We start from the raw sequence: 72,089 nt of genomic DNA on the forward strand, positions 1-72,089 counted from the left end.
TTCACATCGATGATGTAGGATATACCAGTATCTCTGATCCCAGATTCTTGAGGTACTTGGGGTCCTTGTTAGAAATGTTTTCCGCCATCTCCACAGGGCGTGTGGCTTAAAAGGTTTGGGAATGACTGGTTTATTTAATTTCTGTGTTTTTGGTTTTGCACAGTGCGATGGCAGCCATGCATGGGAACGGCTACCTGCACTATTTTTTTCCTCTGCAAATATCCATCCATTTTCTGGCAAAATATCCCCCATATGACCGAATGTTCTGTTTGATCATTTAATTTCTATTACACATTATGATCCATGCGGTAGATATATAGTATTAAGTGTCTCCAGACTTCATATTCATAATCTCTTTCATGATTCAGGCATTTGCTGCGAGTCAGCCCTAGCAACACTCTTGTTTAGAAGCAGTGTTGACGCCTGATTTCCGTGTGTGTGCATGTGCGTGTGTGTGTATACGAGAGAGGATGTCAGGGATTCCAGGCAATAATGAGGAGTCACCAGTCTTCCCTGAGGAATTTACAAGTGAAAAACAGGAAGTTCTGACCCGGTGAGGTGCAATGACAAAAGACATGACCTCACCAACTTTGAGCACCTTAAATACAAATGGGGTTCTTTCTCCAAAATAATAGAAGCCTTTTGACTTTAAAAAGGTTCTCTCTGCCAGTCTTGTAATGCGCAATATGTTTCATACTTTACAGGAGCAACAATGTTTGTCTTTGGTCTCCCTATTGCAGTGATTCCCAACCAGTGTGCCGGGGCACATTAGTCTGCCATGCGCGGTCTTCAGGTGTGCTGTGGGAAATTATAAAATTTTACGTAATTGCTCCAAGAAATATTTACAAGAAATAATGTATCTTTGTTCATCTATTTACAGTGGGTACAGGAAGTTTTCAGACCCCCTTAAATTTTTTACTCTTTGTTATATTGCAGCCATTTGTTAAAATCATTTCAGTTCATTTTTTTCCTCATTAATGTACACACAGAACCCCATATTGACAGAAAAAAAACAATTGTTGAAATCTTTGCTGATTTATTAAAAAAGAAAAATTAAATATCACACAGCCATAAGTATTCAGACACTTTGCTGTGACACTCAAATATTTAACTCAGGTGCCGTCCATTTCTTCTGATCATCCTTGAGATGGTTCTACACCTTCATTGGAGTCCAGCTGTGTTTGATGATACTGATTGGACTTGATTAGGAAAGACACACACCTGTCTATATAAGACCTTTAAGCTCACAGTGCATGTCAGAGCAAATGAGAATCATGAGGTCAAAGGAACTGCCTGAAGAGCTCATAGACAGAATTGTGGCAAGGCACAGATCTGGCCAAGGTTAACAAAAAAAATAAAACATTCTGCTGCACTTAAGGTTCCTAATACCACAGTGGCCTCCATAATCCTGAAATGAAGCCGTTTGGGACGACCAGAACCCTTACTAGAGTTGGTCGTCCGGCCAAACTGAGCAATCGGGGGAGAAGAGACTTGGTGAGAGAGGTAAAGAAGAACGCAAAAAGGTTGTGACTGAGCTCCAGAGATGCAGTCGGGAGATGGAAGAAAGTTCTAGAAAGTCAACCTTCACTGCAGCCCTCCACCAGTTGGAGCTTTATGGCAGAGTGGCCCGACTGAAGCCTCTCCTCAGTGCAAGACACATGAAAGCCTAGATGGAGTTTGCTACAAAACACCTGAAGGACTCCAAGATGGTGAGAAATAAGATTCTCTGGTCTGATGAAACCAAGATCGAAATTGTTGGCTTTAATTCTAAGTTAATTCTATTAACAAAACATTATATCTATTCTTATTACAAAATGAAATAAATTCCATATTATGACAGTGTCATTGTACAGTTTTAACTAAGGTATGCTAATACAAATAATTTTCTGAACAATTTTAATCAATTTTAATAATTTTCTCTCCCATTTATGGAATGTCCCTGAACGCACCTCACTTGTGTAAACATGAATAGTGTGTTACTACTACTACTACACTACTGTACATCGTGTATTCAGCTGGGGATTTGACCTGTCCCCAACAAAACCTGGCACTCTCAAATGAAAATGAATGGTTAAAAAAAAAAAAAAATTAACAAAATCTAAACAATACACCTCAGTAACAAACAAGAAGTTTGTGATTTGGCGCAAATGTTCCCAAAGAATTAAAAGGAAAACCTGCCAAGTTGAAACCATTTTTATTTGCTGTTATGGTGGCGAGCAGACACAAACGCAAGGCTGGACAGAAAACTCCAGTTTACAGACACTCTCAATGGTATTGGTGGAGAAATATCACGCCACATTCCATCTCATTACAGGTGAGACACTGAGGCGTTGTTGACACCGGTGAAACGAAGTTGATGAGTGTGTCATTCCTACATCGTTATGAGATACTGGGCAGCAGGACCAAAAAAAACTAAGAAAAAATGTACTTTCCTTCCCATGTGATCAAGACTACAAAAACTGTTTCAATTCTTGAGAGAACACAAGAGTTATGATACAGATACACAATAGTTTGCCACCCCCCAAAAGGAAAAAGTGTCTCCAACCCAAAAGAAAAATAAGTCTCTGGGAGTCACCACACAATCTGCACCTTTGAGATAAAAATTGAAACTAACCAGCAAATAGAAGCTATGGGGGTGGCATGGGGATGACATTCAGTCTTGAATATTTAGATCACAAATAAACTGCAATAAACAAGAAATGCATGGTTGAAGATGCCCAAAATGTAAGCCACTGGACATCCTCCAATTGTTAATGATATTTTATACGCAGCATAAAAGTTCCAATAATAAAGACATCTCCAATGAGAAAGCCAGCACATCATTTGATTTGAAGAAACGTTTGGCCGATATTGGCATCTGGAGTATTGTTAAAGACACATCGAATCTGATCTGTGATCCAACTAAAATTGTAACCCGTGTTCTTCCACAAAGTCTCATTGTAGGCGCTGGCAAATTAATCCAATGTATCCCCCCGACGATCCAACAGCTTGGGTCCTTCGCAGAGAAATGTGTACATTCTTGGGTTCGATTCCAAAGCACAGCAGCAGACTTTCCGACGTATTCACAGACCGTCCAGGTACCCAATGTAGAGTCACGTTTGAGATGGTTCTTTCCTGTATTCAGGCAACATTCCAACAGTGAGTTTGTAACACACCGGGGAAGCCAATTGTGTCCTTGTGCTGTTGACGTCCTTCATCAGGAGGTTGGATTTGGTTGTCAGGAATGTTTGTTTCAAACACAAATTGTCTTTTTATTTTTCTCTCTTTTTGGGTTGTTTTATATGAAAAAGTAGAAAAAAAGGGACCTTGGAAATTCTCTTCCCCCTTGAAAACATCTTGACGGGTAGGGGACCGCGAACCATTTTGTGCTGTTGAACGTGTTTGCACAGGCTCGAGCGTCACTGGTCTTCAGAACAATTTGGCGACAGCGTCAGGGGAACAACTGAGGTGAAAATGTGAAACGGCAAAAATCAACAGAATGCTCGTGCTAACTTAAAAAAAAAAAAAAAAAAAAAAAAACATAACCGGTAGTTGGCAAAAGTCAGTTATTAAGGAGTTTTTTTGAAGGGTTCCAAAAAACAAGCTTTGCAGTACTGTGTATCAATACCTGCCGTTTATTTTTTCCACTTGATCAGACTTGCTAAACTACGCAAACAGATTGTAGACAGATTTTGAAGGTCACCAATGGAAACTGCATGTTGTCCTTCATAACCCGATGTTTTTAGCTGCCAACACAGTACACTTTATAACATAATAAACATCAACATAATTCAACTGCGATGCTTCCAAATATAATTGTCTTTATGAACGTACAAACACTTCATCACTTGACACAGTAACACCACAACGTGTTAATTTAACGCGCAACTGTTCTTGTTCATCAAGATGCAACTGGGAAGAATCATGTTTCCAGCAGAAAATAAGAGTGAAAAACTATTGTTTCTACAAACATATTGAGAAGCGGGAGCAAAAATGGTGTCTTGGTGCTCCATCGAATAAAGATTATTAAGTTTTATCACAAAAATTGTTTAGTTGTAACTTCAAGGCAATTGGTTTGTTGGGGTTTAGAATTTGAATGCTTATTGTTGAGGCCTTTTGACGGGTTGACATGCTACATAAGGTCGCCAGACTCCCTGGTAAAATCTGAGCCTTGCATCACATTTTCATCTCTGCGTTCACCCTTGGAGTTTCTGACTGAGAATGTGTTGGAGAGGACCAATGTTGATGTCTTCTCATGCGACATCCTTCAGGTGGTCTGCGGGACACAACGCAGGACAAGCAAAAATTAGAAGACTAAAACAGGCATGCATTGTGCTCTTGCCATGAAAACACTTGAATTTACGCTTCAATCCTGTGAATGCAACAAGCAAAAACAAGTGGGTGAGTGCAATCAAATGCTATAGCGTTGAACTAAAACAGCAAAAAGAAAATGGTGGCTGCAAACCAGCAACCAGCAGCAGGGCTGCACGATATACATATATAAAAAAAAAATTCCAACCTGCTATATGTAATGTGATGAGAAATAAAACAGGATCAGTGTTGGTAATGTTAAATTTCTATGCCACCCCCCCCCCCCCCATTTATGTTATTATTATACCTCACTGCACATTTACATTTTTTTTATTGCATCGATGTGTATACTTTGGGTATTTTATTATTGTTTTCATATCCTGCACATTTTATATGGAGGAGCTTGTGGATCATTGTGGTTAGCACATTTTCCCAACAATTAAAGGTTCTGGGTTTTAATCTCAGTTCGGGCCTTTCTGTGCGGAGTTTGCTTGTTCTCCCCCATGCTTGTGTGGGTTTTCTTCCAGGTACTTTGGGTTTTCTTCCACATTAAAAACACATGGATATTAGGTTCCTTTATGGCTCAAAATTACAGTGGGAACGGAAAGTATTCAGGCCCCCTTAAGTTTTTCACTTTTGTTTTGCAGCCATTTGCTAAAATTATTTAAGTTAATTTTTTTCACATTAATGTACACACAGCACCCCATGTTGACAGAAACAAAAATGGAATTGTTGAAATTTTTGCAGATTTATTAAAAAAAGAAAAACTGAAATATCACACAGCCGTATGTATTCAGACCCTTTGCTCAGTATATAGTAGAAGCACCATTTTGAGCTAATACAGCCATGAGTCTTTTGGGGAATGATGCAACTAATTTTTCACACCTGGATTTGGGGATCATCTGCCATTCCTTCTGCCATTCCTCCTTGCAGATCCTCTCCAGTTCTGTCAGGTTGGATGGTGAATGTTGGTGGACAAATATGTTTTGCTTAGCTATTTCTCTGTTTGTACTAGTTTGCTACTGTGCAAATGTTAGCTTAGTAACACTGATGTAAACAACCGATCTGGCCTATTTCTTGTTGATTTCCATCCATTCATTGTCTGTAGCGCTTCTCCTCACTAGGGTCGCGGGCGTACTGGAGCCTATCCAGCCATCTTCGGGCGAGAGGCAGGGTACACCCTGAACTGGTCGCCAGCCATTTGCAGGGCACATAGAAACAAACAACCATACGCACTCACATTCACACCTATGGGCAATTTAGAGTCTTTAGTTAACCTACCATGCATGTTTTTGGGATGTGGGATGAAACCGGAGTACCCGAAGAAAACCCACGCAGGCACCGGGAGAACATGCAAACTCCACACAGGCGGAGCCGGGATTTCAACCCCGGTCCTCAGAACTGTGAAACAGATGTGCTAAACAGTCATCCACCGTGCTGCCTTGTTTATTTCCAATTTTACAAAATCTAAAAGGAGTGCAAATGTATTCTGAAGACAAATACAGTGCAGGTCCAATTTTACTCCTGCATCCGATTCATTTCAGCATTAATGGTAGCAATCTGTTTAAAATGCACTCTGCTATGTGTGATGGAAAGAGAATGTATTCATTTTAGACTAATATTTAACAAAATGTATAGTTCATCTATGAAGACTGAACAAAAATGTGTTCCTGTACTTCTCTGTAAAAATGACTTAAGAGTAACATTTTATTCTTTCAAAGATTGCCACTTCTGGCATATAAACATGAGATACAAACTGGGAATTTTAAATACATTATTGCACCACAGTGAGGCGAAAAAAAACATTCTTGCAATGTTAACAAAAAATGAAAAACTTTTTCTTTTCTTCCTTGTACTGTGCGCTACCCTTCTATAAGTTTTAGCGATGAGAATTACCTCGTGATAATGTGTTCACGAACAACATGTACATACATATAGCATCTTAAGTGAAATTATTATTACAATTATTTTGAAACTGAAAATGTGTAACTCCTCTTTCCTTTCATCGTGCTTTCCATCAAATAACACCACCACCGTTTTGCATAGTTAGTGTTTTGGATCTTTCATTGTGAGCACAGCAACAGCATATTTGCATAGAAGTCTTGCCGAGCACGGCGGCCAGTCATAAACATGTGTTGGCACAGCAACAACCCTACCCCTACAAATACTATGATAGAGACAACGACCATGGAGGGCTGCACGATATACATATATAAAAAAAATAAAATCCAACCTGCGTAATGTGATGAGAAATAAAACAGGATCAGTGTTGTTAATGTTAAATTTCTATGCCCCCCCCCACCATTTATGTTATTATTATACCTCACTGCACATCTAAAAAATTTTATTGCATCGATGTGTATACTATTGTTTTCATATCCTGCACATTTTATGTGGAGGAGCTAGTGGGTCATTGTGGTTAGCACATCTTCCCAACAATTAAAGGTTCTGGGTTTTAATCTCAGTTTGGGCCTCACTGTGTGGAGTTTGCTTGTTCTCCCCCATGCTTGTGCGGGTTTTCATGGATATTAGGTTCCTTTATGGCTCAAAATTACAGTGGGTACGGAAAGTATTCAGACCCCCTTAAATTTGTCACTTTTTGTATTGCAGCCATTTGCTAAAATCATTTAAGTTAATTTTTTTCACATTAATGTACGCACAGCACCCCATATTGACAGAAACAAAAATGGAATTGTTGAAATTTTTGCAGATTTATTTAAAAAGAAAAACTGAAATATCACACAGCCATAAGTATTCAGACCCTTCTCTCAGTATTTAGTAGAAGCACCATTTTGAGCTAATACAGCCATGAGGTTTATATATATATATATATATATATATACATACATACATACGCTGTACGTTATGTACAATTTATTAATTTTTTTAACTCTTGCGTGAAATTCTGAGTGTCTTTGCATTGTCTAAAATTCATCAGTAGTCTGTTGCTTTTTTCCTTTCGTAAACGTTGGAGTAAACTGCAGTATGCTTAAGCTGGCTTAAAGGTCGCATCGAGGCACCTTCAAGAACTATTGTTCGGAACATTCCACAGGGGAACGGGTTAATAAAACAGGTGAGTGTCATGACTTGGTATAAAAGGAGCATCCCCAAATGGCTGTTGTTCACGAGCAAGGATGGGTCGAGGAATAGGTGCGTGAAGAAATAGTTCCTTTTCTTAATGTACAATTTCAAGGAATTTAGGGATTTAATCATCTACAATCTATAATATCAAAAGATTCTGAGAATTTGGAGAAATCTCGTGCTCGTCATTTAAAGACAGTTCGTCGCAGCATCTACAAATGCTAAGTTAAAACTCTACCATGCAAAGCGAAAGCCATATATTAACAACGCCCAGAAACGCTACCGGCTTCTCTGGGCCCGAGTTCATCTGAGATCGACTGACGCAGGGTGGAAAAGTGTGCTGTGGTCTAACGAGTTCACATTTCAAATTGTTTTGGGAAAACCTGGACGTCATGTCCTCCGGGCCAAAGGGGAAAAGGACCATCTGGATTGTTATCAGTGCAAAGTTCAAAAGTCAGCATCTGTGATGGTATGAGTAAGTTGGCAAGACTGGACTGTTATTGTTTTGTTTATGCAATGTCAGTTGAGTTGACACACAAAAGCATGTGTTACATTGATTGCAATAAATGGTCTTAATTTTGGAGCCAAGACTTGAAATAAATATCTGTTTTTGTTTTTCAGGAATAAAAGAAAATTGCTAGGATTATTTAGCATGCCTGTCATTTCCATTGTGCAATTTGATTGGACAACATGAGTGATGGCAAGAAAACATCACTCCCATTGGTGTGTTATTGCTGAAGTGTTATTTGGCATTAAACAATATAAAATAAACAATAATTGGTTAATAAACAGTTATCAGATAAAAAAAATAAAATTTGACAATACATTTGAATGCAAAAATATAATTTCATCAGGTTATTCAATGAAATAATCGATTCAGAAAATATTCAATAGTGACAGCCCTGCAATCAGTGTTCACTCACTGACACCACATGAGACAAATGTTTTAAAAGCTACTCGGTCTGTGTTCTCCCAACTAACCTCTGCACTCTGCCTCTGCATCTTGTAGCCTGAGCAGGACGACAAATCTTCCACCCCCGAACCCTCCCGTTCCGACTCCCGTTCGCGTTTCCCTGTGATGCCGCCTCTGATGTGTGCAATTCCTGAAGATACAAATTGGGGAGGGAAAAAAAAAGGTTATCGAAGATGGAAAGGAAAAAATGTGATCTTGAGTTCTTATAGCCAGTGCTGTACCTAATCGAGTTCAATGAACAAAAGTTCATGAACTCCTTCATATTTTGGGCAAATGTGAACTTAACTTTTTCATTTATGCCTGATGAATGTTGTTGAGACGGTGCTTATTCTCGCGTATGAACACTTTTTGAACGACAGTTAATATTTGCTCAAGAGTGCCAGGTTTGGTTAGGGACTTTCAGAAGAAAACCAGGCTGAACACACTATATAAGAGTCAGGCTGGGCGATTACTCGAAATTGAATCGTGATTTCGATTTTGGTTTTTCATGACAACAAAACGTTTTTATAATCGAAGAAAAACGATTAGTGAACTTCGGCGCGGGTTGTGTATGCAAGTTTCTGCATTGTGAAAGCACCCTGAAGGCACCTTATGTGGCTTGCAGCAACCATGTGATGTTATTCTGCCACCCTTAGCATGCTTTAAGCTATTTAATGGCACACCAGTTGGTGTTTACTGTAAATCTAAACAACAATAAGAATTACACACATTGTAAATTTAAATACAAGACATTTTGTTTTGAATAGATCGCCGGCAATGCTAACAAACAATGGAAAACCCTATTGATGAGCGAGCTAAAATTAGCATTAGGTCACAGGAGGGATTTACCTTAAAGTAACGAATATTCACACACAAACTCCGTAGTAACACAAATACAGGTAATATATGACTGACTGTATAAAAAGAAAATATTTTTCCCTCTGGACTCACAACACAGAAACACACAGCAAAACACAGACTCATTCACCCTCTTCAAATACAAACTCAAGACACACCTATTCCGGACTGCCTATTCGCTTTAACATTTCCCATCCCATTTGCCAATTTTATTGATTTTTTATTGTATTGTTTTATTTATTTTAACTACAAGTATGTTTGTACAGTGACTTTGAGTGGGTTGTAAGGTGCCTTAAAATAAAATGAAATATGATGATTTTACTTTTTAAAACCTATGAATCGTGTTTATTAATCGTGATTTCAATATCAATCAAAATAATTGCGATTATTTTTGTTTTCATAACTGCCCAGCCCTGTAAGAGTTTATACAGGTATGTCAGGGGATAAACGCCATTATTTTCCAACCAATGCGGCCGCCATTTGTGTTTACATTATTCGGTGGTCACCTTGTGGCTGGATGAGTGCGTGAGTGCATTGTGGGACACGTTGGTTCTTTTGTAATATATAATTGTGACAATGGAGTACTAGGATGATTATTATTTGTAACAGAATGCTTTACTTTAAACTCTATATGAAGGCACATGGCTTACTGTCCACACTGTCATAATGTGGAATTGATTTTGTTTTGTCATATAAGAATAGATCAAATAAAAAATTGTGTTAATATAGTCAGCCAGAGCTGCGAGGAATGCAAAGTGATCAATGTCGGACACTGAATGAGACCTTCACCTTCGTTCCTGTCATACAGTGTTGCCCGTTTGTGTTTGCAGAGTCAGGACTACAATCCTGTTTTTGTATTAACTCCTCATTTAAAAAACAAACATTCAAGCAACAAGTTCATCCTCATTTTTTTCACTAGTGTGGAAAGAAAGGGTGGCAACAGCGGGGAAACGCCAATAATTTGAGGGTGATAGCAACATCCTGAAAAAAAGAACTATGATAGAGTTCATTTTTGAAACTGTGAACTTACAACCCCAATTCCAATGACGTTGGGATGTTGTGTTAAACATAAATAAAAACAGAATACAATGATTTGCAAATCATGTTCAACCTATATTTAATTCAATACACAACAAAGACAATATATTTAATGTTAAAACTGTTTGAACAGCCGCCTGTTTGGAACGTCCCACAGGCGATCAGGCTAATTGGGAACAGGTGGGTGCCATTATTGGGTATAAAAGGAGCTTCCCTGAATTGCTCAGTCATTCACAAGCAAAGATGGGGCGAGGTTCACCTCTTTGTGAACAAGTATATGAGACAATAGTCAAACAGTTTAAGGACAATGTTCCTCAACGTACAATTGCAAGGAATTTAGGGATTTCATCATCTACGGTCCATAATATCATCAAAAGTTTCAGGGAATCTGGAGAAATCACTGCATGTAAGCGGCAAAACCAAAAACCAACATTGAATGCCCGTGACCTTCGATCACTCAGGCGGCACTGCATCAAAAACCGACATCAATGTGTGAAGGATATCACCACATGGGGTCAGGAACAATTCAAAAAACCTATGTCAGTAAATACAGTTCGGTGCTACATCTGTAAGTGCAACTTCAAACTCTACTATGCAAAGCAAAAGCCATTTATCAACAACACCCAGAAACGCCGCAGTCTTCTCTGGGCCCGAGCTCATCTAAGATGGACACTGTTACGAGCTGAGAGGAACACAAGCAACCTATAATATATATATCAATGATTATGATTTCCTTCAACATATAAAAAATGAAATATACACAACTACACGCTCAATACAACAATGGTTGTGAACATTTATATTTGTGGTGTTAAATCTGTCCAATAAAGTTAGTGCTTTATTGCTCCTGCAAAAAAAGGACAGCTGACAGCCATGGATAGCGAAATATGGACAATTTCACAAATGTATTGCGGCGCACACATCTCATTGAAAATATCAGTCAGTCATTCACAAGTGGTCATAAATTCACACAAACACACTCCAAATTCTTGTCAAAAGAGTAGAAACTGTTACATTACAAAGGGAAGTGGGGTACTTCATTGACTTATTCAAAATAATTTCAGTGTACTTCCTTCAGCATGTGCCATCCTACCTGGGTGTTGAGGCACAGCAAACTCGTGGTACAGTCGGCTGCTGGTGACCATTGTGTTGTTTTCTGGCACTGTATGGTAACCTGCAAGACAATGTCAAAGGTTACAGATCCTACTTGTACTTCTAAACGCAGTCTTGTGGAAGAAATGTCTCTCTCTCCCCATGTTCCATATTTTACTTGGCAATAAGCAGGATCTTGTTGAGTCGACCATGTGGTTGTATTTAGAAACAAAATTTACCCACCTTTAATGACAAATAGGGAGAGTTGATAAAAGCTGCATCATTGATGCATCTCAATGATCTAATTTTGAAACGTTGTGGCAAAACAACTGTGTAAAGTGTAATCTAGAGAATAATACATCAGTGTGGTAAAACATTTCCATTAAAATCTTAGATGCTGCAATGAAAACTAGATTCAACACAAGACAAAGCATACCAGGCAAGCTGTGTGCCCCCCAAAAGTAATAAATAAGTGATCAGGAATTCGTTTACTGTTGACCGAGAAAATGTAATCAAATGCCCATCCTTAATAAGGACACTGCTTCTATTAGAGTGAAGACTACTATTTGATGTGAAATGATAACCTCAATCAAATCAATCTATTCTATTCAATTGAATAATTGAAACAGATTTCCCATCTACCTATAGTATATTAAATAGCAGCCCTTTGTGGAATAATAAAGCATAGCATATCAGTCAAGTAATCTTTCCAGTCATCTATGTATGTGCGCAGTATATGCAGTACATATCGTAGCCAGTATAAACCTGTATACAGATTTACGCTATTGAGCAATCACAGTTAAGCTTTTGTTGTCTTAACTACCGTAATTTCTCGTGAATAATACGCATTTTTTTACCCCAAAAATTGTCAAAAGTAAATAGTGCGCATTATACATGGGTATAGGAGAAAATGAAAAAGACTTTATAAATGCATGCCACCATCTCGAGGTGATGAAATGCTGTACACTTTCATTCCAATATGCCACCGCCACCTAGAGGTTATGAAAAAGGTGTAGACTATACTTTCATTCCAATATGACAGGGGTACATATGACTGCATATATGTACAACTGTGCTCATAAGTATACACACCCAGACAGAATTTGTAAAATATTGTTGTTGTTTTTTTAAAATACGACTGATGACTGAACAACAACCATAATTTCTTTCTTTATGGTTATGTTTTGTTTAATGATAATGCTTTTCTGAAATGCTTGACAGTTTAATTTGAAAACCATTAAAATAAAATGTGTTTCGCCTGGTCCTTCATGTTTTCTTAAAAGAATTGTACACATCTTACAAATTCTGCCTGGGAAATCAAACATATGAGCACAACTGAGTGTTTTCTCATTTACTAAATAAAAGTACGGCTGTGAATTTGAAAGTAAGAGCAAGTAAATAAAAAGAAAGTATTATGTGTTCAAATAAAGTGCTTAACTTCAGAATAATTCCTTGAAAAAAACTAAAATACAGATAATTCTTCATGTTTTGATCATATGGGTAGAAGCAGGGCAAGGGTGTCAAACTCATTTTTGTCGCGGGCCACATTGTAGTTACGGTTTCCCTCAGTGGGCCGTTATGACTGTGAAACCATAAAAATCTTTAATCACCTCATCATTTTTATTTTATTTTATTTTTTTGGTCCTGTAACAGCCTAACAGCCGAATCACCTCATCATATTATTACACCCGAAATTTATAAACTAGTTTTGGAATCAGAAATCAAGGGTAATGGGTTTTTTAACTATTGTTCATATTTGGTAACACAAAAATGCTTGCAATATCTCAACGTTATTTACGAAATATGACAATTTGAATTGTTGGTACAGATTTGAACAAGAATCATGGAAGTTGACACACATGATTTGCCTTCGTGGGCCACATAAAATCATGTGGCGGGCCGGATCTGGCCCCCGGGCCTTGAGTTTGACACCTGTGCTCTAGGGTGTGCCACATTAATACATACATATAATCACTAAAGAACAAGCAAACCTTAGTAAAAATAATACTGATCACAATTGATAAGAAAATAAATTAGGATGGGATTGCCACTAACATTTATTGCCTATAAATAATTTAATGGATATGAGCTCACGGGTGTGCATTATACATAGGAATAAGAGTCAAATTTGGGGGTGCACATTATACTTGAGAGTGGATTATACATGTGAATTTACGGTACTTGACTGTATCAGTGTGAAAATGCCTTCAACCACGTCTGACCACAGAGCTGGAGGAGCTGCCAGCCGTATGTTCGGCAATCGGGGGAATGCTAGGTGCTAAGCTAACTTGCTACGCAACAGCTACAAGCTGCGACTGGCGAGCTAGCGCGGCGAACCAGTGTCCTTAAATGGTGGAGAACCGTTCCTCTAAATCCCTAATCCCTGCCTCCATGGTGGCGAATAAGATAAAGACTTCTGACAAGAACCCGGTGGACGACTGGTTTGAGCGTCTGTCTCACAGTCTGCCCCGCCTGTGTGGAGTTTGCATGTTCTCCCTGTGGCTGCGTGGGTTTTCTTCGGGCAATCCGGTTTCCTCCCACAACCCAAAAACATGCATGGTAGGTTATTTGATAACTCTAAATTGCCCGTATTTGTGAACGTGAGTGCGAATGGTTGTTAGTTTGTATGTGCCCTGCGATTGGCTGGCAACCAGTAAAGGCTGTACCCCGCCTCCTGCCCGATGATAGCTGGGATAGGCTCCAGCACTCCCACCACCCTAGTGAGGAGAAGCGGCTCAGAAAATGGATGGATGGATATTGCAGCCATTTGATAAAATCATTAAAGTTATTTTTTTCCCGCATTAATGTACACACACCACCTCATCTTGACAGAAAAAAAAACTGAATTGTTAAAATGTTTGCAGATTTATTAAAAAAGAAAAACTGAAATATCACACAGCCATAAGTATTCATACCCTTTGCTGTGACACTCATATTTAACTCAGGTGCTGATCTTCATTGAGATGGTTCTACACCTTTATTGGAGTCCAGCTGTGTATGATTATACTGATTGGACTTGATTACGAAAGCCACACACCTGTCTATATAAGACCTTAAAGCTCACAGTGCATTTCAGAGCAAATGAGAATCATGAGGTCAAAGGAACAGCCTGAAGAGCTCAGAGACAGAATTGTGGTAAGGCACAGATCTGGCCAAGGTTAAAAAAAAATTCTGCTGGATTTAAGGTTCCTAAAATCACAGTGGCTTCCTTAATCCTTAAATGGAAGACATTTGGGACGAGCAGAACCCTTCCTAGAGCTGGCCGTCCGGCCAAACTGAGCAATCGGGGGAGAAGAGCCTTGGTGAGAGAGGTAAAGAAGAAGCCAAAGATCACTGTGGCTGAGCTCCAGAGATGCAGTCGGGAGATGGTAGAAAGTTCTAGAAAGTCAACCATCACTGCAGCCCTCAAGCAGTCTGTGCTTTATGGCAGAGTGGCCCGACGGAAGCCTCTCCTCAGTGCAAGACACATGTAAGCCTGCATGGAGTTTGCTAAAAAAAAACACCTGAAGGACTCCAAGATGGTGAGAAATAAGATTCTCTGGTCTGAGGAGACCAAGATAGAACTTTTTGGCCTTAATTCTAAGCGGTATGTAAGGAGAAAACCAGGCACTGCTCATCACCTGTCCAATACAGTCCCAACAGTCAAGCATGGTGGTGGCAGCATCATGCTGTGGGGTGTTTTTTCAGCTGCAGGGACAGAACGACTGGTTGCAATCGAAGGAAAGATGAATGCGGCCAAGTACAGGGCTATCCTGGATGAAAACCTTCTCCAGAGTGCTCAGAACATCAGACTGGGGCGAAGGTTCACCTTCCAATAAGACAATGACTCTAAGCACACAGCTAAAATAAAGAAGGAGTGGCTTCAGAACAACTCCGTGACTTTTCTTGAATGGCCCAGCCAGAGAACCGGACTTAAACCCAATTGAGCATCTCTGGAGAAACCTGAAAATGGCTGTCCACCAACGTTCACCAGCCAACCTGACAGAATTTGAGAGGATCTGCAAGGAGGAATGGCAGATGAGCCCCAAATGCAGGTGTGAAAAACTTGTTGCATCATTCCCAAAAAGACTCATAGCTGTATTAGCGCAAAAGGGTGCTTCTACTAAATACTGAGCAAAGGGTCTGAATACTTATGGCTGTATGATATTTCATTTTTTTCTTTTTTAATAAATCTGCAAAAATTTCAAGAATTCTGTTTTATTTCTGTCAATATGGGATGATGTGTGTACATTGAGGAAAACAAATAAACTTAAATGATTTTAGCAAATGGCTGCAATATAAAAAAAGAGTGAAAATTTGAAGGGGGTCTGAATACCTTCTGTAATCACTGTAAACTCTAGGCTGTATCGCAATGGTTTTACATGAAGGTACAATGTAGGGATTTATGATCGTGAACTTTTCATCCATCATTAATAAACCAGAAACCCGGTGTGTCATGTGAGTTGCTGCCCCAACTGTTCCTCGCTGTCAAAGTTGAGAAGAATGATCCCGTTGCTGTTGCCCGTTCCAGAGCTGCCAGACACGTCAGGCAATGGAACGCCAGCGCAGAGGAAGATGAAAGCAGGTGGGCGTACAAGACGCGGTGTGACAACAGCATCCAAGCACTTACTATGGGGGGCGTTGTTGTTGCTGGTCCCCGGCTGTTGTTCTCCAGGTGAATAGGCCATCATTCCTCCATTTCCGTTGCCGTTGTTGGACGGAACAGACGCCAGCAGGCCTGAAAGATGCACACACATATTTGGATCTAACCTATCACTGATTACTGTCATCCTGAGCCTAAAATATGGACTGATATGATATTAGACATATTGTGATAGTGTTTTTTTATTTGGAGGAGGCTGGTTTAAAATAGTGAGCTGACCTCTGTATTGACTAAATGTTTAGACCTTTTCACCGTGACATGACACATACTTCCAGGTGGCAATGGACAAAGTGTTCTCCAATAGTACCACTAATAAACAAACCTTTACATATAATTTGACCAAGGCAGAGCGACTGAGAAAATATCGTAAATGGCACGTATGATGATTTGAGCCTTCTCTACAGCCGTAGTTGGAATGTGCGAAGTGTCAGTTAAGACGACGATGTTATCCCAGGTAAATTGCTTTGTAGCAAGACAGAACGACCGCCGTAATTTATATTCCAACAGGTAAATTGATTAAAAAATAGTTGGTGGAAATTTAGACATCATTAACATGATCATTGAAGAAGTGGCTGATTAACTGACTTCTGATTAACTGACTTCTGTTGCTCAAATTAACTGTACAGATGTGCTATTTGATGATGAAATGGGTGGCGTGCTGATGAACTGACTTTAGCTTGCAGTTTATCCGTTATGTTTTGCAAAATTAATCAAACACAATTTGACCTACAATTTTATACATACCTGTAAGAAAATGCCTGTCAAAAACCTGATGATGGGGATTTGCTTCCCGGTCTATCAGGTTAGAAATGGCTATCCAAGTAGGCGGTTTTGCGATCTTCTCTTCTCTTTCTCTTTTCTCTTTTCTATTTATGACATCCACTGGATTTAGCCCCCTCATACACAGGTTCCACTGGATTAATTAACATTTTGAGAAGAAAAAAAAATCCTTTATGGGTCTAACTTGCGGCGCAACCACAAACAAGTTTTTGTCATAATTTTCAGTTCAGATTAATGGTACTCACTCACTTTCTGCCACCTAGAAGTAGCCTGGTGTCTATTGTTTATAATTATTAGAAAAAGGTCTATTTGGGAAAATTTTACTTTCGTGCTCATTCATAAAGATCGAACATTTTCTTGACTTCACAGTTAATTAATGAGTATTGTTAATTTAAAAAAATTCAATCTCGAGAAAATGTGTGGCTTTTTTTAGTATGGCCAAAAATATTGCTCTCTTGTGTTCTCATTCCAGATGTTTCTTTTGATTGTAAATTTGCAAGATTATGTAAAAAGTATAGTACTGAGTCCACGTCTTAGCGATATTCAAAATCATGAAAGTTGTTCCTTTGTAATAAAGGTATTATTATTAATTATCATAAATCATATTTTGTATCCTCACCCAGTCCTCTGTATCGGCTAAGCTGCTGGTAGATCTGCTTCATCCTCTCAATGTTGAGTCGGCTCGCCTCAGCATGGTGCACCGTAGGTTTTGGGTAGTGGATGCCAATGATGCACTTGGCGGCCGCTTGGACAGACTCTGGCGCGTTCCATGGGTCGTAGATGAACTTAGCAGGAAAAGCTCGCAGGACAGGTACGTAACGTCTGCAAGCATAGGGAGACGGATACGCCAACATGATGTGGATGCTCACACATCAAGCGATTGAGCACCATACATCTACCAGTGCACGCCAATGGAAAAACAGCGACACAGTATTGCTGTATGTTTTGAGGCTCCACATAAAATACATTATACTATAATTGTTTTATTGAACCACAAAAACATGCCCCATTTCTTGATTGTCAAGGAAGAAGTGGATTCCCACATAGAGAGGAAAGAAAAAGGCAACAGAGGCAAGATTCAGGATATTTTCAGAGGCTATTGGCAATTATCCATGGCCCTACCCACTAACTGCACCCATGCTTTTCGGCAACAGAGACATACAGTGCTGTGAAAAAGTATTGGCCCCCTTCTCAAATTCTTATACTTTTGCATAGTTTCCCCACTTTAAATGTAAATGTCAAATATAAGCCACGTGCAGTTAAAAAGCAGTTTTTAAATGCCGATTTCATTTATTGAGGGAAAAAAACCTCTTCAAAGTTACCTGGCTCTGTGTGAAAAAGCAATGGCCTCCTAAACCTAATAACTGGTTGGGCCATCTTCAGCAGCAGCAACTGAATTCAAGCATTTTTTTAAACTGGCAATGAGTCTTTCACAGCTGTGTGGGGATATTTTGGCCCAATTGTCCTTGCAGAATTGTTTAAATTCAACAAAAATGGAAGGTTTTCGAGCATGAACGGCCTTTTTAAGGTCATGCCACTACATTTCAATTGGATTCAAGTCTGGACTTTGACTAGGCCACTCCAAAACCTTCATTTTCTCTTCAAAATAAAAGCTTAATATATTACTAAATTGGACATCAATGCCATTTTAAGCTTTTATTTTCAAGTTGGCCACGTAGCACGGTACTAGCCCTTAATGAAGCCTCAACCATACGTTCACCCACTGGTGGCTAGCTGACTGACTAGGTTGCGGGGACTGCTGCAAATGAAGCCGACGATCAGGCTAATCGACATGCTAATAAGATTAGCGCCGATGTTACGGTAAATTAAATTATAATAACCCTTCAAACAACACACATTGAGTAGCCCAGTGCGCTAAACTATTTCTTTTATTTATTATTATTTTAATGATTTTACCTTACAGCGAACAAAACCCCCACATATTACCATCTCTGCGCAATTAGAATGTTACATAAACAGTCAGAAATATGTTATTATGTAAATGAGGTTACACTGAGGTTGGACTTCTGAAAAGTAATTTCTTGTGGTGAATGAATAATTAATAATTAATTAATAATTAAATTAATAATAAAATGTATAATTTATGAGTTTCACTTTTGGAGTCACAATGCTGAAATATGATGAATTCTCCTATAGTGGTCTACATCCCCAATTCCCCCCAATGAAGCTGGGACGTTGTGTTAAACATAAATAAAAACAGAATACATCCATCCATCCTCAACACCGCTTATCCTGTTCAGGGCCACGGGGCGCCGGAGCCTATCCCAGCTGACTTCGGGCGAAAGGCGGACTACACCCCGAACAGGTCGCCAGTCAGTCACAGGGTACATATAGACACAGACAACCATTCGCACTCAAATTCACTGAGTGGGAACTGAACCCACGCTGCCCACACCAAAGTCAGGCGAGTGTACCACTACACCATCAGTGACAAAACAGAATACAATGATTTGCAAATCATGTTCAACCTACATTTAATGGAATACACTACAAAGACAATATATTTAATGTTAAAACTGATAAACTTTATTGTTTTTAGCAAATGATCTTTAACTTAGAATTTTATGGCTGAAACACGTTCCAAAAAAGCTGGGACAGGTGGCAAAAAAGACTGAGAAAGTTGAGGAATGCTCATCAAATACCTGTTTGGAACATCCCACAGGCTAATTGGGACCAGGTGGGTGCCATGATTGGGTATAAAAGGAGCTTCCCTGAATTGCTCAGTCATTCACAACCAAAGATGGGGTGAGGTTCACCTCTTTGTGAACAAGTGCGTGAGAAAATAGTCAAACACTTTAAGGACAATGTTCCTCAATGTATAATTGCAAGGAGGATTTAGGGATTTCATCATCTACGGTCCATAATATCATATACGGTCCATAATATCATCAAAAGGTTCAGAGAATCTGGAGAAATCGCTGCATGTAAGCGGCAAGGCCTAAAACCAACATTGAATGCCCATGACCTTCGATCCATCAGGCGCCACTGCATAAAAAAATGACATCAATGTGTAAAGGATATAACCACATGGGCTCAGGAACACTTCAGATAACCAATGTCAGTCAATACAGTTCGGCGCTACATCCGTAAGTGCAACTTGAAACTCTACTATGCAAAGCAAAAGCCATTTATTAACAACACCCAGAAACACCGCCGGTTTCTCTGGGCCCGAGCTCATCTAAGATGGACTGAACCAAAGTGGAAAAGTGTTCTGTGGTCCGACGAGTCCACATTTCAAATTGTTTTTGGAAATTGTGGACGTCGTGTCCTCCGGGCCAAAGAGTAAAAGAACCATCCGGACTGTTATGGACGCAAAGTTCAAAAGCCAGCATCTGTGATGGTATGGGGCTGTGTTAGTGCCAATGGCATGGGTAACTTACACACCTGTGAAGACACCATTAATGCTGAAAGGTACATACAGGTTTTGGAGAAACATATGCTGCCATCCAAGCAACGTCTTTTTCATGGACGCCCCTGCTTATTTCAGCAAGACAATGCCAAACCACATTCTGCACGTATTACAACAGCGTGGCATCGTAGTGAAAGAGCGTGGATACTAGACTGGCTGCCTGCAGTTCAGACATGTCTCCCACTGAAAATATGTGGCGCATTATGAAGCGTAAAAATATGACAACGGAGACCCCAGACTGTTGAACAGCTGAAGCTGTACATCAAGCAAGAATGGGAAAGAATTCCACCTACAAAGCTTCAACAATTAGTGTCCTCAGTTCCCAAACGTTTATTGAATGTTGTTAAAAGAAAAGGTGATGTAACACAGTAGTAAACATGACCCTGTGCCAGCTGTCCCAGCGTGTTGCAGCCATAAAATTCTAAGTTAATGATTATTTGCTAAAAACAATAAAGTTTATCAGTTTGAACACTAAATATCTTGTCTTTGTTGTGTATTCAATTAAATATAGGTTGAACATTATTTGCAAATCATTGTATTAAGTTTTTATTTATGTTTAACAAAACATCCCAACTTCATTGGAATTGGGGTTGTTAAGATGCACCTGTTGAACATGCAGCCAGGAAAGTGCTGACAAAGAACCTCTGTGAATATGGCATCCTAAATCACTCAACCAACAAAAAAAAAACCACACACACACATGAAGCCGTGTAATAACCTAATTAAATTTGGAATTTAAATTTTATTCTCACACTCCCACTAATAACAACGGCCTGTGCCAGGAAAGGTACCCACCTGATGAAGTCCCCGTTGGGGTCGGTGCGTCGGCCAAAGCCTACAGGGCAGTAGCAGTGGAAAAACTGCTGGAAAAATGAACTGCAAGACAGCCACATCCAACTTCCCGCATTCACACTCCAGTCGGCGTCGAGAAGTAGCTCCTCGAAGACCTGCAGCACCAGAAAATAAAGTAGGCAGGTTTGACTGAACTGCGTATGATACTGACAAGTTAGCTGGACACATCTGAAAATAAAGAATAGCTTTTTCTGACTGCAAATGAAAAAAAGCTCTACTCACTTAATTCACTTTACTCTGTGATGGATCTATATACAATATGCTACTGACATACGGTACTTACATGAAATGTAATTACTAGGGGTGGGGGATATGTGCAAATAAAAATATTGATATATTTTTTAATTTTACAATAACGATAATTTGACGATATCCTATAAAAAACGGTGTAAATCTCTTCTTACTTCCCAAGACATTTGTTGATAGACACAGCGTTTCAGAACAACATTTCTTGTATATTTTTTAAAGTGCTTCATACATCTCCGACAAAGCATTGCATAAGAATACGTACTACTAGAATAGCTTAATAAAGTTTTAAAACCTTTCAACGTGACTAGATGTTATGAAAATTGAAAGGGAAAAAAGATCAAGCTTTACACTCACAGGCACACGCACACACCTAATTTTGAAACTATGATACGTGACGTCATGACCGCAGAATTTAAAATTTTTTATTTTAAATTTCCGGTGATAAGTTCAGCAGCTGACATTGGTAATACAGTGCAGGGTTCAAAAAAGGAAAGCGGTGGGTGATTGGACAGTGAAATACAGTGGGTATGGAAAGTATTCAGACCCCCTTAAAATGTTCACTGTTATATTGCAGCCATTTGCTAAAATCCATCCATCCATCCATCCATTTTCTGAGCCGCTTCTCCTCACTCACTCCTCGCGAGGGCGTGCTGGACTATCCCAGCTATCATCGGACAGGAGGCGGGGTACACCCTGAACTGGTTGCCAGCCAATCGCAGGGCACATACAAACAAACAACCATTCACACTCACATTCACACCTACAGGCAATTTAGAGTATTCAATTAACCTACCATGCATGTTTTTGGGATGTGGGAGGAAACCAGAGTGCCCGGAGAAAACCCACGCAAGCACGGGGAGAACATGAAAACTCCACACAGGCGGGGTCGGGGATTGAACCCCGGACCTCAGAACTGTGAGGCAGACGCAGTCATCAACCATGCCGCTTGTTGCAAATCATATGAGCAATTTAAAATGTTTCACCAAAAATTATTTGAACAGTATTATGAATCAGTGCGCGTGCACCATTCAGTAATGCATCCTTTGTAAATGTATACATAACAATTTAAGTTGTGGCAGTGCATGGAAAAAACAAAACAAAACAAAAAACTTTCCAAAAATCCAACCTCTTTTGAAGAGTTTTTGACTGAAATTTTGTAATATGCAATGTCTTAAAACATTTCTACAGGAGGTATTTATTTTCACAGTATGAACATGGCACACCATTTTATATTAGCTTGGCATTGTTTGGTCCTCACAAGTGCATCAATGTGTTGTCAGTGCACCCTCCACTGGACAAAATTAGCAAGTAATTAAAAAAAAAAAATAGCAGCGAACGCGTTCTCCATCCCCACGGGCCAGATTGGACCCCCTGATGGGCCGGTTGTGGCCCGCGGGGTGTAAGTTTGACACTTCTGGAGTAGCCTGTGTCATTTTCCTGTTGGCCAACAACAAACTGCAGTATAGGCTACATGTGCTCCACTGAAGTCCATTGTTTCAATTTACCCACTTGTTAAGCTGATAAACTCCTGAAAATGTTACTCGACCCACTAGTTTGAAAAAGAGTTTATTTTGCTTCCCACTGAGTCACGTGACTGAATCATGTCCATTGATTTAGCGAATGAGGACTTTATGCACTTCCTCCTTTCTCTCTTCCTCCTATGCCATCCATGCACCCGTTTGGTTGTTTTCTTTTAACGACAGTATGATTACTCGATGTAAAATTGCACAGCATTAAAGTAACGTTCACAATTATATCGAAGGTGATGTATATCGCCCACGCCTAGTAATTACTCATAATGGAGCACACTTTGTTGTCTTCCAGTTAACGCAGGGTTTTCTATGGTTGCCCATTTAGGCAGTAATCTGGTTGGGCCTAAATTAACTGCATCTTCTGATTATGCTTTTTTTCATATTTACAGTGGAACCTCGCTATAACGGACTGATAGGGGTGGGGTGTTGTCCATTACAGCTGATTGTTACATTGATGCACTTTTTTTCTGTGGCCATATGCACCCATATTACTGGATAACATAAAATGTTTTATACTTTTTTCGTGGCCTAAAACGCCCAGTACAGTACAAGGTTATTGTAAATAAATATAGAAAAGCTTGAAAAGAGTTTTAGAGTTTTAAAGTTTATCCAAACTTACCACATAGATGTACTTATGTACACATTGCTAATGTACCTTTCTCGTTCCGAATCTGTTGCCATTGTTTTGGTCTATGGCAACAGATTTGGAACGAGGAAGTACACTAATTCCTCGCAGCTCATGAAAGCGACGGCTTGACAAAAAATATTTATTATACCAAAGGTAACATGTTCCTGACCCCAGAGACTTGTGTGCCCTATTCCTCTTTGAGCCATGTGCGCTCTCTCTGTGCAGAGCACTATGCTCGATATGCTACTTTAATAGAACTCCTGCCATCATAGCTGCCAAGTCAGTGGATGGCCTGGAAATGTTCCCGCATTCAACATGGTCGGGAAAGGGAAAGAAGACATATCTGTTAATTGGATCTAGTCATATTGTATATCTGTGACCCGGAAACGCGTGTCTCTGAGTCTCTGCCTAAATTGCACCACAGCGCCAGTAAACAACAGCGGCCAGTTCTGGAACTAATTGGTCAATGGCAGTTTAAGTGACAAATGGAAACTATTTTTGGACACATTGTTCGATATCTGTTACATTGGGGCACTTTTATCGAGGTTCCACTGTATGTTTTTTTTAGAAATCGCTATCGCCTTTTAAGGAGCCTACAGATCAAATTGTTAATATTAGTAGCTAACATTCAATTGTAGCTAACCTTCATCCCTTCCTCCCAGCTGATCCAAAGGTCGCCTCTGGTGAGGAAGCATGCCACAGCATGGCGAGCCAGGTGATGGATCCAGCCCTCCTGTCTCAGCTGAGTCATGATGGCGTCTATCCAAGGGAAGCCTGTCTTGGCCTCGGCCCACTTGGCGAGCGCCTCAGGGTTTTTGTCCCATGGGATACGGACACAGATGGGATTCCCCTCCATCTTGTCGAAGCGCGGGTTGTTGGTGGCTGCGGTGTAGAAGAACTCCCGCCATAGTAACTGTCCGTAAAGCGATAGAGGAGGAGAACTGTTCTTTTTCACCTGAGACCAAAACAATGAAAGTAGAACTTAAGTAAAACATTTGTAGAATAGACAAATGACAAAATAAAGAAATCACCCCCAACTCAAAAGGTCACAAACTGTCAAGACAGGGCACCCTAAATTGCTCCCAGTGGGCCTGGCAGTAACTTGGATGACAGCAGCCACCTATTAGAGTATGAATGTGTGCGTAAATGGATGAATGTTAGCCTCTATGAAGTGCTTTGGGCACAATGATCGTGAAGATAAGTGCACTCCAACATTTTGAAACCTTTGTTAAAACTACACTGTCACCATTATAAAACCTTTAACTGTATACTGAATGTCAACACAACATTCCTAACAGTCATCCAAGTGTCAAAAAAAATTCACCACTGCTAATTTTAAAATGAAACAACAATAAAGCTTCCCATGGGCTCACCACCTGTGGGAGGGTCCATAGAGGTCGGGTGCAGTGTGAGCTGGGCGGTGGCCGATCCCCGGCTACAGAAGCTAGCTCTAGGGACGTGGAATGTCACCTCTCTGGCAGGGAAGGAGCCCCAGCTGGTGTGTGAGGTCGATAAATTCCGCCTAGATATAGTCGGACTCGCCTCCACACACAGCTTGGGCTCTGGTACCAGTCCTCTCGAGAGGGGTTGGACTCTCTTCCATTCTGGAGTTGCCCAAGGTGAGAGGCGCCGAGCAGGCGCCTGTACGTTGGGGTTCACCCCGGTGGGCGAGAGGGTAGCCTCCCTGCGCCTTATGGTGGGGGGGATGGGTCCTGACTGTTATTTGTGCCCATGCACCAAACATCAGTTCAGGGTACCCACACTTTTTGGAGGGGGTGCTGGAGAGCGCTCCCGCTGGGGACTACATCGTTCTGCTGGGGGACTTCAATGCTCACGTGGGCAATGACAGTGAGACCTGGAAGGGCGTGATTGGGAGGAACGGCCCCCCCGATCAGAACCCGAGTGGTGTTCTGTTATTGGACTTCTGTGTTCACCACGGATTGTCCATAACAAACACCATGTTCAAGCATAAGGATGTCCACAAGTGCACTTGGCACCAGGACACCTTTGGTGCCGTTCGATGATCAACTTTGTGGTAGTGCCTTCGGACTTGCGGCCGCATGTCTTGGACACTTGGGTGAAGAGAGGGGCAGAGCTGTCAACCGATCACCACCTGGTGGTGTGTTGGCTCCGATGGTGGGGGAAGATGCCGGTCCGACGCGGCAGGCCCAAACCTATTGTGAGGGTCTGCTGGGAACGTCTGGCAGAATCCCCTGTCAGAAGGAGTTTCAACTCCCACCTCCGGCAGAACTTCACCCATGTCCTGGGGGAGGCGAGGGACATTGAGTCCGAGTGGACCATGCTCCGCGCCTCTATTGCCGAGGCGGCCGACCGGAGCTGTGGCCGTAAGGTAGTCGGTGCCTGTCGTGGCGGCAATACCCGAACTTGTTGCTGGACACCAGCGGTGAGGGACGCCGTCAAGCTGAAGAAGGAGTCCAATCAGGCCTTTCGGCCTGTGGGACTCCTGAGGCAGCTGATGGGTACCGGCTGGCCAAGCGGAAAGCAGCTTTGGTGGTCGCTGAGGCAAAAACGTGTGTGTTGTATATTTGTGATAATATGAGGCAATTATACATTTAAAGCATGGTGTCAAACTCAAGGCCCGGGGGCCAGATCCGGCCCGCCACATGATTTTATGTGGCCTGCGAAGGCAAATCAACTTTGCCACGATTCTTGTACCAAGATTTCAAATTGTCATATTTCGTAAATACCATTGAGATATTGCAAGCATTTTTGTGTAACCAAATATGAACAACAGTTGAAAAACCGATTACCCTTGGTTTCTGATTCCAAAACAAGTTTATAAATTTCAGGTATAATAATATGATGAGGTGATTTGGCTGTTCGGCTGTTACAGCCGAACAGGACAAAAAAAAAAAATTTAAATTAAATGATGAGGTTCTTTTTTATGGTTCCACAGTCATAACAGACCTCTGAGGGAAACCGTAACTACAATGTGGCCCGCAACAAAAATGAGTTTGACACCCCTGATTTAAAGTACATGGTTTCACAGCTATAACGGCAGGAAGCCATTACTACAATGTGGCACGTGCCAAAAATGAGTTTGACACCATAGCATTTTTGTTGTGCTATAGAAAACCAATCCTGATTTCTGTGACAATTTCCCACCTTGTGGTACAGGTCGGTGAGCTTGAAGTAGAAAAGACGGCAGGAGAGGCAGCCGAAGCGCAGGTACGGGCTGAGGCCTGTAGGGCTGGCCAGCAGCGAGTTGGCATTCATCCTCGGACGCTCAAAGTTTGCCACCCATGCCTGGAAGGTGCACAAGGAGACCAGGGGAAGGGAGGTGCAGAGCATCCCACAGCGACCAACTGTAAGGCTATGTCCACAAGTGCACGGGTATTTTTAAAAAAACAATTTCCTAATCAGGGTTTTGAAATAAATTCTCCACATCAAGACGCAAGAGCATATTAAAGCAACAGGTGGCGATAGAACAGAATAGTGCAAGGCCATTTTAGTCAAGCCTGAATAAAATTATTTAAGGTCAAGGTGCATTAACAACAATGTAAATTTCTTAAATGTTATTCAGTTGAATTAGCTAAAATGTGAGTTAACATATTTAAAAAAAGTACACGTAAGAAACCTTGCGGACACCACAGAACACGTACAAAGAACAAAATAAAAAAATAAATAATAATAAAAAAGCAACCTTGCTAGAGTTTTCCAAAAAGTTATTTTTTAGATCCTTAAAATTTGGTTATGGACAAACATGCACTGAAAATGTTTTATCCTAAAACAAATTCTTTATTAATTTTAAAAATACCCGTGTTTGTGGACATGGCCTTACGCGGCATTCCAGAAAAAGGGTATTACCAAATTTAGGACCTCTGGTTTGAGGAAGTACAATGGAACACCGGGACAAAATGACATTTACTTATTTCACAGCGGTGCAGCAATCTTACTTCACTTAACAATGGTGTAAGAATATAAAACCTTACTGTCCAAACAAAAAAACTCATATCTCCATTCATTTTTCATTTTTACTTTTTGATGGTTTTAGCAGGTCAAAATGTATGTAAAGTGTCAGCACATTGTTATCTGTTTAACCTTGCTATTGTTACAAGCAGAGAGAAACATCCATTCATTTTCCACACCACTTATCCTCACTAGGGTCACGGGGGAAAACCTGGAACTGGTCACCAGCCACGAACAACAATGCATGTACCCGGAGAAAACCCACACAGGCACAGAAAGAACATGCAAACTCCACACAGGTAAGAACAGATTTGAACACAGGTCCTCAGAACTGTGAGGCAGGTGTGCTCAGTAGTCGTCCACCGTGTTGCCCGCAGAGAGAAACAAATAACTCAAAAATATGCATTCATCACAGGAAGCTAGTATTATATTTACACATACTGTGTACAGGTGGTATGAAAAATAATAAAATACGGAAATGTGACATACACAGTCATCACTGGACATTGATTGCGTACCAAATCTACTGTATCTGTAATTATTGGTTATAATAGATTGTGCCTTTTAAGACCATCTATTCTTCATTCAAATTTCTGTGTGAATATTTTTATATAAGAAATCTGATTTGCAGTTGTCAGCCAAGTTTTTGTTGACATCTGCCTTGAGCACATCAAGGTCAGACCTGAGAAGCTCCAAATAGGACACGTCGCACTTCCCAGTTTTCTGGAATGCAGTGTTAAAGTCTTCATGGATATTTGGGGAAGTCTGTCTCATCACAAGGCCGACTGCGTGGGTTTTCTCAGGGCACTCCGGTTTCCTCCCACATCCCAAAAACATGCAGGGTAGGTTAATTGAAGACTAAATTGCCCGTAAGTGAGAATGTGAGTGCGAATGGTTGTTTGTTTATATGTGCCCTGCGATTGGCTGGCAACCAGTTCAGTGTGTGCCCCGCCTCTTGCCCGATGGTGGCTGGCATGGGCTCCAGCGCGCCCGCGACCCTTGTGAGGATATGCGGCTCAGGAAATGGATGGATGGATGTCTCATCACAAATACAAAAAAGACACTCACTTTTCTTTCTAAATGGCGCTCTATTCTGGTCAGAGCCTCCGTCTCTCCTCCTGGCCACACAGCAGTCGGCAGGCCGTCAATGTCGAAGCCTGAATACGCACCAAAAAAATAATTCAGTAATTTAATACCCACTAAAAAGGCAAACTTTAAAAGTATAAAATTAAATGCAGTGAAACTTTTAAGGTGAAATACAATCCATTCCAGGACAATGGACTGACCTCAGATTTAGTTACCTCAAGAAACACTTTTTCCCTATTGGAAATAATGGAAACCTAATCAAACAGGGTTCCAGGTTCAAAATTGTTCTTTTATTATTGATGTCACTTTAGCCATGTTTTACTGCTCATTTAGGTCAGAGGCATGCATCACTTTCATACGATGTAACAAGTTTCATTTCTGTTCTATGATCGTCATCACATTTTCCTCTGTGCTATCACTGGTACACTTCTGTGGTGAAATTGCCAAATACTTTGCTACAAAATGTTTTTTAAATGTTACAGCTGTCATCAGACAGCGACTATAAAAAATATAAATAGGCAGCAGAAAAATGTATACATCATATACATACATTAAGAGAGCTAATCTTTCTCCTCACAGTTCAAGTTGATGAGAACATGAATATGATGTTGCTATGGCGAAGCAGGCCCTTGGCACGATTTATACTAAGTGACACAATTCCGAATTTTTGCTCTGAAGGGGTACAATTCGGATTGCACAATGACATTGTAAAAGGAAGAAAATGAATGGAATCGGATATCCTCAGATAGGAAACAGACCTCTTCCGAACATGCATAAAAATCTGATATGGGATATCTTCCAATGCAACAGCCGCGTAAACGCACAGATGGGGTATATCCCGTCATCGTGAGCTTAAGATAATAGACAATACCATGTAAAGATTTGGACATGGATTCTCCTTCAATGGCATGAGAAAGTGTGTCCAAACCTTTGACTTGTAGTGTAAATATAGATTAACTCCATGGGTACACAGTTTGTACCTCCTCCAGGTGGGAGCAGCAGATGGCTGCTTAAGTGTAAATGTGGTCTGACAGAGGCTAACGGTGTGACTATGTTCAAGGCTAATTTAGGGGACAAACCTGCCTGACCTCTGGTCGTGAGGCATTAGAAACCTTAAATCTATTGTTCTGGCCTCTTATATGAAGAGTCAAAGGGTGGCCCAGTTGCAGGCAGCAGACGGCTGCAGGGAAGTCTTTGCTCTCAATGGAGCCAAACCATCTGTGAATGGAAAGCAGACATCTGGATGGAAGCTCAGAGGAGGATGAGCTGCCACACAATTAATCCAATAGTCAGATTTAGACCAGTAGGGTCTTTAAATACAGAAGTTGGCGTGACAGATGGACTTTATTCAACAACGGTGTTCAGCTACCACAAAAGAACATCCATCCATTATCTATTGCTAATCCTGTTCAGGGTCACAGGTGAGATGGAGCCTATCCCAGCTGAGTGCCAGCGTTTTGTGATTTCTCTGTAAGAACAATAGTTACTTGTGTAACTCCTTGTTCACATGCACAACAATTAACTATGCTAATGTTACTTAAATCATTATATATCCATCCATCCATTTTCTGAGCCGCTTATCCTCACTAGGGTCGCGGACGTGCTGCAGCCTATCCCAGCTATCATCGGGCAGGAGGCGGGGTACACCCTGAACGGGTTGCCAGCCAATTGCAGGGCACATACAAACAAACAACCATTCACACTCACATTCACACCTACGGGCAATTTAGAGTTGTCAATCAATCTACCATGCATGTTTTTGGGATGTGGGAGGAAACCGGAGTGCCTGGATAAAACCCACACAGGCACGGGGAGAACATGCAAACTCCACACAGGCGGGTTCGGGGATTGAACCCCGCTCCTCAGAACTGTGAGGCTGACGCTCTCACCAGTCGTCCACCGTGCCGCCTAAATCATTTTTTTTTAATATATATATATATATATATATATATATATATATATATATATATATATATATATATATATATATATATATATATATATTATTTACATTTTTGATAATGGTCAAAGTTAGATCCATTCATTACTTGTTTGTAATGTACAAAATGTACTCAAAATCGAAAAAAAAAAAAGATACATAAAAAAATCAAATGGCAGATCTACCTGCTGTAACGAATATCTGACTTTGGAAGGTCCACTGCATTTTATCACAATGTCCAAATGGTATTCCAGTGGCCTTTAAGAGTAACGTAATGAGAACATTTGGTATAATCTTTACTGCATAAATTGTTCAGGGTGTACCCCACCTCTCGCCCGAAGATCGCTGGGATAGGCTCCAGCACGCCTGCGAGCCTACTGAGGATTAAGCGGGACAGAAAATGGATGGATGGATGGATGGATGTTAAGGCAGGCAGCCGTGGCCCAATGGTTAAGATCATCGCCTGCCAGCATGGGGCACCTAGGTTCAAGACCCCGACTGCACCATCCCACGGACTCACGGCTGTGGTGTCCTTGAGCAAGACACTGATACCCCGAAATGCTCCCCGGGCGCTTCAGCTGCCCCCTGCTCCAGTGTGTTCCCCTAACATGTGTATGTGTTCACTGTGATGGGTTAAATGCAGAGAACAAATTTCGTGTGCATGCATGCATGTTCATGACAATAAAAGGTGATTCTTCTTCTTCTTAACATGGAGCCCTGGCAGTGAATGAGTTAATAATAAAAGAAAACTATATAGCAGAAACAAGTGACAACAGCATTATTTAGTTGTGTCTCTCACCAAGCTCCTCCAGGGACGGGACCCCATACTTGTCTCCGTGGTCCTCCAAGACAGGGGTTATGCAGTTGGCCATCAGGCTCTCCGAGAGGGTCTCCACAGGCATCTCAGGAGGATCCAGGCGACTAATCAGTGTCTGGAAGCGCTTGTAGGTAAGAGGGGGTTGGCCACCGTTCAGTTCTATAATCCTGGTTGGATAAGAGAATAGGTGGAAACCATCATTCAGTCTAGTTCTATGTGGCCTGACAAGATGCTCCTGACTATAAGCAGATTTTTTTGTGTGACAGTTATTCCAAAGGATACTCCGGCATCACCATATACATTGTCACTGTTGTTTTTACCTTTTCCAATAACAGTGGTTAAATAACGATAAACGAGAATCACCTTTGCGCTACGACTTTCTCCTTTATTTTTAAAGGCTGAATGTTTTGCATCTAAATATTTATTCAATTTGATTTAATTTAATTTATGTAGAGCTAAATCATAACAGAAGTCGTCTCAGGGCATTGCACACATGGAGCTGGGACCACACTCCTCACTCATTAAAAGACCAACTCAACGCCACATAAGAAGGTATAAAGCAACGGAGGCAAGGAAAAACTCTCTTAAGAAAGACCAAAGACCTGGTGTGGGGCGGACGTCTGTCTCACCCAGTTGGGTTAGAGTGTAGAAAAGAAGACAGAGAGAGTAAGAGAGCGACTGAAAAAGGGAGACAGAGAGGAATAACGAGTAACAAAGAGAGAGGAACCCAAAGAGAGAGAGAGAGAGAGAGAGAGAGAGAGAGAGAGAGAGAGAGAGAGAGAGAGGGAGAGAGACGTTATTATGAGAATCAAATTATTTGACAGTCCTTTTATCCATATCAGGTAATTATAAACTGACTTCCCTGAATAGTTGCTAGCAACTTTATGTGGTGAGAAGGTTTGAAAAAGGCCAATGTATGTGTTCTTTGAAGCAGACCCCTATTTTACTGTTATAACAGCAGAGGCCACTGTTCCCAATTTCAAAGGCTGATTAATGTCCAGAAGTTCATCATGCTAATGAGAAGTTTAGAACAATGGTTTAGTGTCAGGTTTTCAACGTACTTGTCCAGGTCATAGAGAGTGTGTGAGATCTTGACAATGACCTCTACTCCTGCCTCCATGGCCAGTTTCTTGATGGCAGCATCTCTCTCCTTTCCAAAAGGCTCAGAGTCATACTCAAAGGTCAACCGAGTGATCTTCCACTCCTAACACAGACACACCAAACACAACAATGGTTACAGGTGTCCGAAATAAAAGTCTCATAAAGCCTCCAGGGGGGACAGTTTTAGGAGAAGCTGACCTTAAAGAGCCGTGGGAATACATTGGCTGGTTGGCCCCTTATGACGAAAAGGCGGGAGTTAAGCTTCCGAAGGTTGGCATCCAGATCCTCCAGACACTGGAGAAGAAACCTGACCGACAAGAAAAAAAATAAGTTGATTGTCCAAGTTGATTTCAAGTTGATTTCAGAGCTAACATACAAACAAGCACTTTCCCAAAGTGGTGAAGAACAAAGTCCCTTCCAACAGGACAAAAAAAAATACAATAACTTTGACAGAACCAAAACCAGCATAGAACCATTGCAGCAGACATGTGCCTCCACCACTTTGCTAGACTTGAGTTGCCCTGTTGGTTGCTTACTTTGTTAGTTAGCATGATTCAACACCTACACAACCAATTTCTATGAACCCTTGTGGTGAACTGGCACATGTGCTCTGGAATAACTAATAACAATTTATTTAATTAATCAAATTTGGTCAAACTCTTTAACATTGGTACTCATCCAAAATACCCATTCATTATACAAATCCAACAAGTTTTTTTTTTACCGTTTGAAATTGTGAATGAATAATTATGTACAGGCGACAGCTGCAAACATGGCCTATTGACATGACATAAATTAAGCAATCTGGAAGACTCTGAAGAGTACAATAAGGCAAAATAAAAAAAAAATCTTCACGCAGATTTTTTTAAATTTTATTTTCACTGCTCAAGTACATGTTGATGTACAAATTTAAGATTAAAATTACACTTGCCTAATTTCTTTGCTTTTTTTTGTTCAGGCCTCCAATTTGAGCCAGGCCCATCTTCACCTGCACCTGATGCCTGCTTCAAGCTATGCCACATGAATAGCATTCTCCTCTTTAAGCACTCTCTGGAAAAGAATTGACTAAAATCATTGTCTGTTTCACTTTATTTTTCAATGTTAACAACTTCAAAGGCTAATCCCAAATGCATCCTCCGGGAAAATATTAAGTACAACATTTTTCCATTTTTATTGCCCATTTCTGAATTTGAAGTTAGTTAATTCTGTGTTGTGACACAATCCCTAACATCGCTCTGTCACTTAATACATTTAACATTAACATCTGTACACTAATTAGATCGTTGTTGGCGCGTTTCCTCATTAATACAAGATGTACTAGCGGATTAGCTCTTGTCGCCGAGGTTACGTGTGCTTCGCGGTTCCACTGGGACCACAACCAGGGCCAGGACCCACAGCACCTCAATGCGAAAATACAAAAGACCAGTGTCCGCTCCAGAGGTGGGTAGAGTAGCCAAATATTGTACTCAAGTAAAAGTAAAAACTAGTCCTCCAAAAAATTACTTAAGAGTAAAAAGTACACAGTGAAATAATTACTCAAGTACTGACTAAATAGCACAAACAATAAAACAAAATAAACAAAAACATTTGCAATTAACTTCACTGTGTTTTCTCAAGTTATATAAATATCCACGTTTGGGCAAACAGTTCCAGACAAATACTACAATACATGAAAGCTGTTGCTTTTGTTCATCTAATGTAAAGATGAGTAGCGCGCCGTTCCCGTGACCTTCCCAAAATGGTCGCCACGTAGGTAGGACAATCAGCAGGGCTTGCTTATCTTGTTTTATTACTTATGCCCGGGAAGCCCAATAGAAAATGACGTTTGAGGTCATGTGACTTTCTTGTGTTAGACTAGACTTAGACTTAAACGTCACTAGCGCTTAAATTAGAAACAGCGCCCAATGCCGAAGTTGTAGTGTCGCGCACGTAATAGTTGATAAATAAGCAATAATTGATAAACAAAAGTAGCGAGGGACATTTACATTATTGTAACGAAGTAAAAGCACTGTTACTTCTTAGCAGCAAAAGTGGCGGAATTGTATTTTCTGGTCTTGTCAACTCCTGTGACTTATCTGGTGGTACGGTCATGGTATGTGACGGTTTAAGCTATTCGAGATTTCTGCTGTTCAGCTACTGGTGAAAAGTCAAATTACCCAACCACCCATCCATCTATCCAACTCCTATACCGCTTATCAAGTTGAGGTTCATCAGGAGCCTATCCCAGCTGACTTTGGGTGATAGGCATTAGGCACACAACACACTGGACTGGTCCCGAGTCGATCACACAGCACATACGGTGCTGTGAGTTAACTTTGAATAGTTTTTTTTTTTCCCTTACTAAATGAAATCACCATTTAAAAACAGCATTTTAAGTTCACTTGGGTTATATTTGTCTGATATTTACATTTTTGATGATCTTAAAGTGGGGAAACAATGCAAAAATAATTTCAGAAGGGGAACAATACTTTTTCACTGCACTGTATTCCTATTTAAAGATTCCTTTTGAACTGAAAACTGTTACATATTGTTTGTTAAAAAGTAATAAAATAAAACAATAATAAATATTTTTCCCTTACATGAGGAATAATCGTGATTACAATATTGATCAAAATAATTGTGATTATTAGTTTGGCCATAATTCTGCAGCCCTAGCTATTGCTGTTCCAATAAGCAATATCTTTGTGTATCAAGATCATTTTGTCGCTTTGTGACAAGTGCCATTGTGATAAGACTAACATTTTCTATCCCAATGATGCAATACCCCCAATCTAGTATTTTTGTATGGAATTGCCCTGCGCGGCACCGTTTTAGTCACATGCTGTGATGACGTACCGGCGTGCCCCTTGGTTCTACATACCATCTACGTCGCCGCCTTCTCGATCGATTTTGCAGCATAATTAAACGTATCATCTGGTCATCTAGGTCCATTTGTTCTGTCACGGTCGCCATTGTCCCTTCTCTGGCAGGGAAGGAGCCCATGCTGGTGTGTGAGGTTGAGAAGTTCCAACTAGACATAGTCGGGCTTGCCTCCACACACAGCTGGGGCTCTGGTACCAGTCCTCTCACGAGGGGTTGGACTCTCTTCCACTCTGGAGTTGCCCACGCTGAGAGATGCAGAGCAGGGGTGGGTATGCTTATTGCTCCCCGGCTCTGCGCCTGTACATAAGGGTTCACCCCAGTGGACGAGAGGGTAGCCTCTGTCCGCCTTCTGGTGCATTGTGGTTTTCGTCCTGCCCGTGGAACAGTGGACCAGCTGTACACCCTCAGTAAGGTCCTCAAGGGTGCATGGGAGTCCGCCCAACCAGTCTAAATGTGTTTTGTGGACTTGGAGAAGGCGTTCGACCGTGTCCCTCGGACGTCCTGTGGGGGCTACTTCGGGAGTATGGGGTACCAAACCCCCTGATAGGGGCTGTTCGGTCCCTGTATGACCAGTGTCAGAGTATGCTCCGCATTGCCGGCAGTTAGTCTGATTCATTTGCGGCGAGTGACTCCGCCAAGGCTGGCCTTTGTCACCGATTCTGTTAATAATGTTTATGGAAAGAATTTCTAGGCGCAACTGAGGCATAGAGGTGGTCAGGTTTGGTGGCCTCAGTATTGTACCTGCGCTTTTTGCAGATGTGGTTCTGTTGGCTTCCTCAACCCGTGATCTCCAACTCTCACTGGAGCGGTTCGCAGCAGAGTGTGAAGCGGTTGAGATGAAAATCAACACCGCCAAATCAGAGACCATGGTCCTCAGTCAGAAAAGGGTGGCATGGCCTCTCCAGGTCGGGGATGAGATCCTGCCCCAAGTGGAGGAGTTCTAGTATCTTGGGGTCTTGTTCACAAGTGAGGGAAGAATGGAACAGGAGATCAGGAGATCAGAGATGCAGACTCTTTATCGGTCTGTTGTAGTGAAGAAGGCGAAAAGCGAAGCTCTCAATTTACCGGTCGATCTACGGTCCTACCCTCACCTATGGTCACGAGCTGTGGGTCATGACCGAAAGAACAAGACCCAGGATACAAGCGGCCAAAATGAGTTTCCTCCATAGGGTGTCCAGGTTCTCCCTTAGAGATAGGGTGAGAAGCGTCGTCATCCGGGAGAGGCTCATCCGCATTGAGAGGAGCCAGATGAGGTAGATCAGACATCTGATTATGATGTTTCTCGGATGTCCTGGGAACGCCTCAGGGTCCCTCCGGAGGAGCTGGACGAAGTGGCTGGGGAGACGGTAGTCTGGGCTTCCCTGCTAAAGCTAGTGCCCCCATGACCCGACCTCGGATAAGCGGAAGAAAATGGATGGATGGATAGAGTAGCTATAGTTCCCATTAGGTGGCATGTCCCAATTAGTGGTAGAAAGGTAATCTACTTAAGACAAATGATGCCTCCATCAAACAGCCTCCTTTTTAACACTTCCAATCTTAAAGAGTTCCAACTTCCAGAAGGATAAAACTCTGGAAATATAAGAGAATAAAGTTTCATATTAAACCTATGCAACTATTCATCCAAAATTTTATATCCTGATATAGGTAATTTTATATCCCGATAACGATATACAGTATATCCTGATATAGTATTGACCATTACATTTAATCGGAACAACCGTGCACAGCACAGTAGTTGGAATTTTTTTTGTATGTTTATTTAACAAAACTTGATAAAAAAAAAAAAACATAAGTAGTTAAAACAAGATCTCCGTCGCATACGAGGTATGTCAAGAGCCGCCATTTTATGCCGTGCATTAACGACGACGTAAGCTTGCATTTACGTTGAGACGAAGAATGTGCAGACAGATCTATTCCTGGCTCCAATGGCAAAAAATTACTTCTGAACAGTTTGGAAAAAGGAGTTTTTCACCCCAGTGAAACCGAAAAAAATTCCATTCTGATTTGGCCTGTTTGAGTTTTTTTTATTTTTTATGAGGTTTTTATAATGGAGCATTTTCATTTGGTTTGAGCTTCTATACAGATTATAAATCGGAATAGAAGGCTAAAACCAGGTTAGCTCTTTATTCCTTCTTTCAGACCCAGGGGGATCCATAACAGAGTAAAAAAAAAAAAAAAAAACATTTATCGGGATAGTTTTTGGTGAAATAGATCATCTTAAATTTTTTTTTACCATGACAGGCCAACACACAGGTATTGAACAATGATGGTTTGAACCTAACTTGCTCCAATTTTGTTCAAACTATCATGTCATCAACCCGTAGTTATGCTAGTTATAGCAGCATACACAGGAAGTCGACTAACTTGTTTCCCAGATTTGGTCCCTTGACTTTCCACATATAGCGGAAGCAATGAAATATTAACCAGCATACTGTGTTTTGACTTGTGCTGGCACATACGGTACAACGGAGTCTTCTTAAAAAAACTAATAAAAAAACTTTGGGTTTAGTCCCCTTTAAGTACAGTATTAAGAGTCATACAATGCAGCCTCTGATCATCATCGGAAACGCGCTGTACCTGTCCACTGAGAGTTTCGGCTATGGCGTGTAAACTTACAAAAGTTTCAACGTCCTGTGAAAAAGAAATTCTACAAAAGTGTGTAAGTTACAAACAAAACACCTTTTATTTTTAACAATTACAGTATGTATTTGAGTGTAATAAAATGTTAATAATGTAACTTGAGACTGCATATTCCTATCCAACTGGAATTCAGATGAAACACCCTTTCCAATCATAGTTACAACTTCAATTAATTGATTTGAATGCACAATTGTACCTCCTTAGCTAAACAAATAACCACTAAATATATCATTCTGTCACTTAAACCTGCAGGACATGATGTGTTTTCAGCAGGTTCTATGCAGTATTATAGGAAATTATTACCAAATAAATAATAATAATTGCAGTTCATTCAATATGTCAAACAGCACTCTCTTTCACAAATATTCTCAGTATGCAGATAATGAGCAGGCTTCTAGGGTTCACTACAGAGATAAACACGTTTTATTTACGCCGTCGCATGTTTTAGCAGATAGAGTGATGGCGGTGTGTTGAGCAAGCGCACTTCCCTCAGCCATCATGTTTGACTGCAGCCTTTTCCAGTGAGCACGTACGTCAACACTCTTCAAGCCTCACCACAAGTGGGTCACGATCACGTAACCACTCACAAGTTGCACTTAGCTGTCTGGCCCACTAACCTACATCTGCTTCTTCTATTAATGAGGAATTTCCAGCCCATTCACGAAATTTAAAATCGACAACTTAAAATTTAGCCAATTAATTCGAAGCTCAAACTGTCTCCATCACGCAATGTTTGAGTATAACTTACTCCCCCAAATTTTAGCTAAGGAGTTAAACAACTTGCTCGACTACAACGACATCGTTTAAAACATCAGCGCCTCACACAGAGTTGTGTGTGTGTTAGTTAGAGATGGGAATCGAAAACCGGTTCCCACTTAGACCCGGGTCCAATTGACCAATTACATTGGAATTGTACACATCCAACAACGAACAATGCTTTCAATTCCCAGCATAACCGCCACTTTGCGCGGTGTGGGCCGCCACGTACCTATTGACACTGGTGCCCCTCGGGCCAGCGGTACAAATTTTACAGAAAAACTCCACCCGCTCAAAATGGCCCAAAAAGCACATTTTTGGACCAAAATATTTTTATCAGTAAAATATCCTGGCCGAGACAGGATTTTATGGTGGTGGAGAACAAGGGCAGCAACACAAAGTTTATTTATTTATTTCACACACACACACACACACACACACGCATGCACACTAATATCAGAATTTGCACATTCATATTTTATTTACTCATTTTTATTTTATTTATTGACCCAGCATAGTGACCGACTGGTTAGCACATCTGCCTCACAGTTCTGGGGACCGGTGTTCAAATCCCAGCCCCGTCTGTGTGGAGTTTGCATGCTCTCTCCATGCCTGGGTGGGTTTTCTCCGGGCACTCCGGTTTCCTCCCACATCCCAAAAACATGCGTGGTTGGTTGATTGAAGACTCAGAATTGTCCGTAGGTGTGAATGTGAGTGCGAATTGTTGTTTGTCTCTTTGTGCCCTGCAATTGTCTGGCGACCGGTTCAGGGTGTACCCCGCCTCCTGCCCGAAGACAGCTGGGATAGGCTCCAGCAGCCCGCGACCTTAGTGAGGATAAGCGATAAAGAAAATGGATGGATGGATGGATGTTTCTTCTGCTTTTCTTCTTGATTTCCAGCAGACTGGGAAGGTTTAAATGTATTGCTACCACCTAATGCTTAAGTGATGAACACCAGACAAACCCTAATAAATACATTAACGAATATTAAAGCCATAATTTATTAACTGTTACAATAATAATTAGGTTGTGAAATTGTACAGGAATGGAACATATATATATATATATATGTGTGTGTGTGTGTGTGTGTGTGTGTATGCACAGCCCAAACTACATCATCTGCAATTTACTGCAAGGCGTCTTCTCAAGTTATAAGCAGGCTGAATATATCCACATTTGGGCAGACAGTGCCAGAAAAATACTACAATACATGAAAGCTGTTGTTTTTGTTCATCTAAATATAAACAACATTAGCGCACCATTGCCTTCATGGTAACGACGACCTTCCCAAAATGGTGGTCACCTAGGTACGACGGTCAGCCGGGCTGACTTATCTAGTGTTAATACCCATGCCCAGGAAGCTCAATAGAAGACCACGTGTGGAGTCATGTGACTTTCTTGCATGACATCATATATATGTAAATAAAGTTAATAAAAAAAGAAATACAAGACCGATTCTTGAGAATGCCATAGTGACCAAACCTAACTGTCCAGAACACGCAGCTCAGACAGCGAAAGCCGGCCCACTGTGAAATGAACATGCAACGCTATCATAAACAACCCCGTGAAGCACTTTCTATCTCGTCCGTGATTGGCAAACTACTATTTTTTTTTTGGGTCATCTTGCTTCCCCGTTCACGGAGCTAACACAAAAGGTGATTTTACATGGATAGAACTGTCGTCATCACAACATATTTTATACATGTTTTGCAGACTACGATTGTTTCCAAATGATAGACCAAGAATTGACCTTTTTTGGATCATCTTCTCCATGTTGTCTCCGCGCACCCAGAGCTGCCGGCGGAAGTCTCGAAAAGTATAGAGAATAAAATCGATGATCCCCTTTTTCCATTTCGAGAATTAAATATTGATCGAATCGAGCTTCTCGATATATCGCCGAGCAGTAACTAGTAGCAGTCTAAATGAACGCTAACCCATTCCACATCACCACCACTGCAAAAAAACTGCATATAATCTGCTCAATTGATACTAATCGAGAGCAGAGATGCGCTAAATTGCGTTTAGTGTTCTTCTTCTTATATAAAGGATATGCTATTATTGTGTTGATATTTTCAATAGGCTGAGGTTGTTATTGTTCTATATGAAATATCCCCTCCCCAAAATCCACACTTGAAAGGGGTCTTGATGATGTGTAAGGATGCATAAATGCCACAGCAAAAAAGGCTTACCTCCACCTGTTGACCCCGACATTGGAGGAGCCTGCAAACCAAGGGTCCAAGAAGTAAACGCAGCGTACCGTGGCTGCCCCCTGGACGGCTTCCCTGAGCGCTGGGTTGTCATGCAGACGAAGGCCCTTCCGGAACCAGTGGATGGAATTGGGGGCCATGTCTGTCTGAGGAAGGGATGAGACAAAGATGACCAAATTGAGTGTGGATGTGTGTGTGTGTGTGTGTGTGTGTGTATATATATATATATATATATATATACACACACACACACACACACATATACGCATGTTCAAAGTAACAAGGATGCCTTCATACTGCTTGTCCAACATTAACTGCATGTCCTCATGATTTAGCAATAACAACAATGGATCATTCACCAGAGCAAATTAAAGCCAATCAGAATAAAATACTAATTATCGGCCGATAACGATCAGGCCGATAAAATTGGTGTAAAGTCTCATTTTAATAGTATTAACCATCATTCAAACGTGAAAGCAGGTTAACCAGTCTTAATGGTTAAATGTAAAAACAACAACAATAAAACTAGACTGTTTTATTGTCAACATGTCCCCTTTTCACCAAGTATGTTAAAATACACCAAGGAATTTGTAGGCAGTATACAATTTAGAAAATGAATATTATAATTTTAACTAGACTTTACACCGATGTGATTGGCCTGATCGGTATCGGCCGATAATTAGCATTTTATGCTGATCAGCTTACCGGCTTTAATGTCATAATTCACCGATCCGATCAATGACTCCGCAAAATACATTTACTCTGCGTCACCATCCTGTACAGTACATTTGTATCTAAAAGTTTATTTGTCGCCTTGTCGTGTGTCTTTTGCTGTAGTACTGTAAATATGTGACAACCAATAGTTATTTATCCATTCATTTTCAACACCGCTTATCTTGGTTAGGGTCGTGGAGCGCTGGAGCCTATCCCAGCTGACTTTGGGCGAAAGGTGGACTACACCCTGAACTGGTCGCCAGTCAGTCGCAGGGCACATATAGACACGGACAACCATGTGCACTCACATTCACACAGTCACTGAGTGGGAATTGAACCCACGCTGCCCCCACCAAAGTCAGGCGAATGTACCACTACACCATCGGTTACTCAAGTTATTTAAAAAATAAAAATAAAATAAAATAAAAAAAAACAATAAAACATGTCGGCGGTGTGGGACAGAACACGTCTGAGACAGACAACAAGTAATGCGTGGATCAGACTACAAGACAAATTTGCTCTTTCACGATTGCCCTATGTCTGCAATAAAATCTTGTATTACCTATAGTACTTCTTGCCATCTAATAGAAGACCATTCATTTGTTCTGTCTGTCATATTGCCTCACTGGCATAAATAGATGAACAAAGATACATTATTTATTGTAAAAAATATACATATATATATATATATATATATATATATATTGAGCAATTAAGTATACAAGTATATACAGTAAATGAACAGGTCATTTAAATAGACACATTGCTCCAATTTTTTTTTTTAATTCGCTGATCAGCCACAAAAAATCCTGATCATGTTAAGCCTAATTTTACCATTAATGAGCTCACTATATTACGTACTTGTTTAGTGACAATAACCGTCCATCTTGTGCCGTTCACTGCAACATCGATGATGTACTTAGACTTTCTGTACGTTATGCACAGTTGCACACACATCCCTGGTGGTTGTTTGTGGTGAACGTCCCGCACATGGAAACTAGGTCATGCGTCTGTTGTGCATTGGACCCTCGCGCAAACTTCATTCACAATTTCAACCATGAACTCAGGCCATAGCCAATATGAGCGTCAGGGGGTCCCTTATTAAAAAAAAAGTTTAAAAAAAATAAAAGATTACACCCCAATAAAAAGGAGAGATGGACAATAAAGTTAACGTGATCCACGGGACACTAGAAACCGGGTCAGGGGAGCACTCCTTATGCAACCGGTAACGCTATTTGTAAACGTAACTAACTGTACTTTGTAGACCTAACTAAATAGTTTCGCCCCAAAAACAACACAGCCTTACCTCGCGTTGGCGCCCGGAGATGATATTTATGTCACGAAAGGATCATTCTTCCTTCCTGTGCGTGATTCGTGCGGGCCGGCAGCTGGATGCGCGAAGTCATACAGTAGAACCGACCGCTCGTGTGCAAACCCCCCCTCGGTCGCCCGATTTCATAAGAGTTGGCCTCAGTGAACATGCGCCGACTCAATATAGCCTCCTTTCTTGCGGCGTTCACTGTTCTCGTGACCTCTTTGGACGGCAGACAGCTCGCGAACAAAACAAATAAGCCATCCAGGTGCACAGTGGACAAATGTCCGATAACATGCCACACATATTGCAATTATGTCGCTTTCAAAACAATGACCACGGATTGTATTGACAATTTTATATTCTTTGGGATTTAGGATTACAATCTAGAACGCGTCCATCGCGTAATTGTAAAACTAGGGTATATTGTATGCAGACACAATATATATGCGTATATTGTTTAAAATTGTGAGATTTCAATCAAAATATCTTAATTAGTTGCCGTCGTTCCGCGTTCAGCGTCTGTGATTCCCTAATATTCGACACCAAGTGAATGCAGCACCAGCCCTTCCCCAACGTCAACGCAGCAACGCTTCAATTCTGTCTTCCTATTGGTCGGTGTGCAGGGTTTCGTCACACACTGGGTCAGGTTTGAGCGGCGGAGAAATCCGGAAGTTTACAAAACTGGTTGTTTCCGAAGATAACTAAACATTCATGTTACAATACCATTAGTAATAACAGAAGTTACCCACTGTAAAATGAAGACTAAAATAAAACGACTACCATTTGAAGACGCCTTAAAGTAATTGAGAGGGAACAGGGAGATGTTTGCAGAGCGTTTTATATGTAAAACTCCTACTATGCTGGAATGACTTAAATGTATATCTTCCGGGAGGATAAGAACACATATCAGAATCAGAATCATCTTTATTTGCCAAGTATGTCCAAAACACACAAGGAATTTGTCTCCGGTAGTTGGAGCCGCTCTAGTACAACAGACAGTCAATTTACAGAACACTTTGGGGACATAAAGACATTGACAAAAAACAATTGTGCAAAAAGATGCAGAGTCCTCTAGCACTTAGAGCAGTTCGAACGACTAATAGTGCAATGACCATTGTGCAAATGGCGCTGAGGCTTCAAGGAGTGTATGCGGTTTAAAGTGACGAGTAGTGCGATCATCTGGGATAATGTTGGTTGTGCAAATGTTACAGATACTCCTCAATCAGTGTGCAAATGGAACAGATGCTACTCTGGCATGAGTGGCCAGTATATGCAAATAGTGCAGCATGGCGAGAGTGAGTGCACGAGTAATACATAATTGGCCCCACAGAAATGTGACAACAAAAAATTTCCAGCTTGTTGTAATGGAATTATAGGTTAGGTGTTTAAGAAGTTGATCGCAAGAGGGAAGAAGCTGTTGGAATGTCTACTAGTTCTAGTTTGCATTGATCGGTAGCGCCTACCTGAGGGAAGGAGCTGGAAGAGCCGGTGACCGGGGTGCAGACGGTCCGAGAGGATTTTGCACGCCCTTGTCTTAGTTCTGGCAGCGTGCAAGTCCTCAATGGTGGGTAGGGGGGTACCGACAATCCTTTCAGCAGTTTTGATTGTCCGTTGCAGTCGGAGTTTGTCCTTTTTTTGTAGCAGCACCAAACCAGACTGTGATGGAAGAACACAGGACCGATTCGATGACCGCTGTGTAGAACTGTCTCAGCAGCTCCGGTGGCAGGCCGTGCTTTCTCAGAAGCCGCAGGAAGTACATCCTCTGCTGGGCCTTTTTGAGGACGGAGTTGATGTTGGTCGCCCACTTCAGGTCCTGAGAGATTGTAATTCCCAGGAACTTGAAGGTCTCGACGGTTGACACAAGGCAGCTGGACAACGTGAGGGGCAGCTGTGGCGAAGGATGCCTCCTGAAGTCCACGATCATCTCTACCGTCTTGAGCGTGTTCCGCTCCAGGTTGTGTCGGCCGCACCACAGCTCCAGCCGCTCCGCTTCCTGTCGATATGCAGACTCGTCACCGTCCTTGATGAGGCCGATGACAGTGGTGTCATCTGCAAACTTCAGTAGCTTGACAGTCGGGTTCGCTGAGGTGCAGTCGTTCGTGTAGAGAGAGAAGAGCAGCGGAGAGAGGACACAACCTTGGGGCGCCCCAGTGCTGATGCTGCGTGTGGATGAGGTGGCCTCCCCCAGCCTGACCTGCTGTGTCCTGCCCGTCAGAAAGCTGTAAATCCACTGGCAGATGGCAGGTGAGACGCTGAGCTGGAGAAGCTTGGATGAAAGGAGTTCAGGGATGATGGTGTTGAACGCTGAGCTGAAGTCCACGAACAGGATCCTCGCGTAGGTCCCTGCACTGTCGAGGTGTTCTCGGATGAAGTGCAGTCCCATGTTGACTGCATTATCCGCAGACCTGTTCGCTTGGTAGGCAAACTGCAGGGGGTCCAGCAGGGGACATGTGACACTCTTGAGGTGGTCCAGCACGAGACGTTCAAAGGACTTCATGACCACAGATGTCAAAGCGACAGGCCTGTAGTCATTCAGACCAGAGATTGCAGGTTTCTTGGGGACTGGAATGATGGTGGAGCGTTTGAAGCAGGATGGAACTTCGCACATTTCCAAAGATCTGTTAAAGATCTGAGTGAAGACTGGAGCGAGCTGGTCCGCGCAGACTTTGAGGCAGGATGGGGACACATGGTCCGGTCCTCTTGCTAGGTCATTAGAAGTAAGTTTTTTTTTTTTACGCATTTACTGTTTAATTAATTGTATGGTCAATATGGCATCTGCTGGGTAAAAATATGTTTGTGGATGTAAATGGTATTTAATTATATGTATTCACTTATTAAGCAGAAAAACACTTGTGATGCCCACTGAGATTTGCTGACATGATAGTTTGAACTCTCAAATTGTGTTTGAATTTTTAGCTATTTTTCTGGAAAGATCTTCCGTAATCTCCCAATTGGACAACTATTGGGGAATCTCACTCTGAAGGTGCCACTGTATATGTTTTATGATGATAATAGTTTGACAGTTTATTTTTCATCAATGTAAAATGAACAAATTAGGGATCAAGTCGTTGCCCAGAAGAGGCACGGGGAGCGACTGATTAGAGCGTCTGCCTCACAGTTCTGAGGACCGGGGTTCAATCCCCGGCCCCGCCTGTGTGGAGTTTGCATGTTCTCCCCGTGCCTGCGTGGGTTTTCTCCGGGCACTCCGGTTTCCTCCCACATCCCAAAAACATGCATGAATTGGAGACTCTAAAATTGCCCGTAGGTGTGAATGTGAGTGCGAATGGTTGTTTGTTTGTATGTGCCTGGCGATTGGCTGGCAACCAGTTCAGTGTGTACCCCGCCTCCTGCCCGATGATAGCTGGGATAGGCTCCAGCATGCCTGTGACCCTAGTGAGGAGAAGTGGCTCAGAAAATGGATGGATGGATAGGCGCAAGTGGCCCAGAACAGATTGTGTTCAACTGTGTAGTGGTTTGGTTCTGTGGTGGTTTTGTTTCATAAACTAGAATTTGCTTTTTGTCTGACCTCCATATTTGAAAACAATCCAGTTTCCCTCTTTTTGAAACTTTGCTGTCTTTCTATACACACAAACATTGCAAGTGTCAGGATTCCTTAATTGCATTATGTATGGCTTGCGTCACCCCCACTTGGCTCCTTGGACTCTGACGTCTCGTCCCAAGGTCTTGTGCTGGTTTCACGTAAAACCAGATTTGTTTTTTAAAGCCTGTCAGGGACAGTGGAGAACCAAACAGCCCCAAACAATGTCAATACAAGCATGTGGTCCAGACTCCTTTTCCCTGTTTATTGATTTCTTGAAGAGTGGTTTCAATAGTCTCATCTGTTTGCATCACAAACTGAAACTTCAGTACTATACTGTGCGTGTTTATCTGTTATCAGGTAAGGTAGCATATTTGCAACATAAGCAGGTGCTTGATTTTTTTATAACCAAGCAGAAAAAAAATAAGGAAATAATGTGTCAATAATAACGTGACAACAATGACAATGTTGCAGTTATTATTTGCTCTTCTAACATCATTAAAGTGAGGCTTTTCTTTGAAACCACCTGCGGCTTCACGTGCCTCGATCTGATACGCAGATGCTTATGAGCATGGGGAAACAGCATGTCTGACTGGCATACACTGTTGGCGGAAGTCAGTTGGTGGCTGCAAAGTAAATTTTTTGTTCATGTCCATTATCATCTCGGTGATGTACCATTCACATTTTGTCACCCGAGCATCCACCGTTGCCTCGTCCATTTTTTTCATTTTTTTTTCTGGAGCCACTCTTTGTAGCAAGCTGAGAAAGACAAACACACAATGAGTGCCAGGTTAAAAAAAAGTTATCCCTCGCCCCAAAATAAAGTAGACTTTACACCGATCTGATCGGCTTGATCGGTATTGGCCGATAATTAGCACGTTATGCTGATCGGCCGATCGGCTTTAAAGTCATAATTCATAATGACATAATAATAATGTCATAATTCCACAAAAGACATTTACTCCACGTTTCCATCGTGTCCAATATATTTGAATCCAAAAGCTAGTTTATTTTTAGCCTTGTCGCATGTCTTTTAAGGTTGTACTGTAAATATCTGACCTCCAATAAAGTTATTTAAAAAAAAACGTTGGCGGTGTGGGACAGACAACACGTCTGAGACAAACAACACGTAATCCCTGGATCAGACTACAAGACACATTTGCTCTTTCACGATTCCACTATGTCAGACTACTGCAATAAAATCTTGTATTCCGATAGCACCGTATCCCGTCTTTTATGATCACTGGGCTTTATCTTGTCGACTCAAATGCAACAAGATACACTCGTTACCATGGCAACAACAACAACAACGGATCGCTAACAAGAATAAAATGAGGAATGTCACCGGTGCTCGGGAGAGGATGTTCATTCAAGGATTGCTTGAGGTATGGTCGCATACTTTTAATAGGATGCGGCTCGCAAACAGCCAACAAAACGGTATGCAGCCAAGCTAGCTAGTGCTAGCACTAACTGTTGAACGTAAACATGCCGGCGTTCTGTTGAATCTTGCTCTAAAGTTTCGGTGTGTGTGATGTAATTTAATTACAATAAAGTAATTTAATTACAGTAAGTTTGCAGCCATTATTTCTGTCATGTTGTCATGTTGGTTTATCTAAAATTCTAGAGAATACTTTTGAAGACACTCACTATACAGTACACAAGTATACGTATACAGAAAATTAACTTGCTCCATCTTGTGATCGGATCGGTGATCGTTTTTTTTTTAAACTCGCCGATCGGCCCCAAAACTCCTGATCATGTAAAGCCTAAAATAAAGTCAGTCAAATTTCATGCCATTATGTGTCCGCCGATGAGAAAAGTCTCTTGTCGCAGTTGAAGTATGTTAACTGCAATGCAGAAAGAAATATACTATAGTTCCACAGGAGTGCAAGTGATAATTTACTGTGTATTTTTACAAACTGTTACATTTGGGTCAACAAATCAATGACAAAAACATGTAATTAAAACTATATTATATAAAAATGTGTTGACTATTAAATGCATATGGGATATGCGTGACGTGTCGCATTTTTGGAAGCCAAAATGACGAATGCATTGGGGGAGCAAAAGTTTGTTCTCAAGGGTTACATTGCGTTTTTTATATGGACAAGTCATTTGCAGATGAGGTCAAAAGAAATAATTAGTGTATAAAAAAATAATTTACTCTAATAATACAATAATATTGTGTTCTTTAAAAACATTTGTATTTTATTTTCAATAAATGTATTAACCATTTGTTCAATTAGATAAATGAATAATGCAAATAAAATGAAATTGGTAATTCCCATTGTAAATGTTATTGTTTAGTCATGTTAATTTACTTGAGTGACAATAAATCAGTTACCAATGATTTAATTAAATTAAAAATGAGTACTGGTAAATAATGAATACAAATGTAAAATGGTGTATTTTACAAATAAAGTAATTCATTGTCATTTTAAAATGTAATAATTTAGAATTAAGTAAACTTAACTTAAATAATTATGGAAATAAACAAAACATTGGTAAATGAATATGTATTTTATTGTGTTACTATTCAATCAATCGATGAATTTTAAGAGAAATTATTCTAAAATAGATCTAATGAAGAAATCCTTTTCATCCCATTTTTAGGAGAATCGGCGTAACGCAAAAAAATTATTTGTGCCATAATAAATACGAGCTCATATAATAAATAAATCCCAATAAGAAGACAAAAACAAATTGTTGAGAAGATATGTTGAGAAATAAGGAAGTTATATAGTTTTATTCTAATTTGAATTTTTTATTTTTTATTTTTACCAGATTTTCCATACAAAAACATTTGCCAAAAAGTCAATTTCTTCCCCAACACACACACACACACACACACACACACAAAATCTATTTCTCCGAGACCAATCATCAGATTTACAAATTTTTTGGTGCATAGTACTCATGTTGAAGTGTCATTTTGACAGACTGTAATTTTGGGGAAATCTTGTCACTTTGCTAATTTCATTAAAACTCACAATCTGACTTCGTCAATCCTTGTCCACAACAGTCAGCCCCAGATGGTGACAGTTGTAATGACAATGTCACAAAAAAAATCTTTAAATGTATGAGGGTGTTAAGACTGACATTACTAAGTGTGTGAGGGGAACTGTCTCCTTACAACTACAGTATGAGTTGTAATATTTCAAGCCAATGGAGAAGTATTTTGGACTGCAGAAGGCTGAAATAATACAGTAGTCAGCAGGTGTATAGGATCCACCTATCTTTAAGTGACTGCGATTTATATGGAGTCAGAGGCCATCTGAAGGTGTTAGTGGTGGGAAACACCTTCCATGTCAGACTGCTGTTAGCCAAGGTTATCCCAAATACTCTAGCTCCTGCCAACTCTTTGACAAACAGTAAATCCTGAGTATGGGTGCTGATTCTTGACCAAACCTTCTGAGACGTACTGGTCCCCCTGACAACAGAATCCAAGAGAAACTTGGAACTATTCAGAAAACTTGAAGAAGACAGTCCATTAACTTTTGCAAAATGGACTGCCAATCCTAATTCATGCTTGCGCAGTTATCGTAATATGTCGTGTATAATGTATTTCTTTCCCACAAAAAAACATTTCAAAAGTCAATGGTGCGCATTATACATACTGTATGTTACATGATGATTACTTCACAAAAGGATCATCAAAATTTCTGGGGAAAATGTTTTTAAAAAAACAAAAAAAAGATCAAATCTGATATCACAATAAATTCTTATTTGGTTGCAAATAAAATTTACAGTATGACTGGAGGAGCTCTAATCATGTTCACACACTTTGCGCGCTGTCAAATGTCATTAGATCAGGTTGCTATTTGTTGTGCATACTGTATGTAGCTTTTAAAAGCTAATATTTGGGCAATTTTATTCTGAATCCACAATCCCTTCTGGATCAAAGGAAGCAAAACTATTCCCTCATTTACTCAGCTTTGGCTGGATGATTTTAAACACTTTGTTCAAGACCTTTAAACATCAACGTGCCACCAACCAAGCACTCTTGTGAACCTCAGTGGCAGCTCGTCAGTATAAAGTCATCCAGATAAATGTACATAATTCAACAATTACTGTACATGCACTCAGTCACCTTGTTGACCAGCAGCATGCAGACGATGGACTGGTTGCCATGGCAAGGTTGCCTTTTTGGTCAGGTCTTGTTTCCACCAGTGGCGGTGGAGAAGAGTGGTAAGGGGAGCAGCTGACGTCACACATCCCCAAACAGCTACTTGCCCCTCTATTGTAGAAGTTCATATGTCAAGCCTTATCTGTTGCAGATATCAGTAATTCAGTTTTCCCGAGACAAAAAGAACATTTGAGATATCCGTAACTACATTCTTCCTACCCACATTTAGCATTTCAGATATCTGCAAGTTGCAACATCGTTTTGCCTCGGTCACATTTGACATTCATGTGTATGGGGTTTGTCATTACAGATATCTACAGCTCATTTGCAGATATCCGTATGTATGTAATGCATGTGTAGCGATTATGTATGGAATAAGAATTGTAATTAATTTAGGATAAAGTAATAAGCCGGGAGCGACGTTTGCGTTACTTCCAGTTTATCGTAAAATTCGATTTGATTGTCCAAATCAAACTAATGTGTCAAAGGGCACCACGTCAAGTTTTTCAAGTTTAACTTTAGGCAAAATGACGACAAACCTTTTAAATCAGTCTCAGAATCTGGAGGTTGCTACATTCTACGACAGTTTTGAGTCCTAGATTACAGAGGTTTACTTAAATTCAGAACACACACGAAATACGACCACGAGTGGAATTTTATGGTATATTTAATGAAATACACAACTACAACTACAAGCTACAGCAAGAAAGTAACACTAAGGGTAAACGAAAGAAAGAAAATAAGGCGTACGAAAATGCAAAAGAGGACATTGTGTGTGGTCGCTGGGCTAAACGAAATGAGCGTGTGAGCGTTTAATGCGTTGAGTCAGAGCGAGAGAAGGCAAAGTTGGGATTTCGTATGAAGCTAGTAATTTCCCCACAATTATTACGCACTGATGTTGTACATCATAGTAAGGATTGCAGTGTCGACTCACGAACGCTGATCAGCTGGTCTTTGGGGGTGGTCTTCCTTTGGAAGCGGCTCCTGAAGCAAGTTGACAGATTTGGTTGCAGACGGAAAAGATGTAGAAAAATACAAACAAAGGGAACAAGAGAGGCGGGAGAAGAAAAATGGCTGGTTGTCACGCCTTCTTGGGAGAACCGGACGTCTTTCTTCCTGCCTTTTTCGTGGCTCGCTGGCAATTTCAGAGCGATCACGCTTGGCTGAGAGCGGACCCGGTACCTTCGTAGTAGCGCTTAGCGGAGCCCCACGTTTCGGCTGCGAAGCCATGTCCTTTCGATCCCGGCTCACGTTTACTGTGGGCAGCCGTGGCCCAATGGTTAAGATCATTGCCTGCCACCGTGGGGGACCTAGTTTCAAGACCCCAACTGGACCATCTGCCAACATCCCCCGGACTCACGGCTGTGGTGTCCTTGAGCATGACACTGATACCCCGAAATGCTCCCCGGGCGCTTCAGCTGCTCCAGTGTGTTCCACTAACATGTGTATGTGTTCACTGTGATGGGTTAAATGCAGACAACAAATTTCATGTGCATGCGTGCATGTTCATGACAATAAAAGGTGATTCTTCTCCTTCGTCTCCAAGCCGTGGGCCTGCACAAAAGGGGAAACGTTTAAACTTTGGTCGTGGCAGATTGGTAGCTGATTTCGTACTGTTTGATTTCAATCATGCAGAGGATCTGTCGAAGTGAGAATGGCGACACAGACACCAAGGCATACATTTGGAATATTTCTAGAGTTTGCAAGATATAAAAACGGACATTTTATCTTCTGTTAACAAACATCAGAGGCACGTCCACAAGTTCTGGCGCTTGCAGTTCCTCTCAACGCCAGTGGGTGGAGCCTCACGCGCATCGGTGGATATTAACCACATAGTCTTCCCCAACCATTTGGTCCGGGAAGGGGTCTTTTGAAGACAGGAATCAAGATTTGACGGGAAGCTGCTAATTAGGTTAAGGTCCACTTGACATGCACCAGGCCCCGTCCTAGTCGCCGTCTCACAGCAGGGCAGCGTGGAGGAGTGGGAGTACGTACTCAGGTGGTCGCGAGTCTCTGTGACGCCTCCAAGTTGCGGCCTGCATGTCCGCTACACACGTAAATATCTGTAACTCCACTTTGAGCTACTGTATCTACAATTGGATTCTGACTCGTCATAATTCCAGTTCAAGATATCTTTAACTCGCCCCAATTCATGATATCTACCTGTCCCCTTTCTTAAATCAAGTTTTAAATAGACAACATTAAGTTGTAAATGTTTGTAGTTGGAATTATGACTTGTCAGAATCCAATTGTAGATACAGTATCTCAAACTAGAGTTACAGATACTGTATCTACAATTCTGTTTCAGATATCTCTAATCCGCTAGCAGATACTAGTGGCTGAATAGTTGGTATCTGTAATGAGAAATCCGATACACAAAAGTGACATCGTTTGTCTTGGGCAAAATGACGTTGCAGATATATGTAATTCAGTTTTGTCCAGTCATTTTGACTCTTCACAATTACCGTTACAGGTAGCTTGAATGAAAATTCCCACGATCCCCCTTGCCATAAGTTCACTCTCTCCATTTGTCCTTACATCCGTGCACAATTAACTGTCATCACAGACTATCCTTGTTTCCCAGTCAATCATTAAAAGGGACATTTTCAGATGAGACATAAAATGCTCGGTTCAGAAGAATGAGCAGCCTCAACAAGGGTGTTAAGAGAACATGAGAAGAGACATTTATATACAGGAAGTATATATGCCGTAGGCAGACTCACATTCAAAGCAGGAAGACTCCAGGGTCGCCATACATGGTGTTACTTTGTCGACAAAGTTAAGCTAGACTGATTTATTGTTTTTATGCTTTACATGAACAGTGGTTCACTTCTTTTCTATGATTGTGGGACACTAAGAATAGTATAATATGAGATGTGCGAGGCGCAACTGTGAGCCAAACCACCTTTATCGTGAAAGTTGACTCATTGAATGCCGGCCTTCCCCGTTTGATACTATTGGTAGTAACTGCCAGTCAATGGCAGGAAGCGAGTTTTAACGGTAAACGATGGTTCATTTATTTTTACTCTAGAATGACAGTTGGTGGCCCTGCTTCGTGTGCCACAGCCCAAAACACTGCTACTACATTGACTTTTCCTTTTTTTCCTTTTGTCAGTAGTAAGTACCTGTGCTTCCAGAAGTGCAGCCAACAAAGGCAACGCCTTCACAGTACATCTGCGACAATTTATAAAAATGAATTACTGGTAGTCTACAAACACCATTAATACTGCTAATTACCACAGCATTATTATTGCTAATATTGTCATGTGTGTGTGTGTGTGTGTGTGTTCCAGGTTTTGTCTTCCCCTCCCTGTTTCACACACACCTGCCCCTGTGAGCATCTTCACCACCTGTGCCTCGTTCACCCTAATTACCTATTGTATTTAACCTCGTGTCTCATTCCTTCTCGTTGCCAGTTCGTTGTACCTTGTCGTCACGTTCCAGCATTCCTTGTCAGACTCACAGTAAGACTTTGACCCTGTTCCGATTATCAACCTTGCCTCTTTGCCTCATGTTCTTGGATACTGTTGCCTTTCTTGGATTGCCTGCCCGTGTACCGACCTATGCCCGTCTATTAAACCTCTCTTTTTGGAAACTGTCCATTTGTTTTGGAGTCGTGCATTTTTGGGTCCTATCCTCTGTTCCGTTCATGACAAATATACAGTACACTTAAAACGCACTGCTTCTTTGCCTTGCTGCAATCCCTCAATCCTATCTCTCTCTCGTGCTCTCTCGTGCTTATGTCCCACTCCTCTGTCAACCTATCTCAACCCAACCGGTCGAGGCAAATGGCCGCCCCGCACCGATTCTCTCGGGTCCGTTTGAGGTTTCATTCCTTCCTCCTTCTGTTTGCGAGGGTTGAGCAGCTTCATATCTTGAGTACCTTGAGAACACTTCTGTTTTGAATTAGATGATATATAAGTGACTTTTAAAAATCTATCCATCTGTTCAATTTTAAACCAAGCCGAAGCCTATCCCAAGAGGCGGGTTACACCTTGGACTGGTCTGGTCGCCAGCCAATCGCAGGAACTGAAAAATGTGAATTGTAAAAACACTGAACTATTACTTTGCTACTCACACATATTATATACATTATTGACTTGGAGGTTCGTCTCATGTGTTTGTCTGACACCTGCTGGCCAGACGACACACTGCTGGTCAATGTAATAACTACAGCACTGTAATTAGATGAAGCCGATAGCTCATAGATAGTATCAAACCATGATACTACAATATAATAAAGCACAGCAGCATTACAACGAGCAAGGGAAAAAAAAGATGTGTGATGTTAAAAAAAAATTTGGTGCGTGTAAAAAAAAAAAAAAAAAAAAAAAAAAGAAAAGAAAAGAGTATTAGGAACCGCTTTGTCTTTATTGATCTAAATTTCGGGCAGTCAGAGACGCGAGCATTTTCCAGTAAACGTAAGAGTGAACGTCACATGCACTCAGTTGAGCGTCTTTGGGTGTTATTTGTACGTCACTGTCTCCGTGCACGCAGCGTAATTTGGACCAAGTGTCGAGAGCAGTGGTGGGAGGTAACGAAGTACTTTACTTCAGTAGATTTGACGCGTATTTGTACTATCCGTGAGTGATTTCTTGTTCTGGCGACTTAAAAAAAAATATATATTATATTTTTTTTACTTTTGACTTCCTACATTTCAAAAGAGACATCTGTACTTTCTATTCCTTTTTTCCAACCTCCGCAGATGCGGACAGGACGTAAGGAAGACGTCAATAAAGAGAGGTAAAGTCAAGCTGAGATGACGACTGACTGATTGAGATCACGAGCAACGAACGTGTATCCTATATTTTGTAATTGACTAAACAAATTGTAACTTTTTCATTGTCTTGTGCACTTCTGTCAACACGAACACAAAATTGGCACGCTTGAAACATGCATTTTCATTGAAATCCAGTAGATTCCTCAGCGCAATGGATCAAATGCTGGCTATTCTCTTGCTCCTCCACCACGTCCATCTTAGCTCCGCTGACACGGAGGAGGTGCAGGTGCAGGTGCAGGTGGTCATCAACAGCACGCCCTGCAGCGTCACGTGCGGCATGGGCGTCAAGGTGCAAACGGTTTGCAAGCTGAAAGATGGCCAGAAGGCACTGGAGGAGAAACATGAGGCGTTTCCCCAAGGAGACGAGGTACCACACTGCCAATCCAGGGACAATGCTCCAGAGCCAAGCTTTACTGTGTGCCTGTGTTCTAGGAATTGGAACAGTGTCATGATGTGGAAGTGAGGTGTCGAGAGTCGTGGCAGTGTGGACTAAAGACAGTCACCATGACAACAGGCGAGAGGCTGGAGCTCAACTGTCTGGTGGAGAACAACAAAAAGCTGGTGAATAAGCTCTTGTGGAGGTGAGCAGTGATTCCCAACAACGTTAGTGTGTCGTGAGAGATCATTAGGTGTGCATGGGGAATTATCCAATTTCACTGAATTGGTTGGAAAAAAAATTTAATATATGCCAGCAAAGTATAGTGACAGGTCACAAAGTGGCATAAGGTGCAAATGACCTGTGACTCCATCTGTTGCCATTTATACAAAAGACTAAGACTTGAGATTTTCTAATGTATAAATATTTACCTTGTCTCTAGAAAGGATCGAAAACACTGGAGATGAGGACTGAAAGCAGTTTTTCAGGTCACAAGTCTTGGCAAGAATCTTGTTAATTTTGAGGGATATGTAAATCAAAATAGCCTAAGATAGCTGAGGTCAAAGGTCCAATCAGTACACAGTGCCACCTTTTGGAAGAAAAGAAAATCAATGTCCCTTTAAGCGACCTTGGACTTCGTCACCTCTCAAACTGGATTTACACTCCAGGTCCAAGTGCCCAATTCCAATATACTGTCATTTAAGTGACTCATATACGATATAAAACAATGAACATGAAAAGTATAAATATTACTGTCAATGTTACATACGCTCTATTTGGCTGACTCCTCAGCATTACTCCCCTGATGGCCACCGGCAATAATTTTGCCTATTTAATGATGGACATGCCTGTAATGTACAGTACCATATTTACAGTACTCAAGTTGTGAATGTATTCAAACAATGTACAGTACAAAGAAAAAGTGTGTGACCCCTTTGGAATTTCTTAAATTTCTACATAAATTGATCATAAAATGTGGTCTGATCTTCATTTAAATCACAAGGATAAAAAGCGTCTGCTTAAACTAATACCACACAAACAGCTATGTTTTCATAGTTTTATTGAAAATAATATGTAAACATTCACAGGACAGAGAGGAAAAAGTAAAAAACTGCCTCCTTTGGCAGCAATAACCTCAACCAAATGTTTGCTGTAGTTGCAGATCAGATGCACACGATCAAACGATCACAATGAATTTTGGACCATTCCTCGTTACCAAACTCTTGCAGTTCAGCAGGATTCCTGGGATGTCTGATGTGAATACCTGTAGCTCTCTTGAGATCATCGCCGCAGCATTTCAATCGGGTTGAGGTCAGGTCTTTATATATAAACTTTAGGTTACAAAAGTATCTCAAAGGTCTTGGGGCTCGATTTTCCTGACTGGCGCAAATCTGGCATGGTGTTCTCTGCGAGGGGGCGTGTTAGAACGGGCTGATGTAATCTCGCAGACGCTTATATAACAAAAGAGACTGTCTGCGGCGTAGACACATCCAACTTTATTCCACCCATCCATTTTCTGTGCCGCTTCTCCCGAGGGTCGAGGGAGTGCTGGAGCCTATCCCAGCTATCTTCGGGCAGGAGGCGAGGTACACCCTCAACTGGTTGGCAGCCAATCGCAGCCGACTTTATTCGTCGCCAATCAAAGTGGCTTAACTCATTCAGTTCCTTTAAGGGAGGCGCATTGACTGTCTCACATGCATGAGAGAGCAATCTGCGCGTCACTGGCCTGTGACAATGTGATTAAATACAGAATGAGCTGGTGATACCCGTGGGGCGACTTAAATACTGTGAGTCAGCGGACCTCATTAATCTATCCCCATTCGTTTATGTACCCCTAACCCCATAGCTGCGTGCTGGCCAGTGGGATGCGTTCAATGAATTGCTTCCTACAATGATTCAGAGGATTCGTTGTCCGCTGTTAACACATTTATGAATTAAATTTGCCTGATGCACCCCACATGTCCGCGGAACTGTCTGTCAGCCCACTCTGCGAGGAGGCGGGGTAGACCTGGTTTTGGCACTTTAGTGGATCAGTATACCCCCAGACCATTTACAGTAAAGCGGGACATCTGTGAGCCAACTTCAATCCTCTTCAATGGAAGTGTGATCGCATACTGTTTAAAAGTGGCACATATAATCCCGCAGGGTGACGTCACAGGGTGCAGAAGAGGACTCAGCGACCCCGGACCGCATTGATTTACATCCCCTCCGACGATTGTTTCCCCCCCAACCTCTAGTGGTTCACTGGCCAGGACGTGGATTTAATAATAATAATAATAGTAATGCATTCAATGAATTGATTTCTACAAGGGTCATTCCAGAATTTAGGATTCAAAATTCTTGAAAAATAAACCTTCACTTTTCTGATTTTCTGCTACACATTCATCAATAATAGGTAATGAACTATCACAGGCTTTATTAAGCTTACGGATCAGTGATACCATTTTTATTACATGATTTATTTGGTGTTTACAATACTTGACGCAACCCTGAGCAACCTGAAAAAAGTACATTATTGATTTCTACAATTCCTTTTCCATTACGTAAATAAAGTAACATTCTCTCTGAATAACTAAAATAATTAGATTTCACATATGGCTTGATTTAAATTAATTTTAACAACTTTTAAAATCGGCACGGTGGACAACTGGTTAGAGCGTCTGCCTCACAGTTCTGAGGACCGGGGTTCAAATCCTGGCCCCACCTGTGTGGAGTTTGCATGTTCTCCCCGTGCCTGGGTGGGTTTTCTCCGGCCACTGCGATTTCCTCCACATCCCCAAAAAAACATGCATGGTAGGTTGATTGAAGACTCAGAATTGTCCGTAGGTGTGAACGTGAGTGCGAATGGTTGTTTGTTTGTATGTGCCCTGCGATTGGCTGTAAACCGGTTCAGGGTGTACTCCACCTCCTGCCCGAAGATAGCTGGGATAGGCTCCAGCACTCCCGCGAACCTTGTGAGGATAAGCGGCTCAGAGAGATGAACTTTCCAAATCTATCTTGCCAAACTTGTCAATAATGGCATGTTTCACTTTACCAATTTCATTATTTATTGTACAGTATTTACTCAACACATTTTGCATGTGATTGCATACAGTATGAGTGTCCAGAATAAACCCCTCTGACAGTTTTGTATCCACTTTGTCCATATTTGGCTAAGAGCGCCCCCTTTCCATTGATTGGTAGCTTCAGCGTAGAAGATTCAACCCTCACTACTTGTGCAAGCGCACGTGATCATTATGTTGACAGCGCTGGCTCGGCAGCGGAGAGGAAGGTGGCGATCTTCGCTAGTGACGTAGATAGGTTTGAGAAATTCGAATGACCTGATTTCAGGCTTCTCGGCAGAAAAACGTCTGAGACTCAGGAGTGCGGGAATTCATATTTCACATTTTTACTGTGGCACCATAGAGCCAATATCACATCCCAAATAGTAGAAAAGTTGGTTTGATAAAATATGGCCCGTTGAAGCTTCCTTCATGATTGCTTTAGTGCTCGGGTCTCAACCTGTATGTGAACCAGGGTGGAGGTTTCTTAGTAGTGGATTTTATTCTTAAAGGTGCTATGGAGTTGATGGTGTTAAAGAGAGCCATATTAAAATGATTTCTGAGATTATCAATAATGCCACACCGCTTGTTGTGTTCTTCTCACCTCAGGGTGTCATGGCACCGCGCCACAGGGGTGATCAGCTCTGATGACTCGCTCTTCGCTCGCTGGGAGAGTCCGCAGGTTGACCTGGTCGTTCTGGACCCGGTCAAGGAGGAAGATGCAGGTGAACGGGGTGTCAATGCCCTCAAACCTCTTCAGATCGCATCAGAACACCCCTACAATTTGCTTTTGTATCCACCAGGAACATACCGCTGTGACGTGCTGGATGCCAATTTCAGAAGGTTGAAAACGGTTTACTGGGGAGTCCGAGTGCTGCCAAGAGGAGTCCTGAATCTGGACTACGACCACGCTCAGAGTGTGTGGGAGTCACCTTGGCACTGGAAGAAGCACATTGTGTCAATCCAGCATGACGCCCGGATCCTCTGGCTTTATATCGTAAGGTCCATTTTAACAACAAATGGTTTGGGATTATGACAAGTGGCAGTAGCGTCTTTATATGATTTATTTATTTTTGTTATGTGTTACGCCAAATGTCCAGTGTACCAAACAATAAGTATGAGCACAGCCTTGTGGCTCCCTGAGGGTAGCACCACCATTGTCGGCAACAGGCCTGTCAGTGAAGTTAAATTCGATTTGCACCTGTTGGCTAGTAGGAGCTGACAGAACATAGTAACATTCATAACTGTCAAGCAAATGTGCAGCAGAGAAGTTAACTGTTACAGGGTATCCATTGTTTACGACGGCGTTCCATTCGTATGACACCGACATATCCAAATTCTCTTATCTCTAATTTATGCTAACACAGGAATAAAGTCAGATTTACAGTATATATTTGAATGAAATAAAGTAAATAATTATATGACAATCAAATGAAAAACAGTACAAAAAAATTCCTTACCAGCGGGTGGCTTGCACACTAGAAGTGGCCCAAATAAGCTCACGGCAAACCACTCATAACGACGAAACATCGTAAGTTGGGACCCTCATAAACCAAGGACCCCCTTCTCAACTTTAGCGATAAGTAACTAAGATGCAACTTGAAGGTGGTCTCTCACACCTTATTTTTGAACATTCTCAACTGTCATACAAGTGGAAAAGGAAGTTAACCACTGACTATTAAAGTGTAAAAACAAAACAGTAAATCTTAAAGTGGCACTAAGAAGCAGAAATCCGTGTTTTGTTTCTAAATGCATTAAATATGTTTGAAGATAAGTGCTAAAAACATATGCAAAGAATTGTAACAATCGTATTTCCTTTCGGCTTGTCCCGTTCGGGGTCGCCACAGCGTGTCATCCTTTTCCATGTAATCCTATCACCTGCATCCTCTTCTCTAACACCAACTGCCCTCATGTCTTCCCTCACGACATCCATCAACCTTCTCTTTGTTCTTCCTCTAGCTCTCTTGCCTGGCAGCTCCATCCTCATCATCCTTCTACCAATATACTCACTATTTCTCCTCTGGACGCGTCCAAACCATCGAAGTCTGCTCTCTCTAACTTTGTCTCCAAAACATCGAAGCTTGGCTGTCCCTCTGATGAGCTCTTTTCTAATTTAATCCAACCTGGGCACTCCGAGAGCGAACCTCAACATCTTCATTTCCGCCACCTCCAGCTCTGCTTCCTGTTGTCTCTTCAGTGCCACTGTCTCTAATCCGTGCAACATGGCTGGCCTCACCACTGTTTTATAAACTTTGCCCTTCACCCTAGCAGAGACTCTTCTGTCACATAACACACCTGACACCTTCCTGAGCCCGTTCCAACCTGCTTGGACCCGTTTCTTCACTTCCCCTAAACTTCTAGCCTGACTGCCTTTCCACCTGGTCTCCTGGACACACAATATATCAACCTTTTTCCTAATGATAATCATTTTTCCTAATCATCATGTCAACCAACTCCGGAGATGGCAGGCTTGTTAACATTACTCTTCTCTGTGGTGTGTCAAATTTACATGACATTTTTTGGGCCTGTGCCACTTTAATTAAATATATTTTTATATAATTATAAATAATTGACAACACATGGTGATGCTAGAGTCTGATGCTATGAATGTGAATCACTTCAGGTCATTTCCTGTTATATTCTTTATCTCTTGTCACCTTGTCTTAACACCTCCTTTTGAGGCTGCTCCTTTTGGAATGAGTGAGAACAACAGGTCACTCCTCATCGATGGAACACGGACACGCCTCAATGGTGACCGAAATATTGCAAAATGGACCCCTTGTGACTCTTTATATGTGTAGAGAATGAACAATGAATTTAGAGAAATCCAACATCTTTACGAACGTGTACAGGCCTGCATGAGTACACTGAATGTGCGCATTGATTTCTGTGTCAGTGTTGATCTCTGCAGGTTTAGCGATGAGTATGTTGCGGGCGACTGTACAGCAGTGTTTTAAGCCAAAAGTATGAAATAATATTGTGTTGAACAATATTATCCGATATGCCAGAACTAAGATGGAAACAAGCTTGTTTCGTGTACTTAATCTCTGCTTCAGACAGTTTCAAAGTTGGGAATCGTTTTTGAAAATACGCCGAGTCCACCCATGATTAGGGCGTGACCCGCGTACTTAAGAAACTTAGAACAGAATCCAAGTCGGTGGCGTGACCTCTTTTCTCCCGAGACTCCGAGTTATAAAGGCAGACCCCTTTCCTTTGTCCTTTCTCTCTTGTTCCTGGATCTGCTTATGCTCTTGTCTACCGAAACCTCCCCGCTCTGGCGGTCCCCTCGCCCCTTACTCTTTGTCTCCATGTGGTCATCCATGGACCACGAGAAAGGCTTGGTCTGGCGCGAAGCCTGTGGTGTGGCTTGTTTTCCAAGATTCTAATTTGTCAGGCGACTAGAGGAATCATGTCACTGATGGTGTAGTGGTACACTCGCCTGACTTTGTTGTGGACAGCGTGGGTTCAGTTACCACTCAGTGGCGGTGTGAATGTGAGTGCGAATGCTTGTCCGTCTCTATATGTGCCCTATGACTGACTGGCAACCAGTTCAGGGTGTAGTCCGTCCGCTTTTCGCCTGAAGTCAGCTGGGATAGGCTCCAGTGCCTTGTGACCCTAACCAGGATAACCAGTGTTGAAAATGGAGGGGTTCACTCGAGGAATCTCTTGTATTCCCGCAATGTTACGCTCTCAACCAAGCTAAAAGCGTTGCCCGCCAACAAGTTACGAGCGCAACTTCCCGCGTCCGTGTGACCACCAATTTTCTATTTTTGTTCCTCTTCCTGTTTTTGTCCTCTTTCCTGTGTGGCGCATTATGAAGCGTAAAATATGACAACGGAGACCCCAGACTGTTGAACAGCTGAAGCTGTACATCAAGCAAGAATGAGAAAGAATTCCACCTACAAAGCTTCAACAATTAGTGTCCTCAGTTTCCGAACGTTTATTGAATGTCGTTAATAGAAAAGGAGATGTAACACAGTGGTAAACATGACCCTGTCCCAGCTTTTTTGGAACGTGTAATTCTAAGTTAATGATTATTTGCTAAAAACAATATAGTTTATCAGTTTGAACATTAAATATCTTGTCTTTGTAATGTATTCAATTAAATATAGGTCGAACATGATTTCGCAAATCATTGTATTCTGTTTTTATTTATGTTTAACACGTCCAAACTTCATTGGAATTGGGGTTGTAAAATAAGACACAATTATCTAATACAAGGAATAAATACCATGAATAAATCAATTTAGACTGTGTGTGTGTGTGTCTGTGTGTACACAGATGCTGACTATTTTGAGCCTTCTCAACGTGGCAGCGGTGGTCATCCTGGTGGTGAGGATGTTGAAGAACAGAGCATCTTATAAAATCCCTGAGGATGCAAACTGCGCTGAAACTATGTCACAGCTTTGACAGCCCCTACCAGTCAACATTGACAACGTCCACACAAACCTTTTATGAATGTTAGAAGTCTTTATTCTGTTTTCTCCTTCTTGCACAATTGTGGTCCAAAGTTTATAAAAACATATCATGGGCACGATTGGCATAATGATCTACGGCTTTTAATAATTGATTTGAAACTTTCAGCATGATAATTATAGAAAATGCAGTTTTAAAACAAGGAATTGGGTCCACACATTTTAAATTATTTTTGTTTTTCTCTAATCTACACCACACAGGGTCAAAGTTAGACTGCTCGGCTCTAATATGGACAGAAAGTATATCCGTTTAAAGCTACTGGTGGCTGGAATATATCCCATTGGGTCATTACGGGGCTTTCAACAGCCACTCAAAATGCACGTGCTTTGATTCACATGAAAACATAGGCTCTGTTTCTGCGTTTGTAAACAAGACGGTGCAGCCTGTTAGCAGCTAACAGTCCACGCCAATACAATATACGCAATATTATATTATATTTTTTTTTTACAATAATAGTTACCTATATCATTTCATTTTTTCACAAATCTATGCTATTGATCATTCTCCACGTGGGTCTCTTATTTTTACAAACTATTGATCATGAAATTGCACTGACCTTGAATATATTAACCTTGCTCTTTGGCAATGCAATGTTAAGGGGTCAACAAACATGCCTTTTTTTTCCCAACTTTATGTCTTGTTTTAAAAACAGTATAACCCATTTTGTTTGTCCATCCAGGAGCCAATAGATGGCAGTGCTCGCTCACATTAAATCAGGTCTCTCACCCTTACTCTCTTTTATTTGTTGGCCATTATTAATCGCTCTCATTTAAAGTAAAAAAGGTAGAAAAGAGTCATATCATGGGTTGCATTGAAAGTCATAGGTTGTTTACGGATATCAGTTATACTCCAATATCACACTTCCAACCACTCTACATACACTGAGTTGAGTTCTGCACCACACTCGTGTCATGTATGACCACAATCTGAAAAGACTAAAGTCACAAAAAGTCTGAATGCAACAGTATTTGTGTAAATGTGATGACAATTTTAGTGAGGAGCAGAGGCAACAATTCATGCCAAGACTCCAGGTAAATAAGATCAGTGCAATTATTATGACATTTACTGTAATTCATTCATTTCCTGGTGTAACACGGAACAAGATGTCATTTCCATTTGTGAGCTTGACAAGACACAGCCATGTTTACACTGCCACATGCAATGTGATGACTATTGCATGGTAGCGCTCTTGGGATTTCAAACAGGCCAGGCCACTGTGATGCAACCTCCACGGCTTTGTCACCTATGTAGTGAGCTACCATCTCAATACAGTTGTAGGTTGCGAAAAACAACATGGGACACACGAAATGAAACCAAACACAATCCAAACCAAAATACAGACCATGACAAAGTCAATCACATTCATGTTTGTTTCAGTTGTTTATTTGCACCTCCCCTCTCAAAAAGATACCAAAATACCGGTAAATCAGTTGAGATGTACAAATTCTAGGTCACGTCAATGGTGGAAAAAGTTTGAAAATAATTTATCTTGCTCAAAATTCTTTTACAACACAAAGCTGGCATTTGACCAGGGGTGTGTATATTTTTTATATCCACTGCAGCCTTATTACTGTTTGTGTAATCTGCCAGGTGAGCCTACAGTTTTATGCTGTTTAACAAGCGGAAACCAAAGACCATTTCTTGGAGCTGAATTGGCCTTAATTTTGTTATTTTACGAAGATTTTATAAAGATTTTATTTATTGTGATTTTGATAAATTGATATTGTCCAGCAATATCTGAATTTAGACATTCATATTATTTAGTTATTTTTATTTCATTTGATGTACTCTGATTTAAAAAATAAATCTAAACTTACTCACGAGTGACTCAGTACTTGAGTAGTTTTTTCACTGAATACCTTCTTCCTCTTACTCAAGTAATTATTTGGAGGACTACTTACTATTTCTTGAGTCATATTATTCTAAAGTAACAGTACACTTACTTGAGTACAATATTTGGCTACTCTACCCAACTCTGAATCAGAATTTTTATTGGCCCAGCGTTAATGTTAGTTATTCACTCAAGTTATCTTATGTTGCCATGCAGTTATTTACAATTGATTTTGTACTAATACACACCTTTATTGACGTACAAAAAACATTTTGTGGACCCCCAGCACTCAACAGTGGCTATTAAATTGTTTTGCTTTTCACTACAAAGTATAAAATCATCATCAGCACAGCCTTCGTTACATGCTGCTGTTCCACTCTGAGACATTTTGTGCCTTGTCTTGTGTTGTGTTTTTTGTTTGTTTTTGTGAACACAAGAGAACACATGTACTTGTCACTCGCAACACTGTACTGTCAGTATCCCAACATTACCCAAATTGCCGTTATTATTGCGCACAAAATGACATGCTACAATCGTATCGTTTATTCACAATGTGCCATTTCGCAAACATTGTTATTTACTAATCAATTACTGAAATATATTACTTGATTAAGAATAGTATACATTTGCATTGCAGTGAATCTAATAATGTTTTATTTCTCCTACCACAAGTCAAGTTGTTCCAGCAGTGGAGGGAAAACAGGGAATTAGCCCTGAACTCCGGGTATGTCTGACTTCCACCTTTGAGGAGTAGACACAGTTCCACTTCCCCTGTGCTCCTGACTATGGTCTGGAGTCTAGAGCCAGAATGATTAACATCTGGATTAAGTGCTTGATCTTACAAAAACTCATTTAAAAGCTTTATTATAGCCAACTTGAATTTATGAGTTACAGCTTTGTGAATATTGTTGGCTCAAAATCATTCCTATCCATCCATCCATTTTCAACACCGCTTATCCTGGTTAGGGTGACAGGGCGCTGGAGCCTATCCGAGCTGACTTCGGGCGAAAGGCGGACTTCACCCTGAACTGGTCGCCAGTCAGTCGCAGGGCATGAAATCATTCCTATAATTGCTAATTGAAGAATAATTGAAGATAGCTGGGATAGGCTCCAGCATCCCGCGACCCATCAGGAGGATAAGCGATAAAAGAAAATGGATGGATGGATGTTTATGTATGTAGTGGCATGATGGAAAATAAACAACAACAACATTAAGTTCATGTACTATGTTCGGTATGTCTATGCAACAACCATAATTTAAGGTAAAAATTCTGATATTTTCATTCAGTTTAGATTAATGCATTAAAGTGCCTCTAATTAATCAGATATATTATTATTCATTGAGTCCACAGAAAATACTTTTCATTGTTTCCATGTAAACATTTAAAAAGTCATGAACAGCAGAATGTGAAACACATAAAGGCGGACCACAGTGTTGCGTTTGTGTTTAACACTTCTCCATCAAAGTGTACATTGACTACACCACTGTGTCCAACAGCGTCCCTTTATGTTTACAAACCACATTTTAAACACATCATTAATGTTTTGTTGCTGTCTGATAAAAACTTCAGTTTAAAAAAAAAAAAAAAAGTACTATTCACTATCGATATTTATTACAATGATTAACCCTTTTTTAGAATAAATGGAGAGCTAATTGGCTAAGACTGCTAATATTCATAGATAAATAAATTATAAGTAAATTGCAAGCTATATTGCTACTAATATACTGTACACTACGTATGGCACATACAGTATATTAAAGGTCCCATGCCATCAAAATGCATTTTCTTCTGCATAATATAGCCCAAAATGAATCTGTGACCTGGTTTAAGTTTGACATCTAAGCGGTTTTGTCGATTGTATGCAATAGCCAATGAAAGACAAAAGGCATGGAAAACGAGTGGATAAGAATTAGATGTCATTGTGATTTAGATACGCTACTCATTATTCAAGAACCGACCCATTTTGTGGTTGGCTTTCGTCCACTCAAATCAGGAAACATGGCCGAGCGACAACACGGCTGCATCTTGTGCAAAGCTAAGACTTCTGCATCATCTGCCAACCTCAGAGGAGGTGAGAAGTAAATGGCTTCAAGTTATTTTTAGAAAATTCCTAAGCATTTCGGAACCAGAATTGTGCCCATTTCGTGGAGGATGAATTTGTAAACATAAGCTTTCACAGGCTAAAAGTGAATAGGAGCGGAGCCGAGCTTCTCAATATACTGTATCGATACTCTCTTTTTATTTTCGGCCATGTCCACTCTCTGTAGAAACCCGCTTCTTCCTTGATTGTTATTGCATCTTTTTATGGTTTAATAAAAGTGATAAAGTACAATGTAGCCTCAGCCTCAAAAGCCGATACAGGATCGCCTTTAGGGCGTTCAAGATCAAATCCCTCAATGTGTGGGTGTAGGTTGCCGACTGTCACTTCAGTTCATTTCCCCTATTAGTGGCTGAACAATCCGATGCTTGGGAAATTATGCTTCACATTGACAGTAAGTGACAACATCAAAGGATCAAAACGTGACATCGCTATGATTGTTTGGCAGCCACAAGATGCCAAGATATTACCAACTACCATTCAGAGCAAGGCTGCTTTCCATATTCAAAAAAAGGAGAATAGCGATCCAATCAGAGCAAAGCTTATTGACAGAACATTTCAAATATTAATGACAAATCCAGAATCTCATCTGCCAGGCATTTTAGGCCATCTAGAATAGCTTGAAAAAGGGCATCCCGGGCATTTCCAAAACAAATTATCGTGCAAACCCAAACAGAGAAGAACAAAGATTATAAAAAATAAAATACAAATAATATATGTGCGGCATGGGAATTTTGATATTTACACAATTGGTTGCAACTCTCACAGCACATCCCCAAACAAAAATGCCAGAAAAAGTATAGCATGAAGAAAAAATTATCTTGTCTCAATTTACTTAGAAATTTACTCACTCAGTGTGAAATCTCACCCTGTTTAATTGGACACAAATCTGATATACGTACTTGCAGGAAGCCGTGACTGTTGTTCGAATGGTAACAAGTGGATACACAGGTTGACAGTACTTTTTCTGCCAGCTAATGGAATAGCATGTACTTGTTCTGCCTGTCACTGTACACCACTGACATAGATAAACAAAGATACATTTGTGTTTAATTGGCAATTTTCAGACAGATTAAGTAAAAGTGGATTCATTCCTACAGTACCCATGATGATCTCTCAGGGCACACAAGTGAGCTATGGCACCATGGTTGGGAATCAGTGTTTCAACCATTCCCAATCTTGCCCACGCTGTGAAATAAATGCGCATTTTAACCACCATGTCACACAATTGACAAATTAACAAAGATGTTACATCATTAAAAATAGATTAACCTACTCCTCTGCCCCAGATGTGTTGATGAAGGTATATTAAAAAAAAATAAAAAAAAAATCAATCAATCATAAAAAATAATACTCATAGTGCCTTTCATGACATCCAAAGACACTTTACAGATTTGAGCTGCACCTCTTGGTGCTGATTATATAGCAAATATGTAAAATTGTAAAGAAATATGATAGAAGCCACAGGAGAACATGCTGGTGTTGCACTGTATGCACAAGCAAACTGCATGTTGGATGACCTTTTCTGAAAGTGCTGCTCCATAATTGGACACAGTCACAGGGGGGAGTCTGTATACTGTATAGGTACAAGGGTCCTGCAGTGATGACAAAGCACATTAAATGAGTTGCATTTAAAGTGTGACATTTTGGTGTTCCAGTGACAGGTGAGAGCGCACGTGTGACCGGGGAGACATTCTGTGACGTGACCGCTTCCGACTGGTAACTATTGTTTCTCAGCATGGCCTTCACCACGACCCAGCAAGTATTTTTAGTTTTGCTTATCAAAAGCTTCTTCCTCCACATGCCACCATGATTCTGTTCACCTATGTCAGCGGAAGGCGGTGTACATCCTGAACCGGTCGCCAGCCAATTGCAGGGCACACAGAAACAAACAACCATTCGCACTCACATTCACACCTACGGGCAATTTAGAATCTTCAATCCACCTACCACGCATGTTTTTGGGATGTGGGAGGAAACCGGAGTGCCCGGAGAAAACCCACCCAGGCAGGGGGAGAACATGCAAACCCCACACAGGCGGGGCCGGGATTTGAACCACGTACCCCAGAACTGTGAGGCGGATGTGCTAACCAGTCGTCCACTGGGCCGGCCGTAATTAAACAACAAAGTAAATCTTCCTATTTCGGAAAATGTGTCCGACTGTCCATTAGCGAGGCGTTCTGCACTCCTGCCCTACTGTTGTGGAAAAGTGGGACTAATTTGATATGATAACCACCCCCACACACATTCTCTATCCATGACATGATCCATGACATGATCAGCTGAGGCAACCAACACCCACATCCCCAAGAATGTGACATCCCCGCTATCATGTCAAAGCCAAAACGTAAGCAGAGCTCCATTAGTGTTAGTTAACAGTGTTAATTTTTTGATAACTGGCACATACTTAATTGTTGTTGAAATGGTGGTAGTCGTGGTATTTGTGTTTGGTGACTTGTCCAAGGACCGCATACACACAGTTAGAGAGAAAAGTGTATGAAGTGCTGCCTCCATGAGTAAAAATGCTTTTTTTGTGTTTGTGGGCGCTCCCCTCTTTTTTAAAATCTCCTTAAAAAAAAAAAGATCTAAATTAATCCAACGGAACCTGTGGGAGGCGGCACGGTTAGCACATCTGTCTCACAGTTCATGAGGTTGGAATCCAGAATCTGGACTCTGGTCTTCCTCTATCGAGATCGCATTTTCTCCCCATGCTTGCCAGGGTTTTCTGCGGGTCCTCCAGTTACTTCCCACATTCCAAAACCATTCATGTTCGGCGAAGACACTAAATTGTCAATGTGTGTGAATGTAAGTGTGAATTGTTGTTTGTCTATTTGTACCCTGCTTTTGGTTGGCAACCAGTCTAAACACAATTTAGCTGTGTACTCCGCCTCCTGCCCAAAGTCAGCTGGGATAGGCTCCAGCTCACCCATGACCCTAGTGAGGATAACCGGTATAGAAAATGAATGGATGGATGAATGGAACCTCTGGGTGAGGAAGATGAGGCAACTGGATGTCGTAAATAGTTTACGTGGAAGACAACAAAATTCCCTGATGACGGGATTAGGAAAAGTCACTTTACTTTAGTCTCGGTTTCATCATCACTGGGAGTTTAGTTTGAGTGAATACCTAGCTGAGTCGACTACCATCCATTTCATTGGCAAACGAGCACACCTGTGGTCAAGCAATCATACAGCCTTCTTAGTCAGATAACGGGGGAATTAAGTACTAAGCTGCAAAAGCAGTAAAGGCAGTAATGCCCAACTTAGTGGTATGCGATACTGCATATTTTGGTATTGATCCGATACCAAGTAAATACAGGGCCAGTTTCGCCAATACCGATACTTTTCAATAATGAAGGTAGATGCAACATGCATCCATCCATCCATTTTCTGAGCCGCTTCTCCTCACTAGGGTCGCGGGCGTGCTGGAGCCTATCGCAGCTATCATCGGGCAGGAGGCGGGGTACACCCTGAACTGGTTGCCAGCCAATCGCAGGCCACCTACAAACAAACAACCATTGGCACTCACATTCACACCTACGGGCAATTTAGAGTCATCAATTAACCTACCATGCATGTTTTTAGGATGTGGGAGGAAACCGGAGTGCCCGGAGAAAACCCACACAGGCACGGGGAGAACATGCAAACTCCACACAGGCGGGGCCGGTGATTGAACCCCAGTCCTCAGAACTGTGAGGCAGAGGCTCTAACCAGTCGCCCACCGTGCCGCGCTCTTAAACCCACCCAAATAATTTCTTATATCAGTCACAATTTCCAACATGTTGACCATAACCAAGCCTGCCAACTCTCCACTATTTACAGCAGAGTAGCTTGACAAATTATTCCCCTCCCAAAACATTTGGCCAACCACAGTGGCTCTTTTTTTTTTTTACATCAACATGTGACCAATCACAACAGCGTGAGGAAGCGAATGAGGAAATTGTCGTACTGCGGATGCTTGCGGGGACAGACAGATAGTTTTCATCAGCGAGAAAGGTAAGAATTAACCTTTTTTTCCAATCTACAGCACAATAACATCAAATCATCTAAACGCTATACTGCTAAATACAATTTACGCTGACAAAGATTTATTCTTTTGACCGCCCGCTCTTTCATTTTGTTTAGGTGGACTTTTAGTGTAGTAGAAGAAATGTAATACAATATTTCTGGTCAAAATGCTACAAATATAGGTGGCAGAGTCCCCACAACGCTCCAGCACCAACATCAAAAAATGTGGGAATGTAGGCTTCCGCACAGCTGAAGCTGAGGACAGCCAGTTTCATGGCAATGGTTTCTGTCCTAATTTTAAAGCCTAAATAAGAAGCAGTGGTTAGAAGAAATAAGAATGAAGGAGACAGAGAAATTTTTCTTTGCATCTGTTATTGGGCTGCAACTGGCATTTGATATGCATAATATGTTTTTTTAAGTTGTTCCTGTTACAGAGTTGTGGTTGTTGCTACAAAATTATCAGATTTGAGATATGAACCAGATAAAGCTCAAAATAGTCTTTTAGACAAACAAACACCTAGTTTAACTTAACTGTGAATCGGATCCCAAGAAGCAGACTCCGATCAAAGCACAAAACTGGATTTATTAAACAGAAGGCACAGAGATCAGTTACACAACAAAAAGTGCTTGCACCACCCGAGGGAGGAAAAAAGGAACTAACAAACAAAAAGTGGCATGACAAATATAGGGTGACCTGCAAGAGCGGAGGTAGAAGCACGCAGATGGATTACAGTTTGTGCAGACGATGTAATCTGAAGGAGGTTACCGACTGTAAGGTAGTGGTAGGGGGGAGTCTGGCTAGACAGCATGGGATGGTGGTGTGTAAAATGACTGTGGCAGTGGGGAGGAAGATTAGGAAGACAAAGGCAGAGCAGAGAACTATGCGGCGGAAGCTGAGAAAGAAAGAGTGTTGTGCGGCTTTTCGAGAAGAGGTGAGACAGGTTCTCGGTGGACAGGAGGAGCTTCCAGAAGACTGGACCACCACAGCCAAGGTGATCAGAGAAACAGGCAGGAGAGTACTTGG

The 72,089-nt window shown here is 41.2% G+C and overlaps 2 protein-coding genes across 2 annotated transcripts; one reads left to right on the forward strand and one right to left on the reverse strand.

The window, feature by feature from the left end:
• Positions 1–2,177: 2,177 nt before the first annotated feature.
• LOC133407951 (cryptochrome-1-like) lies at positions 2,178–43,130 on the reverse strand. Its single transcript, XM_061686336.1, has 14 exons — positions 42,782–43,130; positions 40,744–40,907; positions 32,496–32,604; positions 32,258–32,400; positions 31,179–31,363; positions 28,423–28,511; positions 26,551–26,691; positions 24,068–24,379; positions 20,959–21,110; positions 17,353–17,555; positions 15,921–16,028; positions 11,313–11,393; positions 8,353–8,474; positions 2,178–4,255 (listed from the first exon to the last, which is right to left on the reverse strand). The coding sequence occupies exons 2-14, from the start codon at positions 40,899–40,901 to the stop codon at positions 4,247–4,249; spliced, it is 1,812 nt and encodes a 603-aa protein (XP_061542320.1). The 5' UTR covers positions 40,902–40,907; positions 42,782–43,130; the 3' UTR covers positions 2,178–4,246.
• An 11,831-nt stretch (positions 43,131–54,961) lies between these two features.
• tmem81 (transmembrane protein 81) lies at positions 54,962–63,137 on the forward strand. The gene is made up of 7 exons (XM_061698647.1): positions 54,962–54,988; positions 55,160–55,197; positions 55,370–55,601; positions 55,667–55,815; positions 59,261–59,376; positions 59,455–59,648; positions 62,933–63,137. The coding sequence occupies exons 2-7, from the start codon at positions 55,160–55,162 to the stop codon at positions 63,059–63,061; spliced, it is 858 nt and encodes a 285-aa protein (XP_061554631.1). The 5' UTR covers positions 54,962–54,988; the 3' UTR covers positions 63,062–63,137.
• Positions 63,138–72,089: the final 8,952 nt, after the last annotated feature.

Source organism: Phycodurus eques, chromosome 1 (genome assembly GCF_024500275.1).
Source record: "Phycodurus eques isolate BA_2022a chromosome 1, UOR_Pequ_1.1, whole genome shotgun sequence".
NCBI classification, from domain to species: Eukaryota; Metazoa; Chordata; class Actinopteri; order Syngnathiformes; family Syngnathidae; genus Phycodurus; species Phycodurus eques.

Excerpts from the sequence above, each read along its gene's own strand:
- LOC133407951 (XM_061686336.1), bottom strand. The coding sequence starts at position 40,901 with ATGGCCCCCAATTCCATCCACTGGTTCCGGAAGGGCCTTCGTCTGCAT. Across the intron at positions 32,401-32,495 it reads TATTCCCACGGCTCTTTAAG|GAGTGGAAGATCACTCGGTT; the intron begins GTCAGCTTCTCC and ends TGTCTGTGTTAG. Across the intron at positions 28,512-31,178 it reads CCCGTCCCTGGAGGAGCTTG|GCTTCGACATTGACGGCCTG; the intron begins GTGAGAGACACA and ends GTGCGTATTCAG.
- tmem81 (XM_061698647.1), top strand. The coding sequence starts at position 55,160 with ATGCGGACAGGACGTAAGGAAGACGTCAATAAAGAGAG. Across the intron at positions 55,602-55,666 it reads CGTTTCCCCAAGGAGACGAG|GAATTGGAACAGTGTCATGA; the intron begins GTACCACACTGC and ends CCTGTGTTCTAG. Across the intron at positions 55,816-59,260 it reads GTGAATAAGCTCTTGTGGAG|GGTGTCATGGCACCGCGCCA; the intron begins GTGAGCAGTGAT and ends TTCTCACCTCAG.